The sequence below is a fragment of the Callithrix jacchus genome, chromosome 17, assembly GCF_049354715.1.
Source record: "Callithrix jacchus isolate 240 chromosome 17, calJac240_pri, whole genome shotgun sequence".
NCBI classification, from domain to species: domain Eukaryota; kingdom Metazoa; phylum Chordata; class Mammalia; order Primates; family Cebidae; genus Callithrix; species Callithrix jacchus.
The window spans coordinates 7,941,903-8,013,991 of NC_133518.1; the positions used below are offsets into that span (position 1 = coordinate 7,941,903).

Here is a 72,089-nt window from a genome sequence, read left to right on the forward strand (position 1 = left end):
GTGTGTGTGTGTGTGTGTGTGTGAGAGAGAGAGATGTTATAATTTTGGGAATGACAAATGTAGCAACCAAAGACATAGTTTAGTCAAACTGAATAGTTCACAGTCTACTGAGGATTAGAAAAAGATAATTCAAACAGCTGTGAATTGCTTTTTCTGGTTTCCCAACTAATAGCTGGAATATGAAATCATGTGAGCCAGGAAGATGGGGGTAATTTCCTCATATTCTTTACATCTCATGGAATTTTCAGGAGCTACTTTTAGTTTATGTGTATGAATGCTTTGGGCCAGTTCAGAACTTTTATTGGAGGATGTAGAAATGTTCGTATTAGTCAAAATTCACTTAGGAGGCTTTAAATCTCCCTCAGTTATGCAGAAGGATAAAAATACATCTTTCAGCCACAGTAAACTTTTCATTTGCCTTCCCAGAAGTAATAGGAGAGTGGCAGAGTTTGGATATTTATCCCGCCCAAATCTCATGTTGTAATGTAACTTTAGTTTGGAGGTCGGTCCTGGTGGGAGGTGTTCGAGCTTGGGGGGGGTGGATTTCTCATAGGGCTTGGTGCTGTCCCAGTGATAGTGATTTCCCATGAGATCTGGTTGTTTTAAAGTGTGTAGCACCTCCCCCACCCCTCTCTCTCTGTCACCTCCTGTCATCATGTGATGTGTCACTCCTGTTTTGCCTTCTGCCACGAGTAAAAACTTTGGATTTGCTGTAACAGGCTGGCATAAGGATGTGTTAAAATGAGCTAACAATTTAGTAGAGTAGACTAAAATAGACCAAAAGGATAATTTTAGTGTTGTGTGATAAGTACCAAAAGAAAAAATGTACTGGATGCTAAGGGAGTAGAAATAATAGAGGTTGGGGTTGAGGAGGGATGGGCACGGAGGACTTGATGATCTTCAGTGATCATCCAGGAAAAATGTGTAGGGAAGGGAATTCCAGAAAATTAACCGTTTGGGTAAAGGCATGAGAGAAAATGATGGGTTCCAATACTTGTTTAACAGGACTCAAAGGCATGGGTGCAACAGGAGAAAGTTATGGGAGAGAACACAGTAACTAACACTCAGTGAGGATCTTCCCATCAGAGGCATGTGAACAGAACAATTCCATCTTAAATAGGAGCTGGGTAAAATGAGGCTGAAACCTACTGGGCTGCATTCCAAGACAGTTAAGACTGGGAATAAGTATAAGACTTATCTGTCTTATTATTATTTTAAGACAGATAAGTCACAGAATGAGATAAGAGTGTTCATGCCCAGCCTTGAATTTCTGTTTGGCATCACAAAATTAATATTCCAGGCCAGGCAAGGTGGCTCATGCCTGTAATCCCAGCACTTTGGGAGGCTGGGATGGGTGGATCACCTGAGGTCAGGAGTTTGAGACCAGCCTGGCCAACCTCATGAAACCCCAACTCTACTAAAAATATAAAAATTAGCCACACGTGCTGACATGCACCTGTAACCCCATCAACCCAGGAGGCTAAGGCAGGAGAATCACTTAAACTCAGGAGATAGAGGCTTCAGTGACTTGAGATCGTGCCACGGCACTCCAGCCTGGATGGCAGAGCAAGACTCTGTCTCAAAAAAAAAGCCAGGCACAGTGGCTCATACCTGTAATCCCAGCACTTTGGGAGGCCAAGGTAGGTGGATCACAAGGTGAAGAGATTGAGACAATCATTGCCAATATGGTGAAACCCCATCTCTACTAAAAATACAAAAATTAGCTACGTGTTTGTCATGCACTTGTAGTCCCAGCTACTTGGGAGGTTGAGGCAGAAGAATCACTTGAACCTGGGAGGTGGAGATAGCAGTTAGCAGAGACTGCAACACTGTGCTCCAGCCTGGCAAGGCTCCATCTCCAAAAAAAAAAATTGTCTGGGCACTGTGGCTCACACCTGTAATCCTAGGACTTTGGGAGGCTGAGGTGGTTGGATGACTTGAGGTCAGTAGTTTAAGACCAGCCTGGCCATCATGGTGAAACCTCATCTTGTAAAAAGGAAAAAAAAATAATATTCCAAAACCAAACTCCCAAAGTTCTTCCTTAGATAAGCTCCTTATACCATCTTCTTCATCTCAGTGGATGACAAATCCATCTTTCCAGTTGCTTAATCCAAAATCTATTTATTTACTTATTTTAGAGATGGAGTTTCACTATGTTGGCCTGGATGGTCTCGATCTCCTGACCTTGTGATCTGCGCCACCCCAGACTCCCAAAGTGCTGGGATTACAAGCATGAGCCACCACAACCAGCTTAGTCCAAAATCTGAAAGCCATCTTTGTCAACTATGCCTTCAAAATATACCTAGAATTCAGTGGCATCTTTCTTGTAATTTTATTTTTTCCATATGCTTCTGTTTTCCACCACTGAGTGAGTGTTTAATCATCACATGAACAAAGGTTGGGTGAACCAGCAGAGTGTCAAAAAATGATTATGCTTTTTAAAAACATGCACTGATATTTTTTGTTACTGCCTATATCACAGGAGAGCTGGGGTTGAGATGACCTGTGCCTCTTGACAAAAGAGTAGGTTCACATTTGGCATGTGTGATAACCCAAGCTGCACTTGACCTTTTCTAAGTGCTAAAATAAAAAATCAAGTAGAGGATAGGGAGGGGGGCACATCATTAAGGAGGTGATATTTTATATCTGAAAGACATGGGAAATCAAACTAGGTAGATTTCTGGAGGAAGAACCAGAGAGACAAAATTGGTGGCAAGAACCCTTATTCTGGAGAGTTCTGCCTTGTTCCTGGATCATTGGGGGCCAACTTCATGAGGCAGTGGGAAAACACTAGGAGACAAAGACAGAGTATAAAGTACAGGCCAGAAAAGGGATTCTGTGATTCAGGAGTTTGACCTCTGAATGAGAGAAAGCCAAAAGATTTTCAGCTAAGGAGTATCTTGATATGACCATGTTTAAAAAACAACAAAAAATTCTCACCAATATATTGTGCCTAGATTATAAGAAGGCATGGGTGCCAACAGAGAGGACAGTTGGGAGACTTTTTGAATGATTCAAATGATAGGATTTGGATAGGGCAATAGGAAGCCTTGGAGATGCTTAGAAAAGGTTGAGTGAAGCTTGCATTGACACACATGCCAAATGTGAACATACCCTTTGGCCAGACAGATAATATACATTTTATCTATCTATCTATCATCTATCTATCTATCTATCTATCTATCTATCTATCTATCTATCTATCTCTCTATCTAATGGATGTGTTATATAGATGTATATCTATCTATGTATATATGTATTTATTTATTTTTTGAGATGGAGGCTCACTCTGTTGCCCAGGCTGAAGTACAGTGGTGTGATCTCAGCTTATTTTAACCTCTGCCTCCCAGGTTCAAGCGATTCCCCTGTCTCAGCTTCCTGAGTAGCTGGGATTACAGGTGTGCGCCACCATGCCTGGCTATTTTTTTCTTTTTTTTATATAATATAAATATGGGGTTTCACCATGTTGGTCAGGCTGGTCTTAAACTACCAACCTCAGGTGATCTGCCTGCCTTGGCCTCCAAAGTGCTTGGATTACAGGTGTGAGCCACTATGCCCAGCCTATTTCTTTTTGTAGAGATGGGCTTTCACCATGTTGGCCTGGATGGTCTTGATCTTCTGATCTCATGATCCTCCCTGTTTAAAGTGATTCTCCTGCCTCAGCCCCCAAATAGCTGGGATTATAGGCACGCACTACCGTGCCCAGCTAATTTTTGTATTTTTAGTAGAGACAAGATTTTGCCATGTTGTCCAGGATGGTCTCAATCTATTGACCTTGTGATCTGCCCACCTCAGACTTTCAAAATCCTGGGATTAGAAGCTTGAAGCAACTGCACCCAGCCCTACCTATCTAATTTATTTTCCTACTACCACTACAATATATGCTCTGTGATAGCAGTTACTTTTATTTTTTGCCTGTTTTGTTTATTGTCTTACCTGCAGCCCTAGAAGAATATGTATGGTTCATTCACCAGCATCCTCAGAACCACCTGGGAGCTTGTTGGAGATATTGATTGACAGGCTTCACCACTGAGTGGGAATGTTTGGTGGGAGGGACCATGAATCTGTGTTTTAAACTTCTCCCTGTGATTTTTGTTTTTTTCATGACAGCTCCCCATTGAAACCAGGTGATTTTAATACTATTGTTCAAGAACTACTCTTCTAGAGAGAATCAGGCAAAAAGTGGAAAATCATTATTTGTTGATGAAGGAATGGGCCTAAATGAGAACTAGGGTTCTGTAAACAAATAAAGGGTAAGAGTCATTTCCTGAAATTTAAATATTGAACTGCACATCAATGTGATATACAAAATAACTCTTAACAACAACAATGCTCTTTGCCTCAGGTCCACTAAACTGACAACTCCAGGAGCCTTGAACAATCAGTCTTTAATTTACAACAAACAGTCCTCCTTTCTCTGGGGCGTAGAGTACTCTCCAACTACCAGTGATGGAAAGATGAACAACACAGCTACTGAAACTGCTAGTTTAGAGATTACAAATGGAATTATACAGGATATTGTTCCCTCATTTTGTCTGTTGTGCCTATTAAAACATAAGCATACTTTTTTCCCTAAAAGAACCTATTCATTATAAAAAATTTTAGCTAGCTGTTGTGCCTTATGCCAGTAGTCCCAGGACTTTCAGAAACTGAAACAAGAGGATTGCTTTGAGCCTAGGCATTTGAGACCAGCCTGGGCAACAAAGAAAAACTCTGTCTCAAAAAAAAAAAAAAAAGCTGGGCATGCTGACTCAAGCCTATAATCCTAGATCTTTGGGAGGCCGAGGTGGGTGAATCACCTGAGGTCAGTAGTTCGAGACCAGCCTGGCCAACATGGTAAAACCCCATCTCTACTAAAATACAAAAATCACCTGGGCATGGTAGAGGGCACTCATAATCTCAACTACTTGGGAGGCTGAGGCAGGAGAGTTGCTTGATCCCAAGAGGCAGAGGTTGCAGTAATTGCAGTGAGCCAAGATCACTCCATTGCACTCAAACCTGGGCAACAAGAGCAAAATTCCATCTCAAAAAAGAAAAAAAGAAAAGAGAATTTCAAACTTACATAGTGAGCAATATAATAAATCTTCATATATGTATCTATCATCCAATTTAATTAACTTGCTCATGGCTGTTTCATCAATGACCTTACCATGAGAAAAAAATTTTCTTTTTTTTTTTTAAGATGGGGTTTCACCATGTTGGCCAGGCTGGTCTTGAACTCCTGACCTCAGGTGATTCACCTGCCTCAGCCTCCCAAAGTGCTGAGATTACAGGGGTGAGCCACCACTCCCGGCCTTTTTTTTTCATGAGAAGAAATTTTAAATTTGAATAAAAGACTGAATTAACAGAAAACTATGTGAGACACCATAGACTCCTTTTTCCATGATGAGCATCACTTATTGGGCTGGGCATCACCCCAGACCTACTGAATCAGAATCTCTGGAGGTGGGGCCCAGAATTCTGCCCTTTACAAATCTCTAATTTTTGCTTATTTTGTGTACTTTTCTTTTTTTCTGCCCCATCATGATATGGAGCTTGAAAGAATCTCTGATTTTTTTTTATATATTGAATTAGAGAAGCACTGCTCAAACTAAAGTGCTTGGCAGCATGAAAAAAAAAACCAATTTATCGAAATAATAAATCATTTCCAGTAGCTAAAACATTGACATTCATAAAATTGAAGAGTTACAATAACTCTTCTTTTTTTTGTTGTTGTTTTCTTAGGATATGCTTAAGTTATTTTTTTCTTTTTAAAAACAATTTTTTTTTAAATGATGGGTTTTACCATGTTGGTCAGGCTGGTCTTGAGCTCCCAACCTCAGGTGATCTGCCCCCCTTGGCCTCCACAGTGTTTGGATTACAGGTGTGAACCATTATGCCTGGCTGCTTAAGTTATTATTTATTTATGTATTTATTTATTTATTTTGAGATGAAATTTCACTCATCACCCAGTCTGGAGTGCAATGGTGCAATCTCAGCTCACTGCAACTTCTCCTTCCTGGATGCAAGTGATTCTCCTGCCTCAGCCTCCTGAGTAGCTGGGATTATAGGCATGAACCACCACTCGGCCAAGAACTGTTTGAAAAACAAAACAATAACAACAAAAAACTTTTAAAACAAATTTTAAATTATATTCTCTTTTTAATTTTTTTTTTTTGAGATAGAGTCTCGCTCTGTCACCCAGACTGGAGGGCAGTGGCACCATCTCAGCTTACTACAACCTCTGCCTCTCAGATTCAAGCAATTCTCCTACCTCAGCATTCTGAGTAGCTGGAACTACTGGTGCCCGCCACCATGTCCAGCTAATTTTGGTGTTTTTAGTAAAGACAGGGTTTCACCATGTTGGCCAGGCTGATTTCAAACACCTGACCTCGTGATACACCTGTCTCCACCTCCCAAAGTGCTAGGATTATAGGCATGAGCCACCGTACCTGGCTCTTTTTAATTATTCATATTTTTTTCCTATGGTGCTGGAAAAATAATTTGTGACTTATGTTTTACCTTTGGATTTGTCAGATCTTACTCTAACTAAAGGCTTTTATTTATTTATTTTGTATTTTTCATATAGATGGGTTTTTGCCATGTTGGCCAGCCTGGTCTGGAACTTCTGACCACAGGTGATTTACCCGCCTCAGCCTCCCAAAGTGCTGGGATTACAGGCATGAGCCACCGCACCCAGCCACAAAGAATTAATATTCAAGGACTTAATTACTATATATACCAAATTCTAAGGTCTATTTTGGAGTTCAGAAGATGAAACCATCACACCGAATTGTCAAAAATAGTCCTGCGTTTGGTTCCTGAAAAATATGAGGAAAAAAATAGTCCTGACCTTGAACAGTATTATTACCAGGGTATTGATGACTTCCTCTTTCCCACCCTACTCTCAGGAGATCGTTGCCCCAGTGTAACAGGGATTTCTTTTTAACCCCTAGTAAGTCTAGCTTGCAGGGAGAGGAGGAATATCTAAGAATGCCTTCCAAAGTTTAACAAACACAGAACCCTACCCTGGAACAGCATGTTACTGGCCAGAAGAGAATTGCCTCTTCAATTTCTGTGTAGGTGTTAGAAGAGGAGGAAGAAGAACTTGTGGAAGGAGATGAGGGATGTGCAGTGATCATGATGGTGTTGGGGAGAGAACAGTCCAGCACCTCTGACAATTCTCTTATCTTGACCTTAGCTTTTGCTTCAATTAGCTAACGAGGGATGAAATAAAGCTGTTGACCCTCACAATACAGCATCCAAATAGTGAACTATCTAGATAGTGAGATACATTAATTGATTGTTCAGGGTCAGTTACAGATCAAACTCCTTGTTCTACTCTTCCCTCCCCCACCCCCATTTCTCACTACTGCACTTCACCAGTATTAAAAGCTTTTTTTTTTTCTGAGACGGAGTTTTGCTCTGGTTGCCCAGTCTGGAGTGCAATGGCATGATCTCTGCTCACTGCAACCTCTGCCTCCTAGGTTCAAGCGATTCTTCTGTCTCAGCCTCCCAAGTAGCTGGAATTACAGGCATGCACCACCACTCTTATGCCTGTAGATACTGGGTTTCTCCATGTTGGTTAGGCTGGTCTTGAACTCCCAACCTTGGGTGATCCTCCCACCTCAGCTTCCAAAGTGCTGGGATTACAGGTGTGAGCCACCGAGCCTGGCTAAAACTTTTTAAATGAATAAATAAATATTATACGTAGAATATCGCAGGACATCAGAGTATTTCAGTTATTCTAAAGGGGTTGGAGGAAGAGGGAGCAAAAGGTCCCTTCCTCCAGGTGTAAATAAGTTTAACTATGTAAAAGAAAGAGTTCAAACCTATGACATATAGTGTGACATTGAAAAGGAAACAGATTTAAGAAAGCATTTGTGTCCCAGCACAGTGTTCAAGCTAAAAGAAAAAAAATTAAAATTAAAAAATTAAAAAAAAACAAAGAAAGCATTTGTGGGGCTGGGCATGGTGGCTCATGTCTGTAATCCTAGCACTTTGGGAGGCCGAGGCAGGTGGATCACAAAGTCAGGAGTTCAAGACCAGCCTGGCCAACATGGTGAAACTTTGTCTCTACTAAAGATACAAAAAAATTAGGCAGGTGTAGTGATGGGTGAGACTCCAGCTCTAAATAAATAAATACATATATACATACATACATATTTTTTTAATAGAGATGGGGTGTCACCATGTTGGCCAGGCTGGTCTCGAATTCCTGACCTCAGGTGATCTACCCACCTCAGCCTCCCAAAGTGCTGGGATTACAGGCGTGAGCCACTGTGCCCAGCCTATTTTTATTTTTTATAAAGACAGGGTTTCACCATGTAGATCAGGCTGGTCTCAAGCTCCCGACCTCAGGTGATCATTGGCCTCCAAAGTGCTTGGATTACAGGTATGAGGCACCGCACCTGACCAATAAATAAATATTTTTTTAAAAAGAAATAAAGCATTTGTGGTTTTCTTTGCTTGTTTCTGTTTTTTTGAGACAAAGTCTCACTTTGTGGCTTAGGCTGGAATGCAGTGATGCAATCTTGGCTCACTGCAACCTCCATCTCCTGGGGTCAAGCAACTCTCTTGTCTTGGCCTCCTGAGTAGCTGGGATTAAAGGCGTGTGCCACTATGCCAAGCGAATTTAAATATTTTTTCAATAGAGAAGAGGATTTCACCACGTTGGCCAGGCTGGTCTCAAACTCCTGACCTCAAGCGATATACCTGCCTCAGCCTCCCAAAGTGCTGGGATTACAGGCATGAGCCACCATGCCAAGCCAAGAAAGCATTTGCTAATGATACTAGTTTTTTTTGTTTGGTTTTAATTTAAGTTGGAAAAAAACTTACATATCAAACAAGTCTCAAGTAAATTGGTTTTGTTTTGTGTTGTTTTGTTTTGTTTTTGAGACAGATCCTGATGCCTCACCCAGGTAGTGGCCTGATCTTGGCTCACTGCAACCTCTGCCTCCCAAATTCAAGAGATTCTCCATCCTCAACTTCCTGAGTAGCTGTAACTACAGGCACATTTCACCACACCAGGATAATTTTTATATTTTTAGTAGAGACAGGATTTCATCATTTTGGCCAGGCTGGTCTCTCTCTCTTCTTTATTTTCCCCCAGGCAGAGCTGAAGGAACAGGCCTGTCTCAAACTCCTCAGCCTCCCAAGGTGTTGGGATTACAGGCATGAGCCACCACACCCAGCCATGAAAGCATTTGTTAATGGTACTAGTTTTGTTGTTGTTGTTATTTGTTTTGTTTTAATTTGAATTGGGAAACAACTTCCATATGGTGGAAAAGTCTCAAGTAAATATGTTTTTTTGAGACAGAGCCACACTCCTCACCCAGGCTGGAGTGCAGTGGCCCAATCTCAGCTCACTGCAACCTCTATTTTCCAGATTTAAGTGATTCTCCATCCTCAGCCTCCTGAGTAGGTGGAATTACAGGCACGTGCACCATGCATGGCTAATTTTTTGTATTTTTAGTAGAGACAGGGTTTTGCCATGTTGCCCAGGATGGTCTTCAACTCCTGGCTTCAAGTGATCCACTTGCCTTGGCCTTCCAAAGTGCTGGGATTACAGGTGGGAGCCATCATGCTGGCCTCAAGTAAACATTTTAATGAATGCTTACTTGTGTACACAAGTTGTATACAAACTCCCAGATCAAGACAGAGGCATTTCCAGCACCTAGTAGGTTAGCTTGCATTTATGTTAAAGGCCCAGGAATCACAGAATTTAATGTTTCTTATGCTTTTTACTTTTATGTTTTAGTCATGGAGTCAGACAGCTTGAATTTGGACCCTACTTCCTCCTGTTTTCTAGTTATGTGACCAATAGTTTTCTAGTTATGTGACCACTAGTTATGTGACCAATAGTTTCATATTTCCTTTTTCTTTTCTGAGACAGGGTCTCATTCTGTCACCTAGGCTGGAGTCCAGTAGAACAATCATAGCTCACTGCAACCTCCAATCCCTGGGTTCAAGGGATCCTCTTGCCTTAGCCTCCCAAGTAGCTGGGAGTACAGGCATGCACCATTATGTCCAGCTAACTTTTTTTTTTCTACAGACAGGATCTGGCTATGTGGCCAAGGCTGGTCTAGAACTCCAGGCTTCAAGTGATCCTCCTGTCTTGGCCTCCCAAAAAACTTGAATTATGGATTTAAGCCACCAGACCCACCCTCTCTTTTTAAAAAACAATGATAATAATTACTCACAATTTAGTTTGACCTTTATGTTTGTTTACTTAAATGTAATGTTCACATAATGCCAGAAGTTGCCTCTTAGAATCATAACAAGTAACTGAGATAATAGACATAACTGAATGGAAATATGCTTGGCATATTGCAAGCGTTCAATAAATGTGAGTTGTTATTATTTTCTTTTCTTTTTATTGAGATGGAGTTTCACTGTTGTTACCCAGACTGGAGTGCAATGGCACGATCTTGGCTCACTACAACCTCTGCATCCTGGGTTCAGGCAATTCTCCTGCCTCAGCCTCCTGAGTAGCTGGGACTACAGGAGTGCACCACCATGCCCAGCTAATTTTTTAATTTTTAGTAGAGATAGGGTTTCACTTTATTGACCAAGATGGTCTCGATCTCTTGACCTCGCCATCCACCTGCCTCAACCTCCCAAAGTGCTGGGATTATAGGCATAAGCCACCTCACTCGGCCTTCTTTTTCTGTTTTCTGAGACTGAGTCTTGCTCTGTCACCCATGCTGGAGCACAGTGGTGGGATCTCAGCTCACTACAGTCTCTGCCTCCTGGGTTCAAGCAATTCTCCTGCCTCAGCCTCCAAAGTAGCTGGAATTACTGATATGCGCCACCATGCCCAGCGAATTTTTTGTATTTTTACTAAGGATGGGATTTCTCCATGTTGGTCAGGCTGGTCTGGAACTCCCGACCTCAGGTGATCTCCCGTCTCAGCCTCCTAAAATGCTGGGATTACAGGTGTGAGCCACTGTGCCCTGCCACATTTTTTGCATTTTTAGTAGAGACTGGGTTTCACCATGTTGGGCAGCCTGGTCTCAGACTCCTGACCACAGGTGATCCACCTGATTTGGCCTCCCAAAGTGCTGGGGTTATAGTCATAAGCCATGTGCCCAGCCTCAAGAAAGTTTTGTTGGCACATTGCCACATTTATTAATTTATGTATTCTCTATGGCTTCTTTCAGGCTTCAACAGCAGAATTTAGTTTTTGTCACAGAGAAACCATATGGTTTGCAAATTCTAACGTGTTGAATACTTGGCCCTTTTCAGATAAAGTTTGCTGACCCTAGGGCTAGACAAAAGTAATGAGTCTTTATGAAGGTGGGAGCCATGCAGAGAGAGAGAAAGAGTGAATGTATACAAACTACATTAAACGTTAGATTTAATAAGACAGGGCCAGGTGCATTTGTTCAGGCCTGTAATTCCAGTACTTTGGGAGGCTGAGGTGATACTACCCTGGCCAACACAGTGAAACCCCATCTCTACTAAAAATATAAAAGTTAGCTGGGTGTGGTGGCACACACCTTGTAGTCCTAGTTACTCGGCAGGCTGAGGAAGAAAAATTGCTTGAACCCAGGAGATGGAGGTTTCAATGAGCCAAGATCACGTGACTGCATTCCAGCCTGGGTGACAGAGCGAGACTCCATCTTGGGGAAAAAAAATGAATTGATAAGACAGAACTTATTTGATGTAAGTAGCAAGAGGAATGAAGGTCTCTAGGACACCTTTTCTGGCTAGAGTGTTAGAGAGAATAGTAGTGCCAACCACTACATTTTAAATTATCATTATTATTATTATCATTATTTTTTAAAGATGGGGTTTCACCATGTTGGTCAGACTGGTCTTGAACCCCTGACCTCAGGTAATCCGACTGCCTTGGCCTCCAAAGTGCTGAATTACAGGTGTGAGCCACCACTCCCTGCCTAATTTTCTTTTTTTGAGATGGAGTTTTACTCTTGTTGCCCAGGCTGGAGTGCAATGGCATGATCGTGGCTCACTGCAACCTCTGCCTCCCAGGTTTAAGTGATGCTCCTGCCTCAGCCTCCCGAGTAGCTGGGATTACAGGCATGCACCACCATGCCCGGCTAGTTTTGTATTTTTAATAGAGATGGGGTTTCTCCATGTTGGTCAGGCTGGTTTCGAACTCCTAACCTTAGGTGTTCCACCCACATCGGCCTCCCAAAGTGCTGGGATTACAGGTGTGAGCTACCACACCCAGCCTAAAAACTTGATCTATTTTTGTGCTTTTGTTTGTTTGTTTGTTTTTTGGACACGTCACTCTGAGGCCCAGGCTGAAGTGCAGTGGTGCCATCTTGGCTCATTGGAACCTCCACCCTCCAGGTTCAAGCGATTCTCCTGCATCTGCCTTCCTACTAGCCGAGATTACAGACAGGAGGCACCATGGCCAGATAATTTTTTTTAATTTATAGCAGAGATGTGGTTTCACCACGTTGGCCAGGCTGGTCTTGAACTTCTGAGCTCAAGGAATCCACCTTCCTTGGCCTCCAAAGTGCTTGGATTACAGGCATGAGCCACCACGCCCAGCCCCAATCTAAAAAATCTTTAAAACTGACTGGGCAGGGTGGCTCATGTTGCAATCCTGGCAGGTTGGGAGGCCTCAGTGCGCAGAGCCTCTGTGTTTGTGCCACTGCACTCCAGGCTAGGCAACAGAGCAAGACTTTGTCTTAAAAACAAACAAAAAGGCTGGGCATGGTGGCTCATGCCTATAATCCCAGCACTCTGGGAGGCCAAGGCTGGTGGATCACCTGAGGTCAGCAGTTAGAGGCCAGACTGGCCAACATGGTAAAACTCCATCTCTACCAAAAATACAAAATTCGCTGGGCATGGTGGAAGGTGTCTGTAATCCCAGATACTCAGGAGGCTGAGGCATAAGAATCACTTGAACCTGGGAGGCAGAGGTTGCAGTGAGCCAAGAGTGCATCACTGCACTCCCGCCTGGGCAACAAGAGCTAAACTGTCTCAAGCAAGCAAACAAAAACTCCCAATATTCAGTTTAAAAGTAAAGTGCGACAAAATGAGATATAACATTCATGTACATTTTAAAAACATGCAATACAAGCGTGGTGCAGTGGCTCATGCCTGTAATCCCAGCACTTTGGGAGGCCAAGGCAGGTGGATCACCTGACAGGAGATTGAGACCAGCCTGACTAACACAGAAAAACCCCGTCTCTATTAAAAATACAAAGTTAGCCGGGCATGGCGGTGCATGCCTGCAATCCCAGCTACTCAGGAAGCTGAGGGCAAGATAATCACTTGAACCCAAGAGGCAGATGTTGCAGTGAGCTGAGAGTGTGCCATTGTACCCCAGCCAGGGGATCAAGAGCAAACTTTATCTAAAAAAAAAAATGCAATACAGTATCATATATTGCTTCAGGAGGAATGCAGCCATAGTAAAATATTAAGTGTGCAAAAATGCTAAATACAAAATACAAGACAATTTTATTCTTTTTAAATATTTTTATTATTATTATTTTTAAAGACAGGGTTTCACCATATTGGTCAGGCTGTTCTTGAACTCCCGACCTCAGGTGATCCGCCTGCCTTGGCCTCCAAAGTGCTTGGATTTTTGTGTTTTTGTTTGTTTTACAAACAAAGGTGTAAGCCACCACACCCAGCCAAGACAATTTTATTCTTAAGGCCTGGATCGGTAGCTAACACCTGCAATCCTAGCACTTTGGGAGGCCAAGGTGGGCAGATGATGAGGTCAGGAGATCAAGACAATCATGGCCAAAATGGTGAAACCCTGTCTCTACTAAAATACAATAAAATTAGCTGGGCGAGATGGCAGGCACCTATAGTCTCAGCTACTCAGGAGGCTAAGGCAGGAGAATTGTTTGAACCCGGGAGGCAGAGGTTGCAGTGAGCTGAGATTGCATCACTGCACTCCAGCCTGGCAACAGAGTGAGACTCCATCTCAAAAAAAAAATATTCTTATGGGAAAAGAGGGATGTTTTCAGGAAAGTATAAATAGAAGGATTCAGTCAGGCACAGTGGCTTGTGTCTGTAATCCCAGTACTTTGGAAGGCCAAGGCAGGTAGATCACCTGAGGTCAGGAGTTCAAGACCAGCCTAGCCAACATGTTAAAACCCCATCTCTACTAAAAATAAAAAAATTAACCAGGCGTGGTGGCACCCTCCTGTAGTCTCAGCTACTCCGGAAGCTGAGGCAGGGAGCATCTCTAAAACCCAGGAGGATGAGGTTGTGGTGATCTGAAATTGGTCCATTTCTCTCTGGCCTAGGCAACAGAGGGAGACTCTGTCTCAAAAAAAAAAAAAAACAAAAAAAAAACGAAAAAAAAAATACATTTTCAGGAGCATAATCATGTTTGTAGAGAAATGCCATGTTTGGAGGGAACGTTTATTTCATTTATTTATGTATTTGTTTGTTTATTTAGAGAGTTTCTCTCTTGTCCAGGCTGGAGTGCAATAGCATAATCTCCACTCACTGCAACCTCTGCCTCCTGGTTTCAAGCAATTCTCCTGCCTCAGCCTCCCAAGTAGCTGGGATTACAGGCATGTGCTACCATGCCCAGCTAATTTTGTATTTTTAGTAAAGACATGGTTTCACCATGTTGGTCCGGGTGGTCTTGAACTCCCAACCAGCCTGACCAATAGGTTATCTTCCCACTCGGCCTCCCAAAGTGCTGGGATTTCGGGCATGAGCCACCATGCCTAGCCTGGAAGGGATGTTTAGAGTTATACTGACAAGTTGCAGAATGCACTGAACCCATTAGTTTTTACAGTGGATTTCCCTTTTAGTCTCAAGACATTTCCAGAGATTGGTGATTTCTTTATTGATTTTTTCTGAAATTAAATAAAATAACATCCATTCTAAAAACTTTAAAACCACAGTAGTGTAAAAATAGGATATGTAGGAAGTCCTTTGCATTAACCTCATTTAGTTTTACTTCTCAGAATTAAGGATTGTTAATATTTTCTTGTTTTTTCTTTCAGAACTCCATTTATTGGTGAGAATGGTGTCATAAAACATCTGAGATTCCACCACTGCACTCCAGCCTGGGCTAGAGAGTGAGACTCTGTCAAAAGAAAGAAAGAAAGAAAGAAAGAAAAGAAAGAAAGAAAGAAAGAGAGAGAGAGAGAAAGAGAGAGAGAGAGAGAGAGAGAGAAAAAGAGAGAGAAAGAAAGAAAGAGAGAAGAAAGAAAGAGAAAAAACATCTTCACCAGGCACAATGGCTCATGCTTGTAATTATAGCATTTCTGGAGGCAGAGGTGGGAAGAGCTCTTACAGGCAGGAGTTTGGGACCAGCCTTGACAACTCAGAGAGGCCTCATCTATTAAAAAAAGTTCACAACATGATCTATACATTTAATACACATCAAAATATGTTAAATCTTTATTTTGAGACAGAGTTTCTGTCATCCAAACTGGAGTGTAATGATGCAATCTTGGCTCACTGCTACCTCCGCCTCCCGGGTTCAAGTGATTCTCCTGCCTCAGCCTCCTGAGTAGGTGGGATTACAGGGGCATACCACCACACCTGGCTAATTTTTTTTTTGTATTTTTAGTAGAAACGGGGTTTCATCATGTTGGCCAGACTGGTCTTGAACTCCTTACCTCAGGTGATCCACCTGCCTCGGCCTCCCAATGTGCTGGGATTACAGGCATGAGCCACTGCACAGGGCCCTGGAAAACAATTTTTATTGAAGGACAAGGTAACCTTTCTAAGATACATTTTTAAATTTCAAAGGGGTAAAGAAGTGAGGGAGGCAGAAATGTTGCAAGTACATTAGAAACATCACAGCAGGTGGCCATGGTAATATGCACTTGCAATCGCAGCTACTCGGGATGCTGAGTGAGGAGGATCACTGTAATCTGGGAGTTTGAGACCAGCGTGGCCAGCATAGTTAGACCCCGTGTCTAAACACAAAAAAACTATCACAGTGGGATTTCAATAGAGAACACTAAGAGTATACAAACACTGCATATGGAACAAATTGATAGAGCCTTGACTATGTCTCAAGTCATATATATATATCTGAAAATACACAGTTTATGAAACTAACACATCAGAGTACAAATTCAGGCACAGACAGTCAGGAACTATTGTTTATTGATGAAACCACTTTATTTCCCAGCAAATGGAAGTATTTATTTCAGCTTCCTCATGTATAATTTAGAGTAATGATTGCTGGGAAATGCAGTCTCATGCAGTCTTTTAATCCCCACTTGGCCTCATACAAATAGACCATGGCCCTGGAATACTTCTTTACCAAGGGATGAAAGAGTCTGGCTGGGTGCAGTGGCTCATGCCTTTAATCCCAACACTTTGCAGGGCAGGCAGATCACTTGAGGCCAGGACTTCAAGACCAGCCTGGTCAACACAGTGAAACTTCATCTACACTAAAAATACAAAAATGAGCCGGGTGTGGTTGCACATGACTGTAGTCCCAGCTACTCTGGAGGCTGAGGCACAAGAATTGCTTGAACCTGGGAAGTGCAGGTTGCAGTAAGCCGACATTGCACCACTGTACTTCAGAGCTGGTGATAGAGCCAGACTCTGTGTCAAACTTTTTATAAAAGAAGCTGGGCACAGTGGCTCATGTCTGTAATCCCAGCACTTGGGAGGCCTAGGCAGGCAATTGCCTGAGTTGGGGAGTTTGAGACCAGCATGGCCAGCATGGTGAAATCATGTCTCTACTAAAAATAGAAAAATTAGCTTGGCATGGTGGCAGGCAGCTGTAATCCCAGGTAATTGGGAAGTGAAGGCAGGATAATTGCTTCAACTGGGGAGTAAGAGGTTGCAGTGAGTGGAGATCGTGCAATTGCACTCCAGTTCAGACAGAACAAGACTCTGTTTCAAAAAAAAAAAAAAAAGAAAGAAACAAAGGAAATACAGCCCATGTGACCTGTGGTGGCTTATTGCTTCTGTGTGGCTACCTTTCCCTGTGGCAAGCTCAGTGCACCAGAGGAGCACCCATAGTCAATTTCCCTGCACTGGCTGCCAGGAAGCTGATCTTGCTCTGAGTAAAGTTTTGCTGCACCCATAGCTTCATGGCATTGTTTTGTACAACTCTGATACCAAGGTGCATGGGGTGGAAGCATTTGGATTTCTATTCCTGTCGGTTGGCAGAGTGATGATCTTTGCAGTCCTCCATGTGGTGGGAGGCATCACCTGGGTGATGGTAACCAGTGTTTAGTGTTCTGCTCTCCTGGAATTGATAACCAGGTGAACAACATTTTGCTTAACAATGATCAAATGAGGCTGGGCGCGGTGGCTGACACCTATAATCCCAGCACTTTTGGAGGCTGAGGTGGGCTGATCATCTGAGGTCAGGAGTTCAAGATCAGCCTGGCCAACACGGTAAAACCTGGTCTCTACTAAAAATACAAAATCAGCTGGGCATGGTGGCACATGCCTATAATCCCAGCTACTCAGGAGACTGAGGCAGGAGAATCACTTGAACCTGGGATGCGGAGGTTGCAGTGAGCTGAGATCATGCCATTGCACTCTAGCCCGGGCATCAAGAGAGAAATTTTATCTCAAAAAAAAGTTGATATTGTCCTTACTTCCTTCTAAAAATCATATGAGCTTCTGCTAATACCTAGAGAAATAAGACAATCAGGTATATTTAGCATTGAAGGAGCAAAAAGGACAAAATTATTAATTCTGTGCCACAATCAATAAAAAGCTAATGTCTATATTTGTACATTTGGTAACACATGTTAAATGGTGGCATGTGTATGTGAGTGTGTGCCCGTATGTGTTTTGAGTAGAGTGAAAAATAAGGCAGTGAGTGGTTTTTCTGCCACTGGCTGGAACGTGAAAAAGTTTATAGTCATACCCAATAATGATGGAAACACAGGTAATCTCTGGAAGTCAATATATTCCTTCTACTTCCTTATATTTTACAAGAAACACTTTCTAGCCAGGCGTGGTGGCTCACACCTGTAATCCCAGCACTTTGGGAGGCCAACGTGGGCGGATCACGAGGTCAAGATATCAAGACCATCCTGGCCAACATGGTAAAACCCCATCTCTAAGAAAAAAAAAGAAACACTTCCTTAACTCATATGTTTTTCCTCATGCTTTCTGTTGGATATTTCTTTATTATATTTCTTCCTCTTTTTACAAAACCATTGGCTTATCTACAAAAAATGAGGTGTGGGAGGTAATTAATATAGGAATAAGGATATTGGTCTATATGGGTAATAGTACTACACAAGTGACTTTGTATGTCAATGAAGAAATGTCCATTAATGCTGTCATATCTGCTTATGCGTCATGCCAAATTCAAATGAGAGTGATAGACTCTCTTGTATTGTGGGACACCTGTTAAACTTTGCCCAGAGAATGTCCATGAAGGATTTGCAGAGTAATCTTTCCTTGAGATATTTTTTCTCATTTTCCCTTTTCCTTTTTACTTCCTGTTCATCTTCCTTCTCCTTTTTGATTTCCTCTACTTTTTCTTGCTCTCTCTTTCCACCAGCTTCACCTCCTCCTTCTCTTGATTTCTGCTTTCCCTTTTGTTCATCGTCACTGTAATTTCCATTTGATTGTTCTGGATTTTGGTCCCAAGGCATAGCTGGTTGTTTCTGTATAAGAAGATCGTGAAAATGGCCATACTGCCAAAGTAATTTATAAATTCAGTGCTATCCCAATCAAGCTACCAATGACCTTCTTTACAGTACTGGAAAAACCACCTTAAACTCCATATGGAACCAAAAGAGAGCCCTCATAGCCAAGTCAATTCTAAGCAAAAGGAACACAGCAGAAGGCATCACACTACCGGATTTCAAACTATACTACAAGGCTACAGTAATCAAAACAGCATGGTACTTGACCAAACAGAGATATAGACCAATGGAACAGAACAGAGGCCTTGGAGGCAACACAACATATCTACAACCATCTGATCTTTGACAAAAACAAGCAATGGGGAAAGGATTTTCTGTTTAATAAATGGTGTTGGGAAAACTAGCTAGCTATGTGCAGAAAGCAGAAACTGGACCCCTTCCTGACACCTTACACTAAAATTAACTTCAGATGGATTAAGACTTCAACATAAGACCTAACATCATAAAAACCCTAGAAGAAAATCTAGGCAAAACCATTCAGCGCATATGAGTAGGCAAGGATTTCATAACCAAAACACCAAAAGCATTGGCAACAAAAGCCAAAATAGACAAATGGAACCTAATCAAACTCCACAGCTTCTGCACGGCAAAAGAAACAGTCATTAGAGTGAATTGGCAATCAACAGGATGGGAAAAAATGTTTGCAGTTTACCCATCTGACAAAGGGCTGATATCCAGAATTTACAAAGAACTCAAACAGATTTACAAGAAAAAACAAACAAGCCCATTCAAAAGTGGGCAAAGGATATGAACAGACACTTTACAAAAGAAGACATACATGAGGCCAACAAACATATGAAAAAATGCTTATCATCACTGGTCATCAAAGAAATGCAAATCAAAACTACATTGAGATACCATCTCACGCCAGTTAGAATGGCGATCATTAAAAAATCTGGAGACAACAGTGCTGGAGAGGATGTGGAGAAATAGGAACACTTTTACACTTCTGGTGGGAGTGTAAATTAGTTCAACCATTATGGTGATTCTTCAAGGACATAGAAATAGGAATTCCATTTGACCCAGCAATCCCATTACTGGGTATATATCCAAAGGAATATAAATCGTTCTACTATAAGGACATATGCACACACGAATGTTCATTGCAGCACTGTTTACAATAGCAAAGACCTGGAACCCACCCAAATGCCCATCGATGATAGACTGGACTGGGAAAATGTGGCACATATACACCATGGAATATTATGCAGCCATCAAAAGCGATGAGTTCGTGTCCTTTGTAGGGACATGAATGAACCTGGAGACCATCATTCTCAGCAAACTGACACAAGAACAGAAAATGAAATACCACATGTTCTCACTCATAGGTAGGTGTTGAACAATGAGAACACATGGACACAGGGAGGGGAGCACTACACACTGGGGTCTGTAGGGGGTAATGGGGAGGGACAAGGGACAGCAGGGGGTGGGGTGTTGGGGAGAGACAGACAGCATGGGGAGAAATGCCAGATGTAGGTGACGGGGAAGAAGGCAGCAAATCACACTGCCATGTATGTACCTATGCAACTATCTTGCATGTTCTTCACATATACCCCAAAACCTAAAATGCAATTTTAAAAAAAAGAAGATCTGTGGAATAAAATCAAGCTGAAGAGAAATTTGATTTTCAGATCATAGTTAACAATCTTCCATGTGAGACTATATTTGATTTTCCTAAGTTAGCAATGTTGTACATTGGTGGAAAACCTAGAGCAAAAGAAAAGTAAACTTATTGGCCAGTCATGGTGGCTCATGCCTGTAAACCCAGACCTTTGGTGGGTCAAGGTGGGTGGATTACCTGAGGTCAGGAGTTTGATACCAGCCTGGCCAACATGGTGAAACCTCATCTCTACTAAAAATACAAAAAGTTGGGAAGCACCAGGACAATGGGGACTGAGGACGACGAGTACGACTACCTATTCAAAGTGGTGCTTATTGGGGGACTCGGGCATGGGCAAGAGCAACCTACTGTCCCACTTCACCCACAACGAGTTCAACCTGAAGAGCAAGAGCACCATTGGCATGGAGTTCACCACCCGCAGATTCCACGTGGATGGAAAGACCATCAAGGCATAGATCTGGGACACCGCCAGCCAGGAGCGCTACTCCGCCATCACCTCTGCATACTATCGTGGCACTGCGGGCGCCCTGCTGGTGTATGACACTGCCAAGCAACTGACCTACGAGAACGTGGAACACTCGCTGAAGGAGCTTCAGGACCATGCAGACAGCAACATCGTCATCATGCTGGTGGGCAACAAAAGTGACCTGTGTCACCTGAGGGCTGTGCCCACGGATGAGGCCCGTGCCTTCACAGAAAAGAACAACTTGTCCTTCATTGAAACCTCAGCCTTGGATTCCATCAACATAGAGGAAGCCTTCAAGAACATTCTCACAGAGATCTACCACATCATGTCACAGAAACAGATCGCAGACTGTGCAGCACCCTTGGAACAACGTGGTGGACATCAGCGTGCTGCTCATGACAGATGGACAGAAGCCCAACAAGCTGCATTGCTGCCAGAACCTGTGACTCCTGCACCTCCATCTGCCCCTGTCACGGTGTCCTCCTGCCCCTCCCTGCTCCAGCCCTCCCAGTGAGCTCTGCATGGCTGGACCAGGACCCAGGAAGGACAGGAGCCAGTGCTACCCCTGTTCTGCCTGGGACAAAGCTAAAAGCCCCGGTTTGCTGCACCCACTCAACTTGGGTCCCTTCGGGCATCTTGGCTGGGTGGGGAGGGTGGTAGGATGGACAGGGCTGGCCAGAGGTGAGGAGGATGGGTGCATGGTGCCAGCCTCTCTCCTTTTCCTCAGCAGACTTCAGGGAGCAATTGCCTCCCTCCCTCTGTGGCTGGGTGACCCAGTCAGCTCATTATCCCTACCCAGAACCCTGCTCCAGGCCAAAGCCCAAAGAACCAGGCAGCGGGGTCCAGGCCAGATGGAACCCCAGTCTCTTGACACCCACCCACTCCTCCACGCATAGCAGCTTGCACAGGTCTCCCACCTCTGCCTGTTGATTGATGCAGGTAGAAGCCCATCACCCTCTCCCCACCCATCTCCTGCAGGCAGTGTGCCCTCTCGGCTCTCCCGCTCCCCCCCCTCTGTCTCATTTCCCCTCTGGTCTGGGATCTGTTTGCAAGGGAAGCAATATCTCCATGTTTTGTATATACGACTGCTCTTGTAGCCTTTGGTTTTTGTTATTGTAGAGAAACACAGATTCTTTGTACACTTTGTAAGATTTATGCTAAACCCCAACTCTTGACCTCTTCTTCTCCCTGTGGCCCCTGCAGTGTTGCCCCCATCTCTGTCCCCTCTCCCATTACTAAAATGTATAATTCGACTTCCTGTACAGAAAAAAAAATACAAAAATTTGTTGGGCATGGTGGCACGTGCCTGTATTCCTAGCTACTCAGGAGGCTGAGGCAGGAGAATCACTTGAACTCAGGAGTCAGAGGTTGCAGTGAGCCAAGATTATGACATGTACTTAGAAAAAATAAAGTAAGCTTACCAACAATTAGTGACATTTTTACAAAAATAACAGATTAAAAATAGTTTCCTGGCCCGAAGTGGTGGCTCACACCTGCAATCCAAGCACTTTGGAGGCCAAGGTGGGTGGATCACCTGAGGTCGGGAGTTTAAGACCAGCCTGATCAACATGGTGAAACCCTGTCTTTATTCAAAAATATTTTATTTATAAATATAAATAATAATAATAATAATAATTCCCAGCCTGGTGTGGTGGCTAATGCCTGTAAGCCCAGAATTCAGGCAGGTAGATCACCTGAGGTCAGTAGTTCAAGACCAGCCTGACCAACATGGTGAAACCCCATCTCTACTAAAAATACAAAAATATTAGCCAGGAGTAGTGGCAGGTGCCTGCATTCCCAGTTTCTCAGGAGGCTGAGGCAGATATTTGCTTGAATCCAGCCTGGGCGACAGAGAGAGACTCCATCTCAAAATAACAATAATAATAATCATCATCATAATCATAGGCCAGGTGTGGTGGCTTACACCTCTAATCCCAGCACTTTGGGAGGTGGAGGCTGGCAGATCACGAGGTCAGGAGTTGAGGCCAGCCTGAGCAACATGGTGAAACCTCATCTCTACTAAAAATACAAAAGGTAGCCAGGCATGGTGGCACAGGTCTGTAGTCCAGCTCTACTCAGGAGGTTGAGGCATGAGAATCGCTTGAGCCAGGGAGGCAGAGGTTGCAGTGAGCCAAGATCACACCATTGCACTACAGTCTGGGCAACAGAGCAATATTCTGTCTCAAAATAATAATAACAGGTTTGGGCTCAGTGGCTCATGCCTGTAATCCTCACACTTTTGGAGGTCAATGTGGGTGGATCACCTGAGGTCAGGAGTTTGAGGCCAGCCTGGCCAATGTGGACATGCCCCATCTCTACTAAAAATGCAAAATTAGTTATGCGTAGTGGCACATGCCTGTAATCCCAGCTACCTGAGAGGCTGAGGCAGGAGAATTGCTTGAATCTCATAGTGGGAGGTTGCAGTAAGCAGAGATCCCACCGTTACACTCTAGCCTGGGCAACAAGAACAAATTCTATCTCAAAAATAAATAAATAAATGTACAAAAATTATGGAGAAATCCCATCTCTACTAAAGATGCAAAAACGTGTCAGGGTGTGGTTGGCCTATGAGTGTAATCCCAGCTACCTGGGAGGCTGAGGCAGAAGAAGTGCTTGAACCCAGAAGGCGGAGGTTGCAGTGAGCTGAGCTCACATTATTGCATTCCAGCCTGGGCAACAAGAGCAAAACTCCATATAATAATAATAATAATATTAATAATAATAATAATGATTTCCTGCTCGGTACAGTGGCTCATACCTGAAATCCCAGCACTTTAGAGGCCAAGGCAGGTGGGATTGCTTGAGTTCAGGAGTTTGAGACCAACCTGGGCAATATAGCGAGACCTCATCTCTACTAAAAATTAAAATTAGCTGGGTGTTGTGGCATGCACTTGTGGTACCAGCTACATGGGAGGCTGAGGTGGGAGGTCAGCATGAGCTCAGGAGGTTGAGGTTGCACTCCAGTCTGGGTTCCCAAGTGAGACCCTATCTCTAAAAAGAAAAGAAAAGAAAAGAAAAGAGAAGACCAGGTACAGTGCTCACGCCTGTAGTTCCAGCACTTTGGGAGGCCAAGGTGAGCAGATCACAAGGTCAGGATTTTGAGACTAGCCTGGACAACATGGTGAAACCCCATCTCTACTAAAAATAGAAGAATGCATTGGATGTGGAAGCACACACCTGTAGTCCCAGTTACCTGAGAGGCTGAGGCATAAGAATTGCTTGAATTCCAGAGGTGGAGGTTTCAGTGATCTGAGATTGTGCCATTGCACTACTGCCTGGGTGACAGAGCAAGACTCAGTCTAAAAAAAAAAAAAAAAAAAAAAAACAAAGAAAGAAAAGAAAAGATCTATCTGTTGAAATTAATAAATTTCCTTGTGACGTAAGTAAAAAATAAATGACATTGAAATGAATAAATCATGAGATGCAACAAATTCACAACAGACTTCAGAGTGAAATGACAAAAATTGGTTATTTGATGAAATTAATAAAATCATCTGAAAAGACTGAACAAGTAAAAAGAATGCACACATAAATAATACTACCATGAAGGAAATATAAGTGTATTGTACTTTTATCTTTAATGGACATATTTCTTTTTTTGTTTGTTTTTGAGATGGAGTCTTGCTCTGTTGCCCAGACTGGAGTGTAATGCTGGGGTCTCAGCTCACTGCAACACCCTCCTCCCATGTTTAAGGGATTCTCCTGCCTTAGCCTCCCAAGTAGCTGGGATTACAGATGCCAGTATATTTAGATACATATGCTAAAACTGGAATAATACAGAGAAGATTAGCATAGCCCCTGCACAAGGATGACAGGCAAATTTGTGAAGCGTTCCATGTTTTGTGCAGTTCACAAAGGTCGCTGGACTAAACACGGTGGATTTTGGAGTGGTTGCTCAAGATCTCTTCTATGCCTGCACTTTTCTGCCCATGGCCTTGGCTGTGTGGACACCTACGATGCTTTCTTGGCCCACACCAGCCCTGTCGCCCAGTGGGCGCTCTTCCTTGAAAAAAAAATTAGTTACTTCTCCTGGCTAATGTTTTGTATTTGTAGTAGAGATGGGGTTTCACCATGTTGCTCAGGCTGGTCAGGAACTCCTGACCTCATGATCCACCCACCTTGGCCTCCCAAAGCACTGAGATTACAGGCATGAGCTATTGAGCCCAGCCCTAGTGGACATATTTCTAGAATTACACATCTTACCAAAATTGACTCAAGAACTAGAAAGCATAAATAGTCCTTTACATAGGTGCCTATATTCCTTTACATAGGTGCCCACATGTTATAGTGTGCCTAGGATAGTTCTGAATATGTCCCTGCCCTGGCATAATCATTAGAAATACCCCCTTGTACCATATAGTACTCTGATTTAAACCGCATATTATATGGTTTCTCTACTTAAGATCTCATAAACAAATCTGGAGACAAGTCACATATCTAAGAAAATACATGTAACAGATATAACTGAAAAATTATTGGTATTGACCAGGTGCAGTGGCTCAGTAATCTTAGCACTTTGGGAGGTTGAGGCGGGCAGATCATGCAGTCAGGCGATTGAAACCATCCTGGCCAACACAGTGAGAGGTCAAACAGGCAGGTAGATACAGTGTACAGATCTAGAACTGGAAACAGAAAGTGTAGGTTGAAAACATAAACAAGAATTATGGGTTGGGCACAGTGGTTTATGCCTGTAATCCCAGCACTTTGGGAGGCCAAGACAGGTGGATCAGTTGAGGTCAGGAGTTTGAGACCAGACTGGCCACATGGTAAAACCCAATCTCTACTAAAAATATATCAAAAAGTCAGGCATGGTGATGTGCACCTGTAATTCCAGCCACCTAGGAGGTTGAGGTGGGAGGATTGCTTGAACCCAGGAGGTGGAGGTTGCCGTGAGCTGAGATCATGGCACTTCACTCCAGCCTGGACCCCAGAGTGAGACTCCATTTAAAAATAAATAAGTGAATAAAATAATTAAGAATTATGATATATATAGTAGGCCCCCTTATCCACAGTTCTAAGACCCCCTAGTGGATGCCTGAAACCACAGATAGTATCAAAACTAATATAAACTATCTTTCTTCCTGTGCATACATACATACTTCTGATAAAGCTTAATTTATAAATTAGATACAGTAAGAGATTAACAATAATGAATAGAATAGAATAATTATAACAATGCACTGTTCACAATTTCATAGGTAGAATTACTATTATTATTATTATTATTATTTTTTTTTTTTTTGAGATGGAGCCTTGCTTTCATTGCCCAGGCTGGAGTTGCAATGACATGATCTCAGCTCACTGCAACCTCTACCTCCTGGGTTCCAGCAATTCTCCTGGTTCAGCCTCCTGAGTAGGTGGGATTATAGGCACCCGTCACCACGCCAAGCTAATTTTTAAAATTTTTAATAGACACAGGCTAGTTGGTCAGGCTAGTCTTGAACTCCTGACCTCAGGCGATCCACCTGCCTGGGCCTCCCAAAGTGCTGGGATTACAGGCATGAGTCACCCCACCCAGCTGATAGACTCATTCTTACCGCAAATCTTAGCAACCTCAGCATATGATTGATTCTCTCTTTCATTGAGACTTTTACCTTTTCACTTAAAGGGAGCACTTCATAGCTTCTCTTTGGAATATGTGAATTACTGCCGGGCGCAGTGGCTCATGCCTATAATCCTAGCACTTTGGAATTACAAGGTGGGTGGATCACCTGAGGTCAGAAGTTCGAGACTAGCCAGGCCAACGTGGTGAAACCCCATCTCTACTAATAAGACCAAAAGCAAAAACCAAAATTGGGCATGGTGGCTTACCCCTGTCACTGTCTGAACCCAGCAGGGGGAGGTTGCAGTGAGCCAAATCGCACCATTGCACTCCAGCCTGGTCAACAACAACAAAAAAGGAATATCTGAATTACCAACACCACTATTCTTGCACTTTGGGGCTATTTCATAAAATAAGGGTTCCTTGAACACAGGCACTGTGATACCATGCAAATCTGATAACTGAGATGGCAGTGTGTGTGTGTGTGTGTGTGTGTGTGTGTTTTGAGACAGATTTTTGCTCTTGTTGCCCAGGCTGGAATGCAATGGGATGATACCAGCTCACTGCAACCTCTGCCTCCCTGGTTCAAGCAATTCTCCTGCCTCAGATTCCAAAATAGCTGGAATCACAGGCATGTGCCACCATACCCAGCTAATTTTGTATTTTTAGTAGAGACCTGGTTTCTCCATGTTGGTCAGGCTGGTCTCCAACTTCTAACCTCAGGTGATCTGCCCGACTCAGCCTCCCAAAGTGCTGAAATTAGGCTGGGAACTGGGGCTCACGCCTGTAATCCCAGCACTTTGGGAGGCCAAGGCAGGTGGATCACGAGGTCAGGAGTTCAAGACCATACTGGCCAACATTGTGAAATTCTTTCTCTACTGAAAATCCAAAAATTAGCCGGGCATTGTAGCAGGTACCTGTAATCTCAGCTACTCACGAGGCTGAGGCAGGAGATTCAGTTGAACCAGGGAGGCAGCGGTTGCAGTGAGCTGAGCTTGTGCCATTGCACTCCAGCCTGGGTGACAAGAACAAGACCCCCTCTCAAAGAAAAAAATATTTATTTTTAAGAGATGACAGGGGAGATGGCATGGTAGTTCACTATACTGTTGTATCTCCTGAAATCCTGAGCTCAAGTGATCCCTCTGCCTCAACATCCCAAACTGCTGGGATTATAGGCCTGAGCCACCGCACAAAGCCAAAAATTTTATTTTGTTAGAAAAAAAATTTCTCTTGAAATCCACATCTTTCTATTACTACCACTCATCATTTTCTTTTACAGAATGTGATAAATGTAAGGAAATTTCTGACATTTCTCTAAAGAGTTTCCTGTATTTGTTCTTGCCTGTTGGTGATTTTCGTCCCCTCATTCTCTCTCTCTTCCCCGCGTCCCCACTCCGTTCCAATGCAAGTCACCTCATTCTCTCTTGACTATTCTCTAATTAGGCTTTCACAACCTACTTCCACACATTCCTCTTCTGAGCCATGCATTAATGACCTTAACATTGCAAAATAATAAAATGGCCATTGGGCATGTCACTTCTCACCTGTAATCCCAGTATTTGGAAAGGCTGAGTTGGGCAGATTACCTGAGGTCAGGAGTTCGAGACCAGCCTGGCCAACACAGCGAAACTTCACCTCTACTAAAAATACAAAAATTAGAAGGATGTGCTTGCTTGAACCTAGGAATTAGTGGTGTCAGTGAGCACACATGCTACCACTGCAATGCAAACTGAGTGAAGGAACAAAACTCTATCTCAAAAAAAAAAAAAAAAAAAGAAAAGAAATCAAATGGCCAATTTTTAATACCTTTTTTAAAGGGTATCATGGTGGTGGGATAGGGGTTTGGATTCTTTGGATTCTTTGGTTTCCTTTTATTTTTTTGTTTCGTTTTGTTTTGATATAGAGTCTTGCTCTGTAGCTCAGGCTGGAGTGCAGTGGCATGATCTAGGCTCATTGCAACCTCTGCCTCTAGGGCTCAAATGATTCTCCTGTCTCAGCTTCCCAAGTAGCTGGTACTACACTCCTACCTCACTAAGCCATACTAATTTTTGCATTTTTGGTAGAGATGAGGTTTCATCATCTTGGCCAGGCTGGTCTTTGATTCCTAAGCTTAAGCGATCTGCTTACCTCGGCCTCTGAAAATGCTGAGATTACAGGCATGAACCACCACACCTCACCTAAATCTATTTAGAAAAAGGGCATGGACAATAGTTTTAAATACTGCAGAGAGGCCAAAGTGTAGTAGATGGAAAAAGTCAGCAGTAACACCAGTGAGACAGTTGTACTGGAACGGAAATGCTTGAAGAGAACCAGCTGTGGGGTGAATGGAAAGTTGGTAAGGAAATAAAGGTATCTCACTTTTTCCAGAAGTATAACCAAAAAGAGAAGTGGAAAAATAGAAAGGTGAGGAGAGGGGAGTAAAAAATCAGCCCAAATGATTTTAAAGATGAGAGAACCTGAGCAAGTTTGATGCTGATAGGGAAGAAGCCAGGAAAGAGAGAGGCAACGATATATGAGCGGTGTACAGTTGAGGCTGTGAGGTGCCTGTGACGATGTGGAATTGGGTCCAGAGAACAACGTGACTGAGTTGGCCTAGGCAGAAACAAAGGCACTCACCATGGTGCCTCTTTCTCTAAACCAAGAGGCATAGTGAGTGCAGACATCAATATATCTCAAGGTGATGACATCTGTGCCTAGTCATCTCACTTTTGTCGATAGGAAGTGGTCATCTGCTGAAAGGAAGGATCTGGGGCTGGTGAGGAGGGGACTGAGAAGGTGAAAAGAAGGAAAAATTATGGCAGAGATCCTGAGCTGGAGCTAGTGAAAGCCTGCTATGGGGTGCTGCTGGGAAACTTCTCTTCCCTTTACCCAACTTCAAAGTAAGAGTTCAGGACTACTGTTTACAGGTAGTTTAGCATCACTTACTTGATCCAGGTAGGGGACTGGCTTCCAAGATGTTTCTCCACAACACTTAGGTGGCAGATGGGTCCTGACTGGGGAACAGGGGAGGATTCAAAAAGTCCCATGAGATTAGCTATGGCTTCCCACAGCTGGCAGGATTTCCACACCTGACACCTGAACTTTGGGACCCCAATACCAGAGTTAGATTCATCTGTGCTATTTCCTGTGTTAGGTAATGACCTCTATATCTTTCCTTACCATAGGGACTTTAAAACACTCTACATTCTCTAGCCATGCCTTTTCACTTCTCTCCCTCAATCTCATCTCCTATGGTTGAGATAAGCAGGAGAAAAACTCTCCAAAGTGTAAACCAGAAGACATGTCCTGCTACATTTTGTGCTGTTTTCTCCCAGCACTGCCTCCCATCCTTTCCAGACACACCAGGATATGGGACTACTATGCCTTAACAGGCAGTGGGATTTTAGTTGTCTTGTTTCAAGGAGCGGTTCTCAACCAGGAGCCATTCCTCACCGCAGCCCCACACTAGGGACATTTAGCAATGGCTGGAAATATTTTTGGTTGTCATAAATGGGGGCAGGGAGAGACAGCCAGTGGGCAGAGGCCAATAATCCTTCTAAATATCCTACAATGTGTGGAATAGCCCCCACAATGAATTGTGCAGTCCCAAATGCCAATAGTTCCAAAAGTGAGAGATCTTGCTGTGGAGTTCCTCAGCTGACAGAACTCCCTTGACGTTTCGCTATAATCCATTTAAAATTTGAAATGTATTCCAGAGACAAATTAAATACTTGAGGAATTGTCATTTGTAAATTTCCACCGATGGGGCTAAATGACAAGTGAAAATCTGACCTACTCTAGCCTCCATTTCAGAATTCGGTTTCTCTCCCTGGAGTCATAATGCCCATTTTTTTCAAATAGGATGGTTGCTCCTTAGGTACTGAGTGTTCCATACCACCAGTATTTTTATGCAAGTGACTTAAAGGGAGTAATGACTATAACTCAGCCTTACAGATGAAAAGAACAGGACCACCTCCTCAATCAGCTACAGAATTTCCATTCCCTGTAGCAACAAGGGTATGGGAGAATCAGCTACCTTTTTTTCTTCTTTAGTCAATTTTTAGTTGGGCACTTGGTCATCTGAAAAAGACAATCCCAAGAACCCTTTACCCTTAGGAGGGCTAAGTAATGAAGTTCAGGCCATTAGTGAGATGTGAGCAGAAGTGCTGTGGGCTGCTTCTGAGTAGTATTCTTAAAACAGTGGTTTTCAATGAAGGGTGACTTTGCCCCTCCTCCACCAGAGACATTTGGTAATGTCTGACATTCTTAGCTCTCACAACTGAGAGATGGTACTGGCACCTTGTGGGTAGAGACCAGTAATGCTACTAAAACTACAATGCACAGGACCCCTTCAAAACACAGAATTATCCAACCCCAAATGTGAATAGGGTCAGAGTGAAGAAACCCTTAGAGGGAAAGGGAATGCCCCTGGCTTTCTCTTTCCCACTGGCTGAAAGGTGCAGTGGTACACCATCTTGGACCATGTGGGCCAAGGCAAGAAATCAGGGAGGGTGGAGCTATGAGACAAGTGGAGCTGCATACTCTGGACTCCTTACATCCACTGCCACAAGACTAAAATACACTTCTCAACAGTTTGAGCCACTCCTCTTCTGTGTCTCTGTGACAGCAGCCAACTAATATTCTATCTAATGCCATAGTATACCATATATATATTGTTTTTTTATTCACAGAACCATGAATTGCTTTACCTGAACTATAGCCACACTAGGACTGCATCCTTCTGCCTTCCCCAAGAATCCCCTGAGCTCTTTCTCCCTTTATTACCCCTCTCCATCTTTCTTTCCTTTCTCTCGAGATGCTGGCTACTTCCTTGAAACAGAGATACCACCAGGCCCCGACTGACTTTTCCCACAAGACATCAACCTCCTACCATCTCCTGCTTCTATCCATAGATATCTCATTTCCTCCCACATTCATTTTCTGAAGTGGAAGGAGAATCTTTTCTAAAATAATCCCCCTCTACATACGCAGGCCCTTACCCTGCTATACTGTCTTCATATAACTCAGCACAACATACACTTCTGTTTCTCTGCTTATTGTCCATGTTTTTATGAGGCCAAAAATGGTATTGTTTACTACTGCATATCTGGTAAATAGAATATTACTGTCCAATAGATATATAATAATTGCCACATGTATAATGTTAAATGTTCTTGTAGCCACACTAATAAAGTAAAAAGATAAAAATGATAGGTGAAGGAGAGGAAGGCGGCAAATCACACTGCCACCTGTGTACCTATGCAACAATGTTGCATGCTCTTCACATGTACCTCAAAACCTAAAATGCAATTTAAAAGAAGGATAAATATGAAATTTTAATCTGTAATTTCAACAGTCCTTCTCTGAGATGTTATCACTATAAAGAAATTCATATATTTTACATTCTTTTTCTCATTCTTCTTCAAAATCTAGTGTGTAATTTACCCTTACAGTATATCTCAGTTCAGGCTACTACAATTCAGGTTCTCATGGTCACATGTAGTGGTTACAATGGATACTGCCATCACAGAATACTTGGCACATAGCAGACATCCAGTATATATTTGTTAAAGTTAATACTCTATACCATTTCAATTCTTCTATAGTATAGGAATAATAATAGTAATGTCACATCATTAATATCACCCAATTGACTTAGCCATTTCCTCATTGGGAATTTAGGTCATTTCCAATTTTCACTTTTAAAAGTAATTCCATAATAAAGATCTATCCATTTCCTGTTTAGTAGAAACATGGTGAAACCCCGTTTCTACTAAAAATACAAAAACTAAAACAAAAAAGAAAAATAAATAGTAAGCACATAAGAGGACTGAGGAGATAATTGATTTAAGAACTGCAGAAGTGCTTTTACTCAAATATAACTGATTCATTAGACATACTACCCTTTCCAGCTCCTTGTCCTCAAGACTGGGTCTGGCATAAAGAAAACTGTTACCTATTTTCCTCAGGCTCACTTGACTGGAAAAAGAGCCAAGAGAACTACTAATCCTTGGATGCCAAGTTGCTGAAAATTAATAGTACAGTGAATCTGGTCAGTGACTTTAGATATTTGTTGGGCTGGAGTATTGGTTAATAAGAAAATTAATTTGGTTTAGATTGTCACTGGAGGAATTCTTCTTTGAGAGCCAAAATATGTTTTTTAGCTTAGTCTGACCACCAGTTTTGTGCATAAGCTTGGACTGACAGGCTCTGTAGTATCTCTAGGCTTCAGTAAGTATTTCCACAAAACAATCAAGGGAATGTCAAAAATCCCTTTTGGTTCTTTAGTTTTATGGATCTAATGCTAACTGACTTTCAGATTCTAAAACTACCATGTAGATTCCGCAAACTCAGAAACATACTTCCCTCAGGACTTCATCCTGCAAGCACTTTCCCATTCCAGTTTCCCATTCTGGACTGGGCTGTCTCGGGGGAACCCCCACTACCCATGCCTCTGGAAAGATGGTTCTCCTTTGATGCCCTACTTTTAAGTTTTCCATTCTTTTGATGACTTTCATGTCAGTTTCCTCTTCTTTGCTGAATCTGCTAGTGAAGTCACAGCCTGAATTCCACCAATGCCCTCTTCTTGCCAGAGAGAAGCTTGGGGAATTTCTCAAAGTCTCCTTCCTCACCTCTCTTACAAAAAGATTTACTTATTTACCCATTCAGACCTTTTCTTGAGTTTTCCTTACCTCATTTATTACTGATTAGAGGCTTTAAGACAAAAAGCTTCAAAAGCTAAGCTTCGGAAACAAGGTGGCAGTAAATCTAAGGTGTTTTTCTTTTCTCTCCCTGCCTACAGATTTAGACTCCAAGCTGCTATTTTCCAGACATACTCTTCAGGTACCTGTGCATATATGCAAGGAGCTGTTTTTGCAGAAAACTGTGCTTTAGTAGCCTTCAGAATATGTCAGAAGAAGGAAAATCTATTAAGATCACAGTGAATTTGAAGGCTCTAGAAGAAAAGAAGAAAGCCTTTGAGTTTTATTCTGGAATTTAAGCTCTTCTTTGTCACTTGGGTGCAAAGGTAAATGAGATTATGAATTTCTAAGGCTGGTAAATGGCATGTAAATAGGACTTCCTGTGACTGGTAAATATGTGCATGGACCAAAGCTTGGAAAGGCTGGTGACTATAAACAGGAAACATGAGACTCCATCTTGTACAAGAGACAGAGACGATCTTTCCTGATTATGTTCCATTTCCCAATGTCTCAAGTAGCCCTTGCATTGACCTCACTTGGCTCAACTCTGCTGTAGTTGCAGCTGGAGAGTCAATCACTTTTCCAAATCGTTCAGGGAGGCTAATGGAGGCATTTTGGCTTTACTTTTGCCACCCTTTTCTCATACACATACCACCTCAACTCTTGGCAGTCCTTTGAGAAAGCCATTCCATTGATGATGGCCACAGAGCCTCTGCTTCTTGGGGTTGTGTCACCTAATACAGTATGAAACCTTTCAAAGGAGGAAACAGTAAAGTTAATCGCACTCTAATTCTAAAACGAAGTATTAAGTATCCATTCTTCCTTGGGTGATGACATTATAGTCTCTATACTAAAATGAGTTTACTTGAAATCTGGGGCCACCAACCTCTTTCTTTTCTGCCCCTCAATTTCCATACTCATTCTTAGAAACAGCAGGTCACCCAAAACAACAAAAATCATTTTTAACTGAAAGTAAGGTGTATGTTTTACTCCAAATTTATATTATTTTTCTGCTACTTAAAAACTTATCTATCTCTCTGTAACTCAGATAACTGTAAAATAAAAATGATTACATAGAATATGTCCTGTCTCCTGGGAGAATAAATGCTATATTGTATATAGGGAAGAATGGTGTCTGTTCAAACATGGCTTTACATGAAATACATTTTGATAGAGAAACTTACATGGCTTGGGTATTTGTCCTTTCCAAATTTCAGTTGAAATGTCATCCCCAGTGTTGGAGGGGGTGGCAGTGTCAGAGGTGTTTTGGTCATGGGGGCAGATCCCCATGAATAATTTGGGGCCCTCATCTTGGTGATTAGTAATTTCTCACTCAGTTCACACAAGATTTGGTAGTCTAAAAGGACCTGAAATGTCCACCCTCCCCCTCCCCACCCAACTTCTTTTGTTATCTCTTTTCATGCCAGCCCTTTCTTTGATTTCCACCATGAGTAAAGCTCCTTGAAGCCTCCCCAGAAGCTGAGCAGATGCTTGTATAGCCAGAATCATGAGCTAATTAAACTTTCTTGTTTTTTTAATCAACCACTCAGCCTCAGGTATTCCTTTACAGTGACACAAAAATGGACTAACACAGATACCATGTGTACTCCTATCTAAATTCTCACAGCATTAAGTATCACTAGTGTTTTATACTACTCCTTACATTTTCTGCAAATCTTTTCTCAGAGACTGTATTTTTTAAAGATGTGCTCCCTATTTTACTGCACAGAAAGCCAAGAAGTCTTATTCTATCTCTGAGTTTTGACAAGTTGTGTGACTTTAGGCAACCACCATTACAGCCTGGATTTCTGGGCTTCAATTTGCTCATACATAAAGGTGTCTCTCTCTGTCTCTTCCTTCTCTAATCCACAGTTTGTCCCAGATACAAACTTCTGAAACCAGCAAGAGAACTATCCCCGATATTTTACAAATGCTATGTATCTGTCTCCCTCACTGGCTTATAAGCAGTTCAAAAGCAAACACTGGCTGAATGCAGCGGCTTATGCTTTTAATCCCAGCCCCAGGACAGAAAGATCATCTGAGTCCAGAAGTTCTAAACAAGACTGGGCAACACAGCATAAACCCATCTTTACAAAAATTACAAAACAAAATTAGCTCAATGTGGTGGTGCACGCCTATAATCAGAGCTATTCAGGAGGCTGAGGTGCGAGGAGACCTTGAGCCTGGGAAGCAGAGGTTTCAGTGAGCAGAAGTGGCAACGTTACACTCTAGCCTGTGAAAAAGGGCAAGACCATATCTCAAAAAAAAAAATGAGGAAGCACTATGGTTCAAACATCTTCAATCATCCTTATGCAAACACAGTATTCAGTACAAAGCAGAATTTTGATTAATACTTGATGAATGAAATTCTTGAACTCTATCACTCAAGAAATGCCTTTCTCATAAAATGTTCTGAAGGCTTACAGTTAAAAAAGTGAGGGGTTCCATCCTTCCACAGCCAGGTCTTGCCACTGCCAAGGTGGAAGAGCCCTATCTAATAAGAGTAGAAAATCTCAGAGTAACTTTGAGACATGGCAAACTCCTATAAAAAGTACACAAGGAAACCTTTAGATTTGGTGGCATAAATACATAGAGGTACAGACATGCACTTTTCTAAAAGCACACACAAGACCTGCTTTGCACAGATGCTCAAATGCTTAAGGGAAAAAGCATCTGTCCTAAGGCCAGTCAGAAATTTCTCCAGGTTTAATAACTTATTGTGTCTCAGTAATAATTTGCTCTCAAAACTTTTGATTTAAAAAGACCCCTCAGTTAATCAGAATCAATATTTCAGATGTGATTCTGAAAGCAGAAATCACATCTACCAAGATTTATTCCTGACCCATTGCTTTTAAGGCACAGAATTAAACACTAATATTGATATAAAAATATGAGAGAAAGATTAACAAAGAGATGCAGAATGACTCTGGGACATGGAGGAAAAAGTGCAGGAATGAGGTGGTTACTTTCATAAATACCTGGGAAAGGATGAAAAAATGTAAAAGGGATTTGGAAGGATGATATATGCCTCAGACTTGGAAGGGGAGAAGAGAAATTTTTAACTTTTCATTTATAGATGTGTGTGCATACACATATACAGTCCTATACATAATTCTTTTCTCAATATTTATATTTAACATGTTTACATTTAAAAAATTATTTACTTCTATCTAGCTTCACTCTAACTCCTAATACATGCATACAGCCACACACAGACATATGTGTGTGTGTGTGTGTGTTTTTGGTGTGACAGGATCTCACTGTGTCATCTAGGCTGGACAGCAGTGGTGTGATCACAGCTCACTGTAGCCTCAACCTCCCTGGCACAATGCACTCTTAATATATTAATGTGGAAATTACCTAGCAATTTATTACAATAATCCATTTTGTATCTTAGGTTTCAACCCTGCAATATGTTTCTCAATGCTATACACCTTGTTTCATTGTTATATCCTCAAACTCTCAGAAAGTTAATGGAACATACTGATTTAATGAGAGATTATTGAAAATAGTAACAAAACTATTACCAAGCAATAGTCTGAGAGTAACATGTGGAAATAACAAGGGTTGAAATCTTGATTCTGATTAACTGAGGGGTCTTTTTAAATCAAAAGTTTTGAGAGCAAATTATTTGAAACATATTTAAATATATACAAATATATGAAGTCCATAATAAAAAATAACTATTGTATTCACAACAAAATTTCCTGCCATATTATATAATATAATGCAGTTATACACCTGAGCCTCAGTATGTGCTGAAGGAAGAGGAAACAAAGAAAATAAGAAAAATTAGGAGAATTTATGCCCAGGCATGTTTTCTTAGTCAAAAAATTGCCTCTTTTTATGCCTAATTTAAGCCATCAAGTAAAGGTAAAAAAAAAATACATTACTTTAGTAGACAAAAGAAATGACAGAAGTTCATTTATCACAGATTTCAGAAAGTGAGTAGAACTTTAAAAGTAACTAGAATGATGTTAAGAATTTGTATATTGAACTTGGAACTTAATTCAATTAAATAACCCTTTGTTGATAACCTAGTCTGCAACATGAAACATCTCTGATAAATCATAGAGAAGCAATGATAAGTAATGGCTATATAGTTTGAGAACTTCAATTCAAAGGCAATAATAAATATCACAGAAAGGGGCAAATCACATTTATTTAGTGTACTTTAATTGCATGTAATAACTCAATATATGTCCATTTGTAGGGGTTTTTTTTTTTGAGACAGAGTCTCACACTTTCACCCAGGCTGCAATGCAGTGGTGGGATCTTGGCTCATTGCAATCTCTGCCTCCTGGGTTCAAGCAATTCTCCTGCCTCAGCCTCCCAAGTAGCTGAGATTACAGGCATGTACTACCATGCCAAACTAAGTTTTTGGCTTCTTAGTAGAAATAGGGTTTTACCATGTTGGCCAGGATGGTCTTGATCTCCTGACCTTGTGATCTGCCCGCCTCAGCCTCCCAAAGTGCAGGGATTACAGGCATGAGCCACTTGCCCAGCCCATCAATTTGTGTTTTTATCATTACTTTTGCCTTGATTAGTCTATCCCACACTGTAAACTTCTTGAAGGAAAGATATATATTTGCAGATTATGGTAGTAATTTAGGCAAATATTTTCCACGTAAAAGCTTTGCCACTTTTAGAATGGAAGAGCAGGCAGCACTATTTTTATGTTTCTGACATTGCATCAACATTATTTCTTTTCCACCCAAACCTAAAGGGGAAAGAAGTTTGCTCTAACTTTGCTCCCTGAGTCGGAAGTTTAAAGTGATATTGCTCATCTTTCTAAGGGGTGGGTATTTGCAGAGAACACAACTCCTTTTACCTACTTCAGGGGACTATTCAAAGGAATAGAAATAAGACTCAGGCCCTGATCGAAACAAGTATGAAAACCTATGGACTGATATTCTTGATCCTTAGAATCTTCTTGCCTAGCTCTTTTATGGCCTTTTTTTGAGAATCCTTTGAACATTGAAAAGCCTCAGACTCTTAGCAGCTCTTCTTCTGTGTCTATCTTCAGCATGGTAGAGTTCTAAATTAAGGCAGAAATAGTTACAGTCCTCCCAGCTTTTGCTGTCTTTATGGAACTGGTAGCAATTGTCTCCATGCCACTTTCATTGTTCTGGAAAAAAGCTGCACTTATGTGATTGAAAAAAGCCAATTTTATTGTTATTTTTTGCATGATTCTGTTGTGTTCCCCTCTGAAAATTAAAAATTATTTGATGTTCCAAGAAAAAACTGAGTTCTCTTCAACATTTAATGAATAGCCCAGGCAGTGATGACTATGAATACTTAATGAACACTTACTAAATGCCAGAAATTCTAAGTGGTGCTGAGATTTAACTGCTTATGTGGAGTATGGAATCTAGTAATAAATGATGGGAACTTTCTTGCCACTTGCCTGTGAAATTCAGTATATGAAGATAATATTCAATTTCACAGAGCTGTTCATATGTACAGAGACTCCAACTGCATTGTGTTTAGGAAGTAAAGTTTCTATAATGTTCATTTTCAAAATTATCTTCTATAATAGTAAAAAACGTTTAAAAATACAATGCATACAGATATGATGTGGAATCTTTCCTCACTCTAAAAGAAATAAATAAAATTTTAAGGAAAACAAATACTGAGGCAAGCATGAAGTTAGAACGCTGAAACTCCATGTATCACAAATTAAGTTGGGCATCCAGGCCACAGAAGGATGGGTAGTGATAGCAAATATAGGAGCCAGGCCCTGAGAGTCATAGTTTCAACACCTATGTGGATACAGGACCTTGGGTCACTTAGTGTTAGGAACCTGAAATGCAGTCTTTTGTGGCTTTGTAGTGAGGTGAGAACTTGAGTCATATCCATAACAATTTATTTTAAAAGCGATCTAGTTAACATTTTAAAATCTCAGTGGTTAACTCACAGGTAGGTACTATACTATTGTTTATATCATCTTGTAAATTTGAAATATTTCATAAAGTAAAATGAAATTTTAAATAAATGACTTAGTTATCTTTGTCATGTTATGACAAACTTGCTGTGGAGCTCAATAGCTTTTGCACTGTCTAAAACAATTCTTCTTGACTCAGAATTCGGCGAGAAGAAATATTACAAACCTGGATAGACTTAAGCACAAATTAAGGGAGTCTCAGAATTTCTAAAATACAGAACAAGATTGGGAATGGTGCTTACCTAAAAAGATTGCTGTACGAAGTAAATAAATAAAACAGTCCAGTTCACACAGAAACTGACACATACGAAACACTCAATAAATGTCAGTTTCAACTGTGGTCCTTGTTGTTATGAGAATTTAGATGGGTAATAACTGCTTGGAAAGCTGTGCTGGAAAAAGATTATGAAGTGGCATCTGGACTTAGCAAGAAGGAGAATCTTGGTTCACTGTAATGTCTGCTCTGATTCAGTAAGTAGAAACTGTGTAACTGCAATTTTGGTACAGTGTATTAATACCTTATTCCCTTTTGTGTACGATGTTTTCTTAAATACCTTCAGTCTTCAGAAATGAAAAGTGATGCTCTATGTGCTGTGTGTTAAAACAACTTCCATACCTATATGGAATTAATGGAAAGTGAAATTTTCAATAAAATTTAAGAGGAAGCAAGTGACAATTAGGTTAAAAGGTGAGAGACTAAAAACCAGGAGCCTTATGTGAACTAGGTAGTGATACGATGTAAATAGAGAGACAGAGATAAAGAAATTTCCTTACCTTTGTAACTTCATCTATATAAATATTTGATAGAATATTAAAGAAATGGATAAAAAATTGGAATGCAGTTCAGAAGAAATTCATTTCTCTCTCTATAGATAGAGTATATAGAAATATGCATAATTTTAAAGATGAAATGAATATTTTTGGCCAGATAAATGTGTGGACTAAAAATGAACTGTTCTCAATTTTTTGTCCATGGCACATACAACTAGTGAAATTAAAATACCAATCAGTTTCCAAACCAAACATGTACACTTTCTAAGAACTCTCTTTACCTATAAAATACCAATTACTATGGCCAGGTGCAGTGGTTCACACCTGTAATCCCAGGACTTTGAGAGTCCAAGGCAGATGGATCACAAGGTCAAGAGATCGAGACCATCCTGGCCAACATGGTGAAACCCCATCTCTACTAAAAATACAAAAATGAGCTGGGCATGGTGGTGCACACCTGTAGTCCCAGCTACTCAGGAGGCTGAGCCAAGAGAATTGCTTGAACCTTGGAGGTGGAGGTTGTAGTGAGCCAAGACCATGCCACTACACTCCATCCTGGTGACAGAGTAAGACTCCAACTCAGAAAAGAGAAATTAAACATTAAAATACATATTTTTCATATCTGGTCAAGTTATCTGGAATTAAAATAACTGGAATTGGATTCAGGTTATCTACATTTTTGAACCAGTCCCTGTATGAGTCTTAAAATTTGAAAACAATAGTTATGAGTTTGTTTACTTTTCTCTAGGAAAGAACTTGTAAGAACATGTGCTGAGGTAAATTGAGACATAACCCTGTATTTTATTTACTCATAGTATTATTTTTATTACTCTAGTTAATTGTTTTTATTGTTTTAAGTGTCTGCATTTGAACAGTTCTTTCATGTATGGAAACACAGACACATATGGACAACATGCTCCCAATAACTGGTGGTGAACTTGAAGCCCAAATTTCTTATTCAGTTTACCAGGCCGTTAGTTAAATAATACTTGGGTCTTGGTTTAACTAATGGGAATTCCAGCTCTCTGCTGCAAGATAGCATGGGGACACAGTGGCCAGGACATGCTTGCCTCCAGTTATGTCACAGAGCACATGACAGAGTGTTTCAGTCACATGCTGCAGCTTTCTGCAAGCTCTATGTTCTGGGCCTGAAGAGATTTTAGCTGTTGGGAGATATTTCTCAAGGTTTCTTTCTGTTGCAAGGTGGTGTCTTGCTGAGTACTGACAAGACGGTGGTACTGAAAAACTAATCCAAATAACCAAGTTAGACTGGACAGCTTATTTCTACTTTCTGCATATAAGGAAGACAAATAATATTTTTATAGTATCTCAGAGATCATATATTGCCTGTATTCAAGTTTAGATTCCAGAGCATATATGATAAATTAATTATATCACCTTGGGAAAATTAACTTTTTTAAGTCTGTCTAAAAATGTGGAGTCACAGAGAGAAAATGACAGGAGACAGGAGTAAGGTACAGCTCCCACTTGTATGACAGAACAGTAATTGAAAACTCAAACTGTGAAATTTTGCTTCAAAAAAACCTCAGAAATATACCAAGCAAACTGAAAGAATTCATAGATCCACTGAAATAATTTGCCACTGCAAATTCTGTGAGATAGCAAAAAAAGTTTGTGAGAGAAAATTTGCCTCTGAACACATATCCCCACTGGGGATCCTGAAAGGGAGTCATGCAAAATATAAAAGCAGAAGAAGTAGTAGGCAGAGCCCGGTAGCTACTCCCATTCTCCAGATGGAGCCCAGCAAAGCCACGAGTGACTTTATCTCACAGGGGTCCTTGGAGAAGGCAGCCAGCAGAATTAGGGAGGATGTCTCAGGATGAAAGAAGCTTACAACTGAATTTTGTAATAATACTGACTGGGCACAAATTTTCTTGATGGCAATCCAGGGAGCAAACAGGAAATGCTGCAGATATACGCACAGGAGCTGTGGCCTAAAGTGTGGGAAGGCATGGAGGGGTGTGGCCTAAATGCCTAATTGCTTTCTCAGAGGCTTGTAGCCAGGGGCCATGACTGAGCCACACGGGCTGTCTGATATAAACTTGGGCCTGTTGGTGGGGCACAGCAGGAGCAAGACTGGTCTCCTCAGCTGCCTGGGAGCTGGTTAAGTACTGTCACTTCCAGTTTTCTTCCACTTCCCTGGTCAGCTGTAGGACACAGCAGAGGCAGCCATAATACCCTCTGAAACATAACTCCATTGGCCTGGGAACCAACCCCATCCCTAACAGCAGCTATGGCAAGTCCCACCCAAGAAGAGTCTGAGTTCAGATATGCATAACCCTGCCCCAACCCTGTTATTTCTCTTCCTGCCCTGGTATCCAAACACACAAAAAAACATAAATTTTGGGAGCTGTATCGCCTTGTTCATAGCCTGAGAAATTTGAATACTTATCCTAGCCAACTTAGAGCAAGCTTTTGTATCCCTTCTACTCCAGCAGCTATTGCTGCCTTGAAAGTGCCACCTCCTGGCTGAAGCAAACAAACTCAAGCCATTACAGCAACTCATGGCAGTAAACCCTGCTCAAAGTAAGAAGGCAACAGCTAATTCCACTGACTAAAACATCCGGCTAAGCAGAGGTCCTGAATCTGTCCAGATGACAATTTCATTGCTAACATAACCAGCATTCAAGAATGTCAGCACACTACACATATCTACAATCCAGGTCCTCACAGAATCTACTCCTACTCCCCTGCCACCTACATCAGAGTATATGCTGGTTTTCATGGCTGGGAGACCTGAAGATGGATCACTTCACAGGACTCTTTGCAGACATTTCCTAGCAGCACCTTGGAGCCTGGTAGCTCTGCTAGGTGGCTAGACCCAGAAGAGCAATAACAATCACTGCAGTACAGCTCTCAAGAAGCCCAACCCATAGGGGAAAAAGGACAACACCACAACAAGAGATTACCACATGGGATGATAAAATCGGAACAGCAGCCTTTGAGTTTCAGATCTTCCAACTGAAATAATTTACCCATATGAGAAAGAATCATGAAAATAATTCTGGTAATATGACTGAACAGGATTTTATAACACACCCAAAAATCACACTAGATCCCCAACAATGGATCCAAAACAAGAAATCTCTGAATTGCCAGATAAAGAATTCAGAAGATTGATTATTAATTTACTCAAAGAAGTACCACAAAAAGATGAAAACTACCTAAATTCTTCAAGAAATACAAAATATAAATGAATAATTATTCAGAGAAATAAATATCATAAAGAAAAAATAAGTACACCTTGTGAAAATGAAAGACACACTTAGAGAAATACAGCATGCGTTGAAAAGTTTCAACTGTTGATTAGAACAGATAAAAGAACTTCAAAGCTCAAAGACAAGGATTTTGAATTATCCCAATTTGACAAAGACAAAGAAAAAAGAATTAAAATGAACAAGGTTTTTCAGTAAGTTGAAGTTATGTTAAATGGGCAAACCTAAGACTAGTTTTTGTTCTTGAGAATTAAGATAAATCTAAAAATTTAGAAAACTTACTTGAGAGAATAAACCAGAAAAATGTCCCTGGCCTTGCTAGAGATCTGGACATCCAAATACAGGAAGTTCAAAGAACACCTGGGAAATTCACTGAAAAAAGATCATGACCTAGGCACACAGTCATCAGGTTGTATAAAATTAAGATGAAGGAAAGAATCTTAAAAGCTGTCAAAAGCATCAGGAAATCTCTCATTGAAAACCTATCAGATTAACAGCTGACTCCACAACAGAAATCCTACTGGTCAGAAGGACTGAGGTTTTACTGTGAGCCTCCTGAAACAAAATAATTGTCAGCCAAGAATTTTGTATCCAGCAAAACAAAGTTGCATAAATGAAGGAAAGCTAGTCTTTTTAAACAACGAAATGCTGAGAGAATTTGTCACCACCAAGACAGAACTACAACAAATGGAAAAAAAAGTTGTATATATATTTTTTCTTTTACTGGAGTGCAATAAGAGGTTCTAAATCTTGAAACAATACCCCAAAACACAAAAAACTACCTCCTAAAAATATAAATCTCACAGGGCCTATTAAATTTTTTTTTTATAAAATACAAGTTATTCAGGCAACAACTGGCATGATGAATAGAACAGTACCTCACATATCCATACTAACATTGAATATAAATTCCCTAAATGCTTTCCTTGAAATATACAAAATGGAAGAATTGTTAGAAATTCAACAACTAAGTTTCTGCGGTCTTCAAGGGACTCAACTAACACATAAAGACTAACATAAATTTAAGGTAAAGAGATGGAAAAGATATTCCATGCAAATAGAAAGCAAAAATAAGCAAGGGTAGCTATTCTTATAGCAAACAAAACAGACTTCAAAGCAAAAACTGTAAAAAACTAAAAAATTGGACATTATTTAATGATAAAATAAATTCTCCAACAGAAAAATATTACTATCCCAAATATATATGCACCCAACACTGGAGCTCCAAATTCATAGAACTATGACTACTAGATCTAAGAAATGAGATAGACATCACACAATAATCGTGGGGGACTTCATTACTGACAGCTCAAGACAGAAAGTCAACAAAGAAACAATGGACTTAAACTATAGCCCAGAATAAATGGAGTCGGCAAATGTTTATAGAACATTTTACACAACAACTGCAGAATATACATTCTTCCATCAGCCCAAGTAATATTTTCTATGATAAACCATATGACAGGACACAAGACAAGTCAATAAATTTAAGAACATCCAAATTATTTCAAGTAAGCTTATAGAACATGGTGAAATAAAATTGGAAATTAACAACACAAGGCACCCTGAAAACTACAAAAATATGTGGACATGAAATAATCTCCTTAATGAACTTTGGGTAAACAACTAAATCAAGATAGAAATTTAAAGTCTTTGAACTAAACCATAATAGTGACACAAGTTATGAAAACCTCTGGCATACAACAAAAGCAGTGCTAAGAGGGAAGTTCATAGCATGAAATGCCTACATCAAAATGTCTGAAAGAGCACAGTCAATTTACAGTAATATGTCAAGAAACCAGAGAAACAAGAATAAACCAAACTCAAACCCAGTAGAAGAAAAGAAATTACAAAGATCAGAGCAGAACTGAATGAAATTAAAACAAAAATACAAAAGATAAATGAAACAAAAAGCTAGTTCTATAAAAGATAAACAAGAACAGAAAATGAAACACCGCATATTCTCACTCATAGGTGGGTGATGAAAAATGAGAACACATGGACACAGAAAGGGGAGTACTAAACACTGGGGTCTATTGGGGGGAAAAGGGGAGGGCCAGTGGGAGGGGGAGGTGGGGAGGGATAGCCTGGGGAGAAATGCCAAATGTGGGTGAAGGGGAGAAGAAAAGCAAAGCACACTGCCATGTGTGTACCTACGCAACTGTCTTGCATGCTCTGCTCATGTACCCCAAAACCTATAATCCAATAAAAAATTAAAAAAAAAAAAAAAAAAAAGATAAACAAAACTGATAGACCATTAGCAAGATAAGTCATAAAAATGAAAGTTCCAAATAAGCTTAATTAGAAATAAAACAGAATATATTACAACTGATACAAGAGAAATACAATTATTCAAGGCTATTATATACACCTTTTCATGCACAAAATAGCAAATCTAGAAAAGTTGGATAAATTCCTAAAAATATACAACAATATCCTAGATTAAACCAAGAATAAATAGAAACTCTGAACAGAACAATAACAAGTACCGAAATTGAAACAGTAATAAAAACATTGCCAAAAACAAAAAAGTCCAGGACCAGTTGGATTCACAGCTGAATTGTATCAGACATTTAATTGTTACCAATCTTACCAAAACTATCCCAAAGGATAGAGAAAGAGAGAATCTTCTAAAAGTCGTACTATGAAGCCAGTATCACTCTAATACCAAAACCAGTACAGGAACAACGGACAACAACAACAAAAAGCTCTATACCAATATCCCTGATGAACATTAATGCAAAAATCCTCAACAAAATAGTAGCTAAATGAATTCAACAGCATATTGAAAAGGTAACACCCCACAATCAAGTGGATTTCATATCAGAGATTCAGAGATGATTTAATATATATGTCAAGCCCTTACAAATCAGCCCTTTCATCGCAAAGAAAGCCCTCTTTCCAGATCATCTAAGGGTCACTGTGCCAACATCCGGGTGTGGAGAGAGAGATTCCATAGGGAGAAGGACAGAGAGAGGCCCCCTCGGCGGGGACTCGGGGACAGTAGCCGGTGGCCCGAAGGGCGGAGGGTGGTGCAACGCGGAGTCCCAGCCGAGGGCCGTCCCCGCCTCCGTCTGGCAGCCGGGCCGAGTCGCCTATTTAGCGTGGGGCGGCGGGTGGGAGCGGTGCGCCCATGGCGGCCCTGGGGGACAAGGTGCTGGATGGTTACCAGTGTGCGCCCCCTGCTTGTACCCGAATTCCAACCCAGCGGCTACCAAGGAGAGAGGCGAGGCGGGCTGATGGCGGCGGGGGCTGCCTTCCCTCGTCCTCCCAGCCCTTCTCGGAGGGTGCGGCCTCGTCGTCCTTCCCGGGCTGCAGGCAGCTGAAGGCCGCCAAGTACTTCGACAGCTACCAGCAGATGCAGCTCGTGGCCCTCCTGGCGCAGGTGGGACCTGGCTTCGGGAGGCGCTCCCGTGCCCGCACCCGCAGGGTCCGCAGCTGCGGCGGGGTGGTGCAGTGCTCACACGCTGCAGCACAGGCCTGCGACCCCCGGTCCCCGGCCAGCCCGGCACCGAGGGCACAACCGGCGGCTACTCTCCCTCCCAGCCGCCGGCCCGCCGGAACCGGAGCAGGGCAGCCCCCTGAGCCGCGTCCCGCAGCCTGTGCGCTTTCCGCGCACCATCGCCATGTACTCGCGCATTGCCTCACGCCTTCCTGAGGGGGCCCTGGCCCAGGGCCACGGCGGGGGAGCAGAGGTCTGGGGCATCGGACGGAGAGCAGAGGTCGCCGCCAGTGCGACTTCGAGGCCCAGAGGAGGGAGAGGCAAGGTGCCCCGACGGCCACCATCCAGGATGACTGCGAGGACCAGACCGCGGTCCCGGCGAGCTGGGAGTGGCCGCTCGACGGCCCCGGACTGCAGCCGCGGGAGGCCCAGGAGGACTTGGCGGCTAGGCGGTCGGCGCTAAGGAGCCCGGAGCAGTCTTCGCTGGCGGGGAGGGCCCGAGACTGCGGTGATGGGCGGGAGGCGGCCGCCACCGGAGAGAGGCAGTAGCCACGGGGCCCGGAGCCGCCCAAGGAGCGGCTGCGCTTCCAGCCAGTGACTGCAGCAGGTGTCTTCCTTCCCGACAGCACGGTCTCAAGAGGGTGGCCTGACTCACTGTCAGAGGCTGCTCCACAGGCTGGCCAGGGCGACGCCTTTGGGACATTTGGGGTGCTGGTGTTGCTGCCCCAGAGCAGCAGGCTGAACCTTTAAAGGACTGGGGCACGCAGAGGGCAGTTGTGACCCAGCAGAAGAGGAAAGGCACAAGAGGTGGTAGGAAGCCCGAGGGAGTCCGCTGTGGTCTCTTCCACAGTCTTCGCAGGCTGGTATTCCTTTTGAGCCACGGGGCTGGTGGCGGTAGGCTGACTGTGCGAGGACTGAACCCAGAGGCCAGGGCTTTCCAGCGTGGCCACGCACGAGCTGTGTGTGATCTTAGGCCAGCCATAACTTTTCTGGACTTAATGCAGTTTCACAGTTCTTAGAGCAGAAATATGGCTATTAGCACTGCAAGGACTGCAACATCCGATGGGAGAGTTCTTATGCATGGTGTGTACAGGAACTAACAAGGTTTACTTCAAACAGTTTTGCAGAACTTGTCAGAAGTCTTATAACCCTTACCGAGTGGAGGATATCGCCTGTAAAAGTTGTAAACAAACTAAATGTTCCTGCCCAGTAAAGGTTCGCCACATGGATCCTAAACAGCCCCACCGCCAAGATTTGTGCAGGAGATGCAAAGGCAAACGCCTGTCCTGTGACAGCACTTTCAGCTTCAAATACATCATTTAAGTGAAAGCATTGCTGTGCTGATGGAGCAAGTGAGCTTTTCTGTGCCCCTTCTCTCCCTTCTCAAAATATTTCGTGAAAGGCAGTGTATTCTGAAAAAGCCTTCCAATAAAGGTATTTGCAACACACACACACACACACACACACACACACACACTATATATATATATATATATATATATATATATATATATATGAATAAATGTGGTATATCACGAAAATGGAATTTTTAAAATGACCATTTCAATAGGTGCACAAAAGGCATTTGATGAAATCTAGCATCCCTTTATGATTAAAACTCTCAGTTACATTGGCATAGAAGGGAAATGCCTCAAGGTAATAAGAGCCATATATGACCAGCCCACAGGCAGCATTATGCTAAAAAGGGAAAAGGGAAAAGCATTTCTTCTGAGAACTGGAAAAAAGACAAAGAGGCCAACGTTCAAACTGCTATTAAACATAGTACCAGAAGTCTTAGCCAGAGCAATCAGAAAGGAGAAAAAAAATAAAGGGCATCCAAATCGGTAAAGAAGAATTCAAACTGGTTTTGTTTGGTGATGACATAACCGCATACTTAGAAAACCCTAAAGACTCATCCAAAAAGTTTCTAGATTTGAGGAAAGAATTGAATAAAGTTTCAGTATGCAAAATCAATGTACAAAAATCAGTAGCACTGCTGTACCTCAATAACAACCAGACCGAAAAAAAATTAAAAACTCAATCCCTCTTACAAAAGCTGCCAAAAATAAAATAAAATACAGGGATACACCAAACCCAAAGTTGAAAGATCTATTAGAAAAAAAACAACAACCTACAGAAAATGCTGAAAGAAATCATAGATGACACAAACAAATGGCAATATGTCCATGCTCATGGATGGATAGAATCAACACTGTGAAAATGATCATGTTGCCAAAACAATCTACAAATTTAATGCAATTCCTATCAAAGACCATTACCATTCTTCACACAACTAGAAAAATAATCCTAAAACTTGTATGGAACTAAAAACGAGGCTGCATGGCCAAAGCAAGATTAAGCAACAAGAACAAATCTAGAGGCATCATATTACCTGACTTCAAACTATACTACAAGAATATGAATACCAAAACTGCATAGTACTGGCATAAAAATAGTCATGTATACCAATGAAACTGAATACACAACCCAGAAATAAAGCCAAATATTTACAATCAGCTGATCTTCAAAATGCATGCAAAAACAGAGTGAAGAGAAGATATCCTATTCATCAAATCATGCTGTGATGATTAGCAATCCACATGTAAAATAAAACTGGATCCTTATCTCTCACCTTATTTAAAAGTCAACTCAAGATAAATCAAAGACTTAAATTTAAGACCTGAAAACATAACAATATCTAGAAGATATTAGCTAGAAATGTTTTCTACAGATTGGTTTAGGCAGAGTTCATGACCAAGAGATGGTCCTTCTCTAGAAAAGTATTGGTTGTTTGGAGGTGTCATGTCTTCACATTTTTTTTTGTTTCTTGTGTGCTTATGTTGCTTCACAGGGTGCAAGCCCCAAGTCTTGTCAGCTTCCATGTGGTGTTGAGCCTGTGGGTACGCAGAAGACAAGACTTGAGTTCTGGGAACCTCCACCTAGATTTCAGAGAATGTATGGAAATGCCTGGATGCCTAGGAAGAAGTTTGCTGCAGAGGTGGGGCCCTCATGGAGAACCTATGCTAGGGCAGTGCAGGAGAGAATTGCAGGGTTAGAATCCCCACACGGAATCCCTACTTGGGAATCCCCGGGATGAAGCCTACTTGATCATGATGAATACGCTTTTTGATTCGTTGTTGCATTCTGTTTGCCAGTATTTTATTAAAGATTTTTGCATCAATGTTCATCATGGATATTGGCCTTAAGTTTTCTTTTGTAGTTGCATCACTGCCCGGTTTTGGTATTAGGATGATGTTGGTCTCATAAAATGAGTTTGAGAGTAGTCCCTCTTTTTTATTTTTTGGAATAGTTTCAGAAGGAATGGTACCAACTCTTCTTTATACGTCTGGTAGAATTTGGCTGTAAAGCCCATCTGGACCTGGGCTTTTTTAGTTTGTAGGCTAGTATTTGCTGCCTCAACTTCAGCCCTTTTTATTGGTCTATTCAGCGATTCAACTTATTCCTGGTTTTGTCGTGGGAGAGTGCAAATGTCCAGGAATTTATGCATTTCTTCCAGATTTACTATCTTGTGTGCATAGAGTTGTTTGTAGTAATCTCTTACGGCAGTTTGTATTTCTGTGGAATCAGTGGTGATGTCCCTTTATCATTTTTTTATTACATCTATTTGATTCTTCTCTCTTTTCTTTTTTATTAGTCTCGCTAGCAGTCTATTTTGTTGATCTTTTCAAAAAACCAGCTCCTGGATTTGTTGATTTTTTGAAGGATTTTTGTGTCTCTATCTCCTTCAGTTCTGCTCTGATCTTAGTTATTTCTTGTCTTCCGCAAGCTTTTGAGTTTTTTTTTTTTTCCGATCTTGCTCCTCTAGCTCTTGCAATTTTGACAATAGGGTGTCCATTTTAGATCTTTCCTTGCTTCTCATGTGGGCATTTATTGCTATACACTTTCCTTTAGACACTTCTTTCAATGTGTCCCAGAAATTCTGGTATGTTGTGTCTTTGTTCTCATTGGTTTTGAAGAACATCTTTATTTCTTCTTTCATTTCATTATTTATACAGTCTACATTCGGGAGCCAGTTGTTCATTTTTCATGAAGTTGTGTGGTTTTTAGTTAGTTTCTTAATCCTGAGTTCTAATTTGATTGCATTGTGGTCCAGGAGACTGTTTGTTAGGATTTCAATTCTTCTGCATTTGCTGAGGAGTGATTTACTTCCAATTATGTGGTCGATTTTAGAGTAAGTGTGATGTGGTGCTAAAAAGAATGTATACTCTGTGGATTTGGGGTTAAGAGTTCTGTAACTGTCTATTAAGTTTGCTTGGTCCAGATCTGCATGCAAGTCCTGGATTTCCTTGTTGATTTTCTGTTTTGTTGATCTGTCTAATATTGACAGTTGAGTGTCAAAGCCTCCCACTATTGTTGTGCAGGAGTCTAAGTCTTGTTGTAGGTTGTTAAAGGCTTGCTTTATGTATCTAGGTGCTCCTGTATTGAGTGCATATATATTTAGGGTCATTAGCTCTTCTTGTTGTATTTATCCTTATACCATTATGTAATGCCCGTCTTTATTTCTTGATTTTTGTTGGTTTTACAGCCTATTTTATCAGAAACTAGGATTACCACTCATGCTTGTTTTTGCTCTCCATTTGCTTGGCAAATCTTCTTCCATCCCTTTATTTTGAGTCTATGTGTTTCTTTGCACATGAGATGGGTCTCCTGAATATAGCACACTGATGGTTCATTGCTTTTTATCCAATGTGCCAGTCTGTGTTTCTTGATTGGGGCATTTAGTCCATTTATATTTAATGTTAATATGGTTATGTGTAAATTTGTTTCTGCCATTTTATTACTGATCGGTTGTTTTGCCCTTCAGTTGGCATAAATTCTTCATTGCATCATTGGTCTTTACCATTTGGTTCTTTTTTTGCATTGATTGGTACTGGATTTTCCTTTCTGTGTTTAGTGCTTCCCTCAGGAGCTCTTGCAGGACAGGTCTGGTACTGACAAAATCTCTCAGTAATTGCTTGTCTGTAAAGGATTTCATTTCTCCTTCACTTATGAAGCTTAGTTTGGCTGGATATAAAATTCTGGGTTGAAAGTTCTTTTCTTTAAGAAGGTTAAATATTGGCCCCCACTCTCTTCTGGCTTGTAGGTTTCTGCCCAGAGATTCACTGTGCCTGATGTTCTTCCTTTTAGAACCAATTAATTAAGACCAATCAGGCATAGATTAGGTCTTTTTGTGGGTGACCAGACTTTTTTCTCTGGCTGCCCTTAGTATTTTTTTCTTCATTTCAACCCTGGTGAACCTGATGATTATGTGCCTTGGGTTGCTCTTCTAGAGGAGTATTATTGTGGTGTTCTCTGTATTTCCTGTATTTGAATGTTGGCCTGTCTTGCTAGGTTGGGGAAGTTCTCTTGGATAATATCCTGAAGAATGTTTTCCAGCTTGGATGCATTCTTTATGTCATCTTAGGGTACACCAATCAGGCATAGATTAGGTCTTTTCATGTCCCATATTTCTTGAAGGCTTTGTTCATTTCTTTTCTCTCTTTGTTCTCTTTTCTTGCCTTCTTGTTTTATTTTATTGAATTGATCCTGAATATCTAATATCTTTTTTTTCTGCTTGATCTATTTGGCTATTGAAACTTGTGTATGCTTCATGAAGTTCTTCTGCTGTGTTTTTCAGCTCCATTAAGTCACTTATGTGCTTCTCTAAGCTGGTTATTCTAGTTAGCATTTCATTTAACTTTTTTCAAGGTTTTTACTTTCTTTGCATTGGGATAAAACATGTTCCTTTAACTCAGAGAAGTTTGTTATTACCCAAGTTCTGAAGCCTGCTTCTGTCAATTTGTCAAATTTGTTCTCTATCTTGCTTTGTTCACCTGCTGCTGAGGAGTCATGATCTTGTGATGGGAGAGAGATGTTCTGGTTTTTGATGGTTTAATTCTTCTTGTGCTGGTTTCTCCCTATCTCTTGGATTTATATAGTTTTGATCCCTGGTAGCTGCTTGGGGAGGCAGCCTTTCCTTTGTCTGCCTGCAGAGGCACTGCTGGGCTGCCACAGATTCAGTGGACCTGCTGTGTCTGTTACTCGTTCAGGAAAAGTAGGCCAGCTTTTGCAATGGCAGCTTCCCTTCCACCAGCTGGGCTGGGTTTTTCCTGGTTGCTCTCTAACTGATGTTCTGGGTGCTTAACTCTGGAGTGAGAGTTTTTTGGCCTGCTGGACTTTGTGTGGCAGGGTGACCCATCCTGCTATTTATGCTGTTTTCCTGCATTGCATTCCCCTTCTTACTGGGGGGCGGACAGCTCTGTCTCACTGGCTTTTTGGCTTTCTCAGTGTAAGCCAGTGCTTCCGCCGAGATCTATGCTGACAGCCCCAGCACTGGCTGAAGTTGCTGTTCTGCCCTGTTCAGGCAGCTTACTAAGGCTTTCAGCCCGGTGAATATCTCCTGTTCTGTGGGTTGTAAAGGGCTTGAGTGGAGGGCTGTATCAGAACCGAGGTCCCACAGTGGGAGATCCCCTGGTCCTCCAGTTGGTTGCATGCTCCTTCTGGATGGGGCAGTGCTCCACATTAACTCAACTTGGCCTATTTTGTTAATACCCACTGTCCAACCAGACCCACAAAATGAATCTGGTACCTCGTTTGGAATTGTTGAGACCACTCAGTTTCTGAGTCTCTCTCACTGGGAGCTGCTTTCTGGGGCTGCCTCTTATTCAGCCATCTTGGGATCCTTGAATTTATCATTTTTTATGGCAGTATAGTATTCGATGGTGTATATGTGCCACATTGTCCTTGTCCAATCTATTATTAATGGGCATTTGGGTTGGTTCCAGGTCTTTGCTATTGTAAAAAGTGCTGCAATGAACCTATGTCTTTATAATAAAATGGTTTATAATCCTTTTGATATATACATAGCAATGGGATTGTGGGTCAAATGGTATTTCTATTTCTAGGTCCTTGAGGAATCACCACACTGTCTTCCACAATGAATGAACTAATTTGCACTCTCACTGACAGTGTAAAAGTGTTCTTAATTCTTTATATCCTCTCCAGCATCTGTTGTCTCCAGATTTTTTAATGATCACCATTCTAACTGGCATGAGATGGTATCTCAATGTGGTTTTGATTTGCATTTCTCTAATAACCAGTGATGATGAGCAGTTTTTCATATATTTGTTGGCCCCATGTATGTCTGCTTTTGAAAAGTATCTCTTCATATCCTTTGCCTACTTTTCAATGGGTTTGTTTGTTTTTTTCTTGTAAATCTGTTTTAGTTCTTTGTAGATTCTGAATATTAGTCCTTTGTCAGTTGGGTGGATTGCAAATTTTTTTTCTCATTCTGTTGGTTGCTGGTTCACTCTAATGATGGTTTCTTTTGCTGTACAGAAGCTCTGGAGTTTAAGGAGATCACATTTATCTATTTTGGCTTTTGTTGCCAATGCTTTTGGTGTTTTAGTCATGAAGTCCTTGCCTGTGCCTATGTCCAAAAAGTTTTTTAAAAATTAACTGGACACCTATAGTCTTAGCTGCTTGAAAGGCTGAGGAAAGAGGATTACTTGAGCCAAGGAGTTGGAGGCTGCAGTAAGCTGTGATCAGGCCACTATATTCCTGTCTGGGTGATACAGAAAAATCCTGTCTCAAATTAAAACAAAATGAAACAAAAAAACAAACAAATAAATAAAAACAACTCCAGTTCTGATCAAACCCAAATATCCACCCAGTCTGCCCCAGAGTTGAATACTGCTGGTGAAAAATACACACATTTTCAACCCCAGTTACTCTCTCCTTTCCTCTGGTGGGGAAAAAAGCATCATTTCACACTTTTTATTTCTGTTATTAAAATTTCTATCCTACCATGCCCTTGCTGATGCTCTGCGTTCCTTCCAGGCAGTATTTATGATAGGTGTCTACTTATGAAAGGACAGCTCCTCATTTTGCTCTGATTTTCAATCCATGTGTTCTTTTCAAAGACAGACTTCTGTAATTTTTTTCTTTCTCTTCTGTGTCATTATTATCCCTTCCTTCTTTGTTTTCTCTTTTTAAGTGCACCAACGTACTCTACTACAGCTATTATAACAAAACACAATACTTGCTTGACCACTTAAGCCTTTCCATTATTATTTAACTTCTTTGTTTCCTTTTGCAGCTCAACTTTTGAAAGCATTATCTTTGGCCACTGACTCTCAGTTCTTCACTTCCCATTCTGTTCTCAGCCAACTCTATTTGGCTTCTGCCCTCTTGGTTTCATGAAGACTGAGCTTTAGGTCACTGACGGCCTGCCTGTTTCATCCCAATAGTTACATGTTTCTTCCACGACTTCACTTCCCTGCAACACTCAAAAGTTAAACAGTTTTCTAAATGCTTTCTTTGCACATTTTTCTGGACACATCTTCATGGTTTCTCCTGTCACCATTGCCTGCCTGTCCTCAGCCTTTGTTGAGTCTTCCTTCTACATCAAACTCTAGAAGATGGAATACTCTGAAACTCATTCTGGGTCCCCTTTTATTGCATCACTCAATAACTCTTCTAAGCTACCTCATTCATTTGTTTAATTTTAAATAGAGTGACTTCCAAATATCTCTGTATGACCTTTCTTGGATCTCAAGACTAAAAAATAAAGTGCCTCTTTCACATTTCCATAAGGAGTTCTAATCTCATTATAAATATAAAATGGCTGAAGTCAAGGCAGCAATTAAGAGCCTACCACACAAAAAAAGCCCAGGTCCAGATGGGTTCACAGCAGAATTCTACCAGACACAAAAAGAGGAGCTAGTACCATTCCTTCTGAAACTATTCCAAATAATCCAAAAAGAGGGAATCTTTCCCAAATCATTTTATGAGACCAATATCATCCTGATACCAAAACCCGGCAGAGACTCAACAAGAAAAGAAAACATCAGGCCAATATCCATGATGAACATAGATGCAAAAATCTTCAATAAAATATTGGCAAGCCGATTGCAACAGCAAATCAAAAAACTTATCCATCATGATCAAGTAGGATTCATTCCAGGGATGCAAGGCTGGTTCAACATACACAAGTCTATGAACATAATTCACCACATAAACAGAACCAAAAACAAAAACCACATAATTATCTCAATTGACGCAGAGAAGGCATTTGACAAAATTCAACGGTCCTTTATGCTAAAAACCCTCAATAAACTCTATTGACAGAACGTATCTCAAAGTAATAAAAGCTATTTATGACAAACCAACAGCCAATATCATACTGAATGGGCAAAAACTGGAAGCATTCCCTTTGAAATCTGGCACTAGACAAGAATGCCCTCTTTCACCACTCCTATTCAATATAGTGCTGGAAGTTCTAGCCAGAGCAATCAGGCAAGAAAAAGAAATAAAGCATATTCAAATAGGAAAGGTGGAAGCCAAATTGTCTTTATTTGCAGACGACATGATAGTATACCTAGAAGACCCCATCGCCTCAGCCCAAAAACTCCTGAAACTGATAAGCAACTTCAGCAAAGTCTCAGGATATAAAATCAATGTGCAAAAATCACAAGCATTCTTATACACCAATAACAGACTTAAAGAGAGCCAAATCAAGGACAAACTGCCATTCACAGTTGCTACAAAAAGAATAAAATACCTAGGAATACAACTTACAAGGAAGGTAAGGAACCTCTTCAAGGAAAACTACAAAGCACTGCTCAATGAAATAAGAGAGGACACAAACAGATGGAGAAACATTCCATGTTCATGGTTAGGAAGAATCAATATCATGAAAATGGCTATACTGCCCAAAGTAATTTACAGAATCAGCGCTATCCCCATCAAGATACCAATGACTTTCTTCACAGAACTGGAAAAAAACTCCATGAACTTCATATGGAACCAAAAGAGAGCCCGCATAGCCAAGTCAATTCTAAGCAAAAAGAATACAGCGGGAGGCATCACACTACCGGACTTCAAACAATACTACAAGGCTACAGTAATCAAAACAGCATGGTACTGGTACCAAAACAGAGATATCGACCAATGGAACAGAACAGAGGCATCACAGGCAACACAACATATCTACAACAATCTGATCTTTGATAAACCTTACAAAAACAAGCAATGGGGAAAGGATTCCCGGTTTAATAAATGGTGTTGGGAAAACTGGCTAGCCATGTGCAGAAAGCAGAAACTGGACCCCTTACTGACACTTTACACTAAAACTCCAGATGGATTAAAGACTTAAACATAAGACCTGGCACCATAAAAACCTTAGAAGAAAATCTATGCAAAACCATTCAGGACATAGGAGTAGGCAAGGAATTTATGACCAAAACACCAAAAGCATTGGCAACAAAAGCCAAAATAGACAAATGGGACCTTATCAAACTCTACAGCTTCTTCATGGCAAAAGAAACAGTCACTAGAGTGAATCGGCAGCCAACAGAATGGGAAAAAGGTTTTGCAGTTTACTCATCTGACAAAGGGCTGATATCCAGAATTTACAAAGAACTCAAACAGATTTACAGGAAAAAAACAAACAAGCCCATTCAAAAATGGGCAAAGGATATGAACAGACACTAGAAAAGAAGACGTACATGAGGCCAACAAACATATGAAAAAATGCTCATCATCACTGGGCATTAGAGAAATGCAAATCAAAATCACGTTCAGATACCATCTCACGCCAGTTAGAATGGCGATCATTAAAAATCTGGAGACAACAGCTGCTGGAGAGGATGTGGAGAAATAGGAACACTTTTACACTGCTGGTGGGAATGTAAATTAGTTCAACCATTGTGGAAGACAGTGTGGCGATTCCTCAAGGCCCTAGAAATAGAAATTCCATTTGACCCAGCAATCCCATTACTGGGTATATATCCAAAGGACTACAAATCGTTCTACTATAAGGACACATGTACACGAATGTTCATTGCAGCACTGTTTACAATAGCAAAGACCTGGAACCCACCCAAATGGCCATTGATGATAGTTTGGACTGGGAAAATGTGGCACATATACACCATGGAATATTATGCAGCAATAAAAAATGATGAGTTCGTGTCCTTTGTAGGGACATGGTTGAATCTGGAGAACATCATTCCCAGCAAACTGACACAAGAGCAGAAAATGAAATACTGCATATTCTCACTCATAGGCGGGTGATGAAAAATGAGAACACATGGACACAGGGAGGGGAGTACTACACACTGTGGTCTATTGGGGGGGATAGGGGAGGGACAGCGGGGGGCGGGAGCTAGGGAGGGATCACCTGAGGAGAAATGCTAAATGTGGGTGAAGGGGAGGAAGGCAGCAGAACACACTGCCATGTGTGTACCTATGTAACTGTCTTGCATGTTCTGCACATGTACCCCAAAACCTAAAATGCAATAAAAAATATATAAATAAATAAATAAAATGGCAAAAATAGCAATATTTATTTTTCTTCTAAAAAAGTCCCTTTCTCCAGACATCCTCATTGCATTAAATATACATTTAAGTATATACTTAAATACAATTTTCAGGTGTTTGTTCTGTGCCAGTTCTGTTCTAGTTGCATTACAAATATTAAATCATTTAGTGTCTGATACTTTGCAGTCTTTCTATCTTTCTCTCTGCCTTTCTTTAACAATGCTGAAACCCAGACACAGAGATGTTAGCCTATGTTAAATGGCCGGGCACGGTGGCTCACTTCTGTAATCCCAGCACTTTGGGAGGCCAAGGTGGGCAGTTCACAAGGTCAAGAGATCGAGACCATCCTGGCCAACATGGTGAAACCCCATCTCTACTGAAAATACAAAAATTAGCTGGGTGTGATGGCACATGCCTGTAGTCCCAGCTACTTGGGAGGCTGAGGCAGGATAATTGCTTGAAATCAGGAGGTGGAGGTTGCAGTGAGCCAAGATTGCACCACTGCATCCCAGCCTGGCTCCTGGTGACAGACACAACAAGACTCTGTCTCAAAAAAAAATGTTAAATAACTTTTCCAAGATTTCACAAGTGATAAGCAGCAGAACCAAGATTCAATCCAAAGCTTGCTGATATGGTTTGGCTGTGTCCCCACCCAAATCTCATATCGAGTGGAAACTCCCACAACTCCTACATGTTGTGAGAGGGACACAGTGAAAGGTAATTGAATCACAGGGGTGGGTCTCTCCCATGCTGTTCTTTTAATAGTGAATAAGTCTCATGAGATCGGATCCTTTTAAAAAGAGGAGTTTCCCTGCATAGAAAGGAGTTTTCCTCCACAAGTTCTGTCTTCTCTTGTCTGCTGCCATGTGAGATGTGCCTTTTTCCTTCTACCATGACTTTAAGGCCTCTACAACTACATGGACCCATGAGTCCATTAAACCTCTTACTTCTAAATTTCCCAGTTATGGATATGTCTTTATCAGTAGTGTGAAAATAAACTAATATAGTAAATTGATACCAGTAGAGTAGGGTGCTGCTGTAAAGATACCTAAGAAATGAAAGAGACTTTGTGACTGGGTAACAGGCAGAGGTTGGAATACTTTGGAGTGTCTAGAAGAAGACAGAAAAATGTGAGACAGTTTGACACTGTCTAGAGACTTGTTGAATGGCTTTGACAAAAATGCTGATAAGACTGAATGGTCTCAGATGGAGATGAGAAACTTGTTGGAACTGGAGCAAAGGTGACTCTTGTTATGTTTTAGCAAAGTGACTGGCAGCATTTTGCTCTTGCCCTAGAGCTTTGTGAAACTTTGAACTTGAGGGAGATGTTTTAGGACATCTGATAGAAGAAATTTCAAAGCATTGAAGCATTAAAAATGTCACTTGGGTACTGTTAAAAGTATTCAGTTTTGTAAGGAAAGCAGAGCATAAAAGTTCAGAAAATTTGTGTCTTGACAATGATATAGAAAAGAAAATCTTATTTTCTGAGGAGAAATTCAAGCTGGTTGCAGAAATTTCTAAAGTAATGAGGAGCCAAATAACAATCACCAAGGCAATGAAGAAAATGCCTCCAGGGCATGTCAGAGGTCTTCATGGCAGCCCCTGTCATCATAGGCCAGGAGGCCTAGGAGGAAATAATGGTTTCATGGGCTGAGCCCAGGGTTCCTCTGCTGTGTGCTGTCTAGGAATTTGGTGCCCTGTATCCCAGCTGCTCCAGCCATGACTAAAACAGACCAAAGTACAACTCGGGCCATGGCTTCAGAGGGTGTAAGCCCCAAGCCTTGTGAACTTTCATGTGGTGTTGAGCCTGTGGATGCAGAGAAGTAAGAATTGGGTTTTGGAAACCTTTCTCTAGATTTCAGAGAATGTTTGGAAATGCCTGTATGTCCAGGCAGAAGTTTACTGCAGGGGTAGGGTGCTCATGGAGAACCTCTGCTAGGACAGTGCAGAAGGGAAATGTGGGGTCAGAAGCCCCACAAAGAGTCCCCACTGGGGTACTGCCCAGTGGAGCAGTGAGAAGTGGACTATGTCCTCCAGACCTCAGAATGGTAGATCCATTGACAGTGTGCACTGTTCACCTGGAAAAGATGAAGACAATATCAGCCCATGAAAGTAGCCAAGAGGGAGACTGTACTCTGTGAAGCTACAGGGCTGGAGCTGCCCAAGGTCATGGGAGCCTACCTCTTTCATCAGCGTGATCTGTATGTGAGACATGGAGTCAAAAGAGATGATTTTGGAGCTTTCAAATATGACTGCCCCACTGGATTTGGACTTATATGGGTCCTGCAGCCCCTTTGTTTTGGCCAATTTCTCCCATTTGGAATGACTGTATTTATCCAATGCCTGTACCCTCATTGTATCTGGGAAGTAACTAACTTGCATTTGAATTTACTGACTTATAGGTGGAAAGGGCTTGCCTTGTCTCACATGAGACTTTGGACCGTGGACTTTTGAGTTAATGCTGAAATGAGTTAAGATTTTTGAGTACTGCTGGGAAGGCATGATTGGTTTCAAAATGTGAGGACATGAGACTTGGGAGGGGTCAGGGGTGGAATTATATGGTTTGGCTGTCCCCACCCAAATCTTATCTTTAATTATAGCTCCCACAATTTCCACGTGTTGTTGGAGGGACCTGGTGGGAGGTAACTGAATCAGGTGGCAGGGTGGGGGTGGGGGTGGGGTCTTTCCTGTGCTGTTTTTGTGATAGTGAATAAGTGTCATGAGATTTGATGGTTTAGTAAAGGAATTTCCCGTGCAAATTCTCTTCTTTTGTCTACCACCATGTGAAACTTGCTTTTCACCTTCCACCATGATTGTGAGACCTCCCAAGCCATGTAGAACTGTGAGTCCATTTAACCTCTTTTTCCTTATAAATTGTCCAGTCTTGGGTATGTCTTATTAGCAATGTGAAAACAGACTAATATATATGCTAACCCTAAAGATGGTATTTTGCTCTTTATCACTATGAGATACAGCCTACAAATGTGCATATCTTATCTACTAAATTTCTCTAAGTGAACATTTCATAAATTTGTTTCATAGATTTTAGCTTAAAATGTATACTTAATTTATCCACAGGTCATCAAATTCCATAATGCTAGTTAATCAAACTACTGTTCTCTTTCACATGTTATATTGTAACAGATTTCTTTTCTTTTTTTTTTTTGAGACAGAGTTTCACTCTTGTTACCCAGGCTGGAGTACAATGGCGTGATCTTGGCTCACTGCAACCTCTGCTTCCTGGGTTCAGGCAATTCTCCTGTCTCAGCCTCCTAAGTAGCTGGAATTACAGGCATGTGCCACCATGCCCAGCTAATTTTTTGTATTTTTAGTAGAGATGGGGTTTCACCATGTTGAGCAGGATGGTCTCGATCTCTTGACCTCGTGATCCACCCACCTCAGCCTCCCAAGTAACAGATTTCTTACTTATAAAATAACTCAGTTATTTTACTCTCCTGATTAACCAGTGGTGTTCTAAAAAATTTAACTTACTTTGGCTAGAAAAGGCTGTAAATAGTGTCTCCTCCTTCTTATTTGAAAAACAAAACAAATAAAACCTTCATTAACATCATTTTTCACATTGACTACAATTCTTCTGCCACTGTGAATATTTTCTGTTTTTCAAAAGAAACATTTTTCTAAATTATTGTCTTTAAACTTCACGAAATTGCAATCTGTAATGTTCTTCCTACTGATTTTGCATGCTTGTTTCCATTGTTCGTAAGATTTGAATTGCCTGCTCCACATAACAGCTTAGTCTCAAATCTCTGCATATCCCAACTTGAAATCTTTTCTCCCTTTCTTTCCCTTTCTCTCTCTCTCACTTATATATCTATTTGTCTATTTCCTCCCACAATTAAAATTTATATCCAAGAAAACAGGAGCTAGTACATTTTGTTCACTTTGATGTTTTTACCACCCAGGATATGTCTAGTAAATAGAAGGTGCCAAAAAGATAACTTTTGAATAATTGAATAAGCTCATTGAATAAACTTTTGAATAATTGAATACATATTTAAATGAGAAAATAATTTTTAAAAATAGCACTCGAATTTATAATTCTAAGCTTAGTTAAAATCTTTAACATGTAGTTCTTTGAGTAGTAATAATTTTCCAGTCTATAGAAGTTAAGTTTTACTATTTATTAGTAATTCTCTCTGGATTTCACAGGATTATTGCACCATTAACTATGAGATGTAGGGCATAGCTCAGAAGTATAGTAAGATTATCATGGTATCCCTGAATTGTATTTTCTTGAAATATCTAGCTAGTCTTTACCTACATACATTATGTTGATTTAAATAACATAGTCACAATAATAATTTATCCATAATATAAAGTTTATAATTCCTGGCTTTTATGATAGAGAAATGATCTATTCTTGACTTCCCTAGCCACTAAAAAGGAAGTATTCAATAAAAGTTTCCTGTAAAAAAACATTTAAAAATTTGAAAAATTACAATAAAAAATGGTGTATATCTGGACTAAGATCAAAGGCTACTGGGAGGACACCCAAAGACATTACAAAGAGACAGCCTGTCTTGTTTATTCTGCAGCTAAACTCTCAGAATTACCTGAGAGATACATAAACAACTGAAATTGGTTTTTCTGACATGCCGCAACTGTCTACTCAAGCAACAACTACTCATAGTGGCTTCTCTGTTAATTTCCAGTTACTCACTTTTCCCAAATTTGTACAATCAAAGTATACTATATCTAGATTGACTGGTGTTCTCCATTCTCTATTATAAATTCTGTTTTTGCTTCTCTGTTTTTTGAATCAGCCTACCAGTTAACAGCTTCTCATGACAGAATCAATTTACATAAAAATCAGTGATTTTGACTTATTCTTGACATATTCTTCAAAATACTGTATTTATTTATTTATTCATTGAGATGGAGTTTTGCTCTTGTTACCCAGGTTGGAGTGCAATGATGCAATCTCAGCTCACTGCAACTTCCTCCTCGTGGTTCAGGAAATTCTCCTGCCTCAGCCTCCTGAGTAGCTGGGGTTACAGGCACACGCCACCATGCCCAGCTAACTTTTTGTGTTTTGAGTAGAGATGGGGTTTCATCATGTTGGTCTCAATCTCTTGACCTCGTGATCCACCCGCCTTCGCCTCCCAAAGTGCTGGAATTACAGGCTTGAGCCACCACGCCCGACCCAAAATATATTAAAAATATTCTTGAATGTCTAACAAATCCATTCCTTTCCATTATTTCCATATTAGAAAATAAAAGTGAAATGAATAAATGAATGAGTAAATAATTCAAATGAAAGTGTATACCAGGTTTAGACCTCCCTGTTAATTTTGCTTTCCACAGCACATCCTGCTTCTTCTCATGTATGGCATCCAGCAGCCTTGTTTCTGACTCTTCTGTGCCTTCTCCTGCTCATTGGATCGGGAGTCTTGGGAAGCATATGTATGTACTAGCCCTGTTTCAGTTAAAAGACAAAGTACCTAGAATTTCAAATATTTAACAACAAAAGTTTATTCCTTGAGTGGAAGATTTGTAATAATGATAGGTGATATGCCCACAAGGAGGACTTGCAATGTGGAACTTAGTGTCTTTTCCTCACTCCTGTAGAGGAATGGCTTTCCCTACCCCTTTAATCTTCATACTACTTCGGCAAATGATAAAGGATGATGGTTCTATTGAGAGTTTACAATGTTTTGTCATTTTAATGTAAAGTTTACATAACTTTGAAGATAAAAATGGAAAAAGTGAATGAACTACAAAATATCAATGAAGAGCTTCAGAGAAATGTTTTTCTATGACTGATGAGTAACATAAATCGCTCCAACAAGATCAGGAATCTCTCCACCACACTGCAAACAACAGCCACCAAATTATGTCGTGAGCTATATAGAGAAAAACAAGGTAATCCTGTATTCTCTTGGAGTTATTTATTGGACAATAAACTAAACCACTCAGTCTCTTAAGAATCATTTTATAATTAGCTAGCAGCCTTTTCCTAGAAAGTCATAATTTGGGGGAAGGAATTACGTGTGGTTGATGGAGAATTCATTTCCTTGCAGTTAGAAGAAAGACAAAATAAGTATTAGTAACAATAGGCCCCCAAATTATCAGGAGATAAGAGTTACATGATAAAATGTTAGAACAGTTTCTCTAATATGTCACTATAATTATTCTGGGCAATGAGGTTAATAAAAAATAGGGAGGAAGTGACACCACTTTATAGGTGATTTCCTTCTTAAATTTCAGTCAGTGATTGATAAGAAAGTCCATAAGAACAAAATAAATTGAGATGTCACCTTCGCAATCAGGGGAGGTTGGTCTTATATCTCCATAAGTTTCTGTAGTCATACTTGCTAAAATGTATTTTTTTTGCTCCTGACAAAGCTCAAAGTTTCACCAAGTCAGAGAACAGAAATTAAAGAAGGTAAGATTGGTATAGATAGGTGGAGTTAATTCTTACTATAAAGAATATTTCCTGTAATTTGTGTTTGTTGTCATTAAAGAATACAAAAAATAGCAAAGAGGAATTGATATAGGAAGATACACTTGAATCCCAGTGCTTAATTTGAATTTTTTGGTTCAATTTATGTGTCTGACACATTATGATGGTATATAGGGAACCGGAATACAGGATTCACTTACTTCCCCTTTGATGTAAAAAGAAGAAACAGCATATAATCCCAGCTACTTGGGTGGCCAAGGGGAGAGTCGCTTGAATCCAAGAGACGGAGGCTGCAGTGAGCTGAGATTGTGCCTCTATACTCCAGCTTGGGGAACAGAGCAAGACCTTGTCTCAAAAAAAAGAAAGAAAGAAAGAAATAATAATAAACAGAAAATATAAAGAATGTCACATAGAGAGGAAAGGAAATAATAAAAATTATTAAGACTATTAATAAAACCCAAATAAAACTATGTTCTCCTTTCAGAGCACAAATGTAAGCCTTTTCCAAAGAGATGGATGTGGCATGCTGTTATTTCCTAAGTGATGATTTCCAAACATGACAGGAGAGTAAAATGGCCTGTGCTGCTCAGAATTCCAGCCTGTTGAAGATTAACAATAAAAGTGCATTGGTAAAGCCCAGGTGTTTCTACCATCATGGGATAAAGAGGGCTCTGTCATGTTAGAGAAGACCTCAATCAACAAACTCATGATTCTGCTTTATTTTAGTTGGGGTGAGAAGTGACTGAAACTTTGAACATTTATCTCAAGATATCATAGGCAAGGTAAAACGTATAAAACCCTAGCTTAGGACCTTAGCATAAGAGGAATATTACTAGCTGACAGGTAGATGAGTAGATACAGGGGACCCAGAATTTATAGGTCTGTATGTATTTCCAAATTAGAATCTAAAATCAAATCTCAGAACATAATTTATAAACATTAAAAACAGGTTACAGGGGTTATTCCCGAGGGTTACTAATTCCATAAAAACTACATAGGAGGATTTGTTTTGTTTCTACCATTTTGTATTTCTTAATTCACTAAGAGAAATAGGCAAGTTATAGTAGGCTAGCATAAAATATGTGTAAACAAGAAGAGCTGAAGTAAGGTGGCACAGGCAAGTGTCAAACAGATATATTGCACTGAGTCCTTTCCTCTAGGAAAAATGTGTTTTCTAGAAGCTTTACTGATTTATTCATTTTCTTAATTTTTCGTGTGTAAATAGTGTTTTCATGTTACACTTACTTTACATAGCATTTTTGGTCTCTCAAATAATAATCATACTTTTTAATCAAAATTACACTTTCTAAAAGTCTCTGCTTCCCCACAATAAGAAACTTCTGTTATACTTTAGAAGAGAGAGAAATCAATCCATAATCTCTTCCTCATCAGATTATTCTCAGGTGACCCATTCACAGTTACTTACTCTATAAAAAGTCTTCTTAAAGTGTGGAATAAGAAAAAATACCTGTTATTTGGCTACAAAATTCTGGACTGGTTCTGAATTCTGTTTTATAACCACTTACATCTGAGTGTGTGGCATTTTTTCCTACTCTTTCTGTTTTTATTAACTCTTGTTGGTCGCCATTAGCCACCTCCTTTTCCCCTGGACACAATGTTTACAGGTCAAATTTTTGAATCCTGAACTTGCCATTGTGAGCTTTTCAATGACTGTAAATTAAGATTATACATGGATTAGTAGGTCCTCTCTTCTTGTGAGATCAGCAATGATATTTTTTTTAATGTTGACATTTTGTAGTAAGAAGTACTTTCTTTCAGATTCTTTTAATGGCATTTAATAGTAGTGCAATGTGAAGTATGTTACATTAAAAGAGCAATTTGTAAGAAATTACATTATAAAGTAAAATACATAAGTAAGAAACTGTTTCTTAAACAGACCCTCCGTATTTCTTGTAGGAATTTGTAAAATCCCAAAATAGATTATGTGGATATTGGCTGGGATTATCTCCTGAAAAGTATTACACTAATAATAAGAGCGTTGATAATATAATCAACTCCTCTGACTGGTAAGTGTCTATTCTTGTTAAAATTTTATAGTTGGGTTTGAGTAGACGTATTTTCCTTAGGAGCACTGTAGATTCAAATTAAAACTAGCTTCAGTAGAAATTGCATCCTAAAAGGACTGTTTTCTCTCATGCTTCTTTGATGATTTTCTAATATAGAAAGTTACCATAAATGTCTTCTCTTAATTTTGACAAGCCACTAACAAAATTACAGTAGCCAAATTATGGAGACTTCTGAAAATAATGTTTATCTAAGAAAAATCATGGAAGCCCAGAAAAGTCACTGGACTCTAACAAATACTTAATATTGTGCTAAGTTCTGAGGTTCAAAGATGAGTGAAAGACTGATTCATCACTAAAGTTACTTAACCATCAATTGTATGTATAAACTGATTGAATGATGATAGAAACAAAGAGAATATAGTGTGATAATGCTTCAGTAAGGATACACAGACTAACGAATCATAAATTTTAGCAATGCTACTTTTGTTATAAATGGCAATTGAAATGGGCATTTTAAAAAGTTTCTGGGGCTGAGGCAGTTGGATCATGGTTGAAGCACCGTCACTACTAAAAATACAAAAAAAAAATTAGCTGGGCATGGTGGCACATACCTGTAGTCCCAGCTACTCAGGAGGCTGAGGCAGGAGAATTGCTTGAACCCAGGAAGCAGAGGTTAAGGTAAGCCGAGATCGCGCCATTGCACTCCAGCCTGGGTAAACAAGAGTGAAACTCTGTCTCAAAAAAAAAAAAAAAAAGGTTTCTGGATTAAGGGGGTACAAGTGCAACTTTGTTATATAAATATATTCCATAGTGATGAAGTCTGTGTTTTCAGTGTAACCATTACCTGGATAGTGCACACTTTATCCGATACGTAATTTCTCCTTTATTTTCCTCGCACCCTCCTACTTTGTGGAGTCTCCAATGTCCATTATTCCACTATTTATGTCTATATGTACATATTATTTAGCTCCCACTTAAGTGAGAACATGCAGTATTTAAATGTATGTTTCTGAGCTATTTCACTTAAGAGAATAGTCTCCAGCTCTATCCATTTGGCTGCAAAAGACATGATTTTCTTCTTTTTTATAGTCGAGTAGTATTTCACAGTGTATATACCCTGAAAGAAAACATAATCCGTTGATGGAAACTTAGGTCATTTTTATGACTTTGCTATTGTGAATAGTGCTACAATAAACATAGGAGTGTAGGTGTCTTTTTCTTAATATAATAATTATTTTCCTTCGGGTAAATACCCAAGAGTGGAATTGCTGGATCAAATGGTAATTCCATTTTTAGTTCTTTGAGAAATTGCTATAGCACAAACTTATATTCTGAAATGGGCATTTTTGAATGAAAAATTTAAAGACTGGTTTAGAAGAGCATTTCAGGTCCAAGAATAAACTTTAGCATGACACATACATATACAGTAGAGCTAAAATGATTTGTGTAGTATAATGAGGAATGTGGTGATATGCTATTTTAAGTGGGTTTATGTGTCATATTTGTTCTGCTTATAATGAGAAAAAAATGTCTTTACATAAAAATAGTGGCTCATGTCTGTAATCCCAGTATTTTGGGAGGCCAAAGAGGGTGAATCACGAGGCCAGGAGTTCAAAACCAGCCTGACCAACATGGTGAAACCCCATCTCTATTAAACACAGAAAAATTAGCCGGACGTGGTGGCAGGCACCTGTAATCCCAGCTACTCAGGAGGCTGAGGCTCGAACCTAGGAGGCAGAGGTTGCAGTGAGCCAAGATGGCGCCACTGCACTCCAGCCTAGGCAACGGAGGGAAGCTCTGTCTCAAATAATAATATTAGCAATAATAATAAAATAGTGACAAATTTCATTTGTACTTATTAATCTTTGAAATTTTGGAAGCAGACAATATCAGACAAAGAAAGAAACCAGAGTCTCAACCTGCTGGACACTGCTGGAAGTTCATCTTTTTTTTTTTTTTTTTTTGAGACGGAGTTTTGCTCTTGTGGCCCAGGCTGTGCAGTGGCACAATCTCAGCTCACTGCAACCTCTGCCTCTTGGGTTCAATTGATTCTCCTGCCTAAGCCTCCTGAGTAGCTGGGATTACAGGCATGCCCCCCAACACCCAGCTAATTTTTGTATTTTTAGTGGAGGCGGGGTTTCTCCCTGTTGGACAGACTGGTCTCGAAATCTTGACCTTGTGATCCACCCGCCACAGCCTCCCAAAGTGCTGGTATTACAGTTGTGAACCACTGCGCCCAGCCGGAAGTTTGTCATTTAACCCGTGTTTTTTAGTATATATTTTTAGCAGGAGACAGCTCTGCGTCAACTGTGTTGAGGTGCCCCACACTGAGTTTAGGTACTGTGATCCCTGCATACTCATTACATTGGGCCATAATGGCAAACAGAATTTTTTGTCTTGTTTGTTTGCTTTTTCCTTCAGCTAGAAATAGTAAGTGTAGGAGTGTGTGTCAGAAAGACAAGGTGGCCCCCACCTCTGGTGGTTGGCAATGATAGGATAGAATGGGAGATAAGCTATCTCCAAATGGAGGGGAGAAAGACACATATTTCAAAGGTCTCGAAGTACTAGACACAAAGGTAATGTGTGCGTCAGGAGAGAGGACAGATGTAATCTTGTTTTGAAAACATCGAATATGTATGTGTTTGTAATTATCAAAAAGGCAATGGTAATCTATAATGGAATAGAAAACAGTATTTTCAGTTATCAAAAAGGAAACTGAAAAAAGTATACAATAATTGTATGCATGATATGTATGTACATAAATATCTTGTTTTCATTTTTTAACTTGTTTTGGGGTTTGTATCTGAAAGGGGGCAGTAATAATTGACATCTGTACTATGTCACCACAAATAAATCTTGTTCTTAAAAATTTAATTGATGAAGTTATTTACTGGTTGACATCATTATCTTTTTACCCAAGTATGGATACTAAGTTAATCTAAAAGATAATATTTTTAATTTATAAATTTGTTTTTAATGCATAGTCCCTGATCACTAATCTAGTATTGATGGGCTGGTATTAGAACTTCAGAGTAAAATCTTATGAAAGCATCATTTGGAGATGATGATAAACTTAAGGTATCATACCTTAGGTGAATTCTTTGACTCTGATGATTATGAAAAGCACTTGAGGAAGACAGGGTCCAAGTCTTACTACTGGGTCAGTTAGACCAGAGAATCTTAGGAAATGGCATTATTCCAAATTATATTATATGTGAAGGGGGTGGGGTGCTAAATCTGTAAGTAAAGGACAGCAAATATCAGACGGTAGAAAGTGGAAAAGGCAGGGAGAAATGAAGCAGTATTAGACATTGCATATATGTCCAAGTTAATATGAAGAATTAACTTGGACAGTTCTGATACTCTGAACATTAAATTAGATTTAGTTTAAACAATGCAGAGTCTAGGGCAATAATATTATGTTGGAAATGTCATGTTTTTTTCTGTGAATATGTTACAAATATCTGACTTGCCACGTGTAATTCTTTACTTTCCCTTTCAGGGTTATAAGAAATGCACCTGACGTAATGAACATGTATTTTGGATATATGGATGGACTATATGTTGATTATTATGTCTGCACTTATTAAAAAAGAGTGATAGGTGAGAAGATGGCCAATCCAGTGCAGCTTGGTTTTATAATTTTAGGGAGGCATGAGGCATCAATTAAATACATTTAAGGAGTGTGGGCTGGGTGCAGTGGCTCACCCCTGTAATCCCAGTACTTTGGGAGGCCAAGGAGGGCGGATCATAAGAGGTCAGGAGTTTGAGATGTGGAACCCCATCTCTAATAATCAAAAATAATAAATAAAATTAAATTAAAAAATTAAGAAGTGCGGTCGGTGAGTGGGGGGGGGGTGGAGGTGTTCCAGGCTATAGGTAAATTTAAACATTCATTTTCTGGCTAACAGTTGATTGAGTTTGTCTAAAGACCTGGGATTTCATCATGCAGCTGAAACATCTAGGTAGAAGGCTTCAGATAGAATATATTGTGAATGTTAATGCTGGAGATGTATAACGAAGCATGTCTTACCTCCCACTTCCCATCATGGCCTGATCTAGTCTTTTAGGTGAAATTTAAAAGAGTCCTGGTTGAAGAGGAAGTTCATTCTGATGGTTGGAGGGTGGTGGTTTAGAATTGTATTTTTTTTTTACATTCTTCCTTTCTGGTCAAGATTTGCCAGAGGCAACATCAAAGACTAGCAAATTTTTATTTTTTCCCATAGCATTGCCAGGGTGCCATGGCTGCCTGCCACAGATTCATGCTGTACTTCCAGAGGACTCTCTGTGGCTGAAGGCCTTATGAGTCAAAGGACTTACAGCCAATTGATTGTTTTAGATAAGATAAGAATGGATGTGAACAGGCATTTATTACCTCTTAAAATTATTATTTTGTGTAAAAGCCAACAAACAAAAATGAAAAGGCAAAGTTACAAGACTGACTTATTTTTAACCTCTGTGTGTTGAGCTACTATGAGCTTAGTTTTTGTTATAGACATACAGCGATTAGCTACACAAACATAAGCATTATTCTGAAAAATATATATATAAATATATATGTTTATCTTTATAACTCACAACTGGGAGTATTATACCCAAGAGGCTTTGTTACAAGGTATTTTTAAAAATTATTATTATACTTTAAGTTCTGGGATACATGTGAAGAATATGCAGGTTTGTTACACAGATGTACACGTTTCATGGTGGTTTGCTGCACCCATCAACCCATCATCTACATTTCTCCTTATGATATTCCTCCCTTAGACCCCCAATACTCAACAGACCCTAGTGTGTGATGTTCCCCTCCCTGTGTCCATCATTGTTCAACTCCCACTTATGAGTGAGAACATACACTGTTTGGTTTTCTGTACTGTGTTAATTTGCTGAGAATGATGGTTTCCAGCTTCATCCATATCCCTGCAAAGAATATAAATCCGTCCTTTTTATGGCTGCATAGTATTCCACAGTGTATATGTGCCACATTTTATTTATACAGTCTATGATTGATGGGCATTTGGGTTAGTTCCAGGTCTTTGCTACTGTGAATAGTTCTGCTATAAGCATGTGTGTGCATGTATCTTTACAGTAGAATGATTTATAATCCTTTGGGCATATGCTCAGTAATGGGATAACTCTGGACTAAGTGGACCTAATAGACATCTGCAGAACTCTACACCCCATAAACAGCAGAATATACATTCTTCTCAGCACCACATCATCTCACTTATTCTAAAATTGACTACATAATTGAAAATAAAACACTCCTCAGCAAATGCAAAAGAATGGAAATCCTAACAGACAGTCTCTCAGACAACAGTGCAATCAAATTAGAGCTCAGAATTAAGAAACTCACTCAAAACCACACAGCTACATGAAAACTCACAAACAAGAAGAGATAAATTGTAGTTTGACAATTAAAAGAGTAATATGTGTGTTAGGACAGAAAAAGGAACATATTCCATTAGGGTACCAACTAAAAATATAAAGAAAAATTACAATCTGGTACTCTCCAGTGGATTATTGTAGCCAAGGAACAATGATTCAGTCTGCACTCACAAAAAAAAAAGTTAGGGCTGAAATCTAGTATTAAATGTTTTCCTTTGAAGCAATTTCTTTAGTCGCCCCTCATTTTTATTAAAGAGAAAGTATAACAAGATCAATTTGTGTGCAAAATAAGTTTTAGACTTATTACACTTGGCCTGGTTATTTTCCATAAAATGCAGCCTGATTTCCTGAGGTCAGGAGTTCAAGACCAGCCTGGCTAAATGGTGAAATCCCATCTCTACTACAAATACAAGAATTAGCCTGGTGTGGCAGCACACACCTATAGTCCCAGCTACTTGGGAGGCTGAGGCAGCAGAATCACTTGGACCCAAGAGGTGGAGGTTGCAGTGAGCCAAGACTGTACCACTGCACTCCAGCCTGGGTGACAGAGTGAGACTTTATCTTCAAATAAATAAATAAATAATGCAGCAAGAATTGATTGGCCATACAGACTTCTTGAAGTTCACCTTGCCAGAAATTTACCTAAAAATATGCTAT

The 72,089-nt window shown here is 40.6% G+C and overlaps 1 protein-coding gene, 1 non-coding gene and 3 pseudogenes across 2 annotated transcripts; 4 read left to right on the forward strand and 1 right to left on the reverse strand.

The window, feature by feature from the left end:
• Positions 1-2,722: 2,722 nt before the first annotated feature.
• On the reverse strand, positions 2,723-37,410 carry LOC128930041 (NANOG neighbor homeobox-like). The gene is made up of 5 exons (XM_078355019.1): positions 37,291-37,410; positions 18,209-18,530; positions 18,005-18,085; positions 15,224-15,268; positions 2,723-2,790 (listed from the first exon to the last, which is right to left on the reverse strand). The coding sequence occupies exons 1-5, from the start codon at positions 37,408-37,410 to the stop codon at positions 2,723-2,725; spliced, it is 636 nt and encodes a 211-aa protein (XP_078211145.1).
• On the forward strand, positions 20,459-21,105 carry LOC128930051 (ras-related protein Rab-11B pseudogene; annotated as a pseudogene).
• LOC128930057 (U6 spliceosomal RNA) lies at positions 24,401-24,502 on the forward strand. Its single transcript, XR_008477607.2, has one exon. It is a non-coding gene; the product is annotated as a U6 spliceosomal RNA (small nuclear RNA).
• An 8,555-nt stretch (positions 37,411-45,965) lies between the features above and the next one.
• LOC128930042 (zygote arrest protein 1-like) lies at positions 45,966-47,597 on the forward strand (annotated as a pseudogene).
• A 12,105-nt stretch (positions 47,598-59,702) lies between these two features.
• On the forward strand, positions 59,703-70,353 carry LOC100896051 (C-type lectin domain family 12 member A-like; annotated as a pseudogene).
• Positions 70,354-72,089: the final 1,736 nt, after the last annotated feature.

What these genes read in the sequence shown, in the direction of transcription:
- LOC128930041 (XM_078355019.1), bottom strand. Translation starts at nt 37,410, where the DNA reads ATGATAAAAACACAAATTGATGGGCTGGGCAAGTGGCTCATGCCTGTA. An exon ending in ATTTGGCATGACGCATAAGC is followed by an intron (nt 18,086 to 18,208) that starts AGATATGACAGC and finishes CTCATTTTTTGT; the next exon opens with AGATAAGCCAATGGTTTTGT. An exon ending in CTGGTCCCAAACTCCTGCCT is followed by an intron (nt 2,791 to 15,223) that starts GTAAGAGCTCTT and finishes TTTGTCTCCTAG; the next exon opens with TGTTTTCCCACTGCCTCATG.